General features: G+C 34.7%; 1 protein-coding gene across 1 annotated transcript; it reads left to right on the plus strand.

Annotated features, from left to right (window-relative positions):
* Nucleotides 1-41,512: 41,512 nt before the first annotated feature.
* LOC306651388 (NADH dehydrogenase [ubiquinone] 1 alpha subcomplex subunit 9, mitochondrial-like) lies at nt 41,513-42,736 on the plus strand. The gene has a single exon (XM_079123964.1). It carries the CDS (start codon nt 41,533-41,535, stop codon nt 42,202-42,204), a length of 672 nt encoding a protein of 223 aa, XP_078980090.1. The 5' UTR covers nt 41,513-41,532; the 3' UTR covers nt 42,205-42,736.
* The last annotated feature ends 29,353 nt before the right edge of the window (nt 42,737-72,089 follow it).

Genomic DNA, 72,089 nt, shown 5'->3' on the forward strand with positions numbered 1-72,089 from the left:
GTTTATGGTTTTACTAGAAGATTTGGCCTGAAGTATGAAAGAAAACCTGGGAAAATATAGCAAAATGTACACAAGTCTGAAGGAATTGAATTTTCTTTCACTCAGGTTATAAAGCCTACATTCTAAAAGATGCTATAAAATGTGTTAGAATTTTGTCAAGAGCACTCAGTTTTGGTGGGTTAATTAAAATACTTTTTTGCTTTAAGAATAAACTAATAAAATATTTTCTGACAGATTTTAAAAACAAGATATAAAATTTGGTTTTCTATGTGTGAAAATTATAAAATTGTCTCAGCTTTAATAATGGGAAGTAAAAAAGAATAATAAAATATTATTTTTCTATGTAGCCCCCTTAAGTGCCAGATATTGCAGGGGAAGAGGGAGAGAGGGAAAGAATTTTCCATAGCTCACAAGAGCACAGTTTTATTTGCAATTGCTTTCTTTTATATTATTGTTTGTTCTATTTAGTTATACATGACAGAAGAATGCATTTTGATTCATTGTATACACATGGAGTCCAACTTTTCATTTCTCTCATTCTACACAATGGAGAGTCACACCATTCATGTAATCATACATGAACATAGGGTAATGATGTTTTTCTCATTCCACCATCTTTCCTTCCTCCTACCCCCTTGACTCCCCTCATTTCCCTCTGCACAATCCAAAGTTCCTCCATTCTTCCCTTACCCCTCTCCTCCGTTATCCATCAGCATCCACTTTTCAGAGAAAACATTCATCCTTTGATTTTTTGGAATGGCTTATCTCACTTAGCATGATATTCTCCAACTCTATCCATTTACCTGCAAATGCCATAATTTTATTCTTCTTTTTGACTAAATAATATTCCATTTTGTATATATACCACAGTTTCTTTATCTTTTCATCTCTTGAAGGGCATCTAGGTTGGTTCCATAGCGAAGGTATTGATCTGCTATAAACATTGATGTGGCTGTATCACTCTCTTTGGCTGATTTTAAGTCCTTTGGGTATAGACTGAGGAGTGGGATAGCTGGGTCAAATAGGGGGTCCATTCCAAGTTTTCTGAGGAATCTCCATACTGCTTTCCAGAGTGAATGCACCAATTTGCAATCCCACCAGCAAAGTGTGAGTGTACCTTTTTCCCCACATCCTCACCAACATCTATTTTTTCTTGTATTCTTGAAAAGAGTCATTCTAATTGGAGTGAAATGAAATCTTAGGGTAGTTTTGGTTTGCATTTCTCTAATTACTAGAGATGTTGAAAATATTTTCATATTTTTTTATTGCATATCTTCTGTGAAGTGTCTATTCAGTTCCTTAGACCATTTATTGATTGGATTATTTGTATTTTTGATGGTACGTTTTTTGAGTTCTTTATAAATTCTGAAGATTAGTGTTCCATCTGAAATGCGTGTGGTAAAGATTTTCTCCCACTCTGTAGGCTCTCTCTTCACAGTATTGATTGTATCCTTTGCTAAGTATAAGCTTTTTAGTTTGAATCCATCCCATTTATTGATTCTTGTTTTCATTTCTTGAGCTTTGGGAGTCTTGTTTAGGAAGTCTGGTCCTATGCAGACATGATTGTTTGGGGCATACATATTCATGATTATTATATCTTGTTAATGTATGATTCCCTTAAGCAGTATGAAATGTCCTTTTTTATCCCTTCTAACTTTGACTTCAAATTCACTTTATCTGATATGAGGATGGAAATCCCAGCTTTTTTACTGAGTCCATGTGTGTGCTGTTTTTCCCCATTCTTTCATTTTCAGTCTATGGATGTCTTTTCCTATGAGACATGTCTCTTGAAGGCAGCATATTGTTAAGTCTTTGCAATTGTATTTTCTTTATCAACTCTTACTTCAGAATATCTGTGTTGTCACATTCATTAAATAAGTAAAATAAATAAGTATTGTTTATCAAGCACCCATTGTCTTATCTTTAACATAAGACCAAATACTATCTGATAACTTTTTTAAAAAAATTTCTGTTACAAATGTTTTTAATAAATTCAGTCGAAATAAAATAGATTGAAATGTATATATTTTATATCTAAAACTACTTTTAGATTTCTCATAGATCCTTCAGAAAATCATAGATTTATTAATTGAGGTTATTAATAATATGTGTGGTATATTCCTATTTCTTAATCTGCCCAACATTCATATGAAAATGACATGGGGAAAATGTTTTATTTCCAGACGTTTGTATAGCTAAATATTATTAATGTAAATACTTCAGATATTATTAAATTCATTATTAGGCTTTGGAGATTGGTCAATGACCTCATGGTTTATTTTATTGTTCTTTGTTCATTCCTAATATAAAACATGTTTTAATTAGCCCACCTAAACTGGGTGCTATTACAAAACTAGGATGATCATAATAAGTTCATCCTAGTTTGAGTGGACTGATTGGGTGGTAACTGTAGGCAGGTAGGACATGACTGCAGCAGGTAGGTCACTGGGGATGTGCCCTGGAAGAGGTCATCTTTTCTGCAGCACTTTTCTCTTTCTCATGTTGTTGATCACTATAATGAATTAACTGCAGTTACTAGGGCTCTTTATTAGAACATCAGTTCTTTCTTTCCTAAGTATTCCTAAAGATTCTTTTTTAAAAAATGTAATTTACTCTTTCTGTCTTTCTAAAATGTCAGCCTCATTGTTTCGGGGAAATAACTATACAAACTGTACAAAATTATTGAGAATTAAAAGAATATACTCTTGGGTACAGAACTCCAAGACATTACTTAGGCTACCTCAAAACTCTTTCATTTCAAAATCAGTTATATGTGTCATGAATACGGACATATGGCACTGCATTTTAGATAATCATACAATAAACCTATTATGATGTAGTTTATGAGTTCTAACACAAATAAATGTGTTTAATCATTACAATAATGAGCACACAAAGTAGTTCTCTCACTCTCTACATCAGATCTCATATATTATTCTTTTATAGGCATCAATTTCTCCCAATATTAACTCCTGAAAAACATTGGCTTATTTTCTGTCACTATCATTACATAATTATTAACATATTTATGAAAATAGGAATAACTAAGTAACACCTTAATCTGGTTTCTATCATTAACCATATTGTCTTTGAGGTGTTACATTTATTTTTTGTATTATTATTTTATTTGCTGAATAATATTTTATAATGTGGATGTTCAACAGTTTATAATTTGCTCACATGTGTCATGTAATTAGAGAAAAGGTAATATTAAGGTAGAGCTCCATATGAGAAGGAACTACATAAAATAACAAGCAAAATAATGAAACAGTTCAAAGTTTATAAAATATACATCATATCAAAAGAAGTAAATACCTGAATTAATAGTCTCTTCTGGTTAATAATATCTCTAAAAGTTAACATTAGTATTGATTTTAATTTTTCTGGTGAGATGAACATGATGAGATAAAGGTTTATATCATTGATGATTTGAAGTTTTGATGTGTGGAACCAAATTCAATATCAGGTCATTTGGCAGCTTTACATTAAAGAATGTAATTTATTGAGGAATTATAGCAGGAAGTAAGTGTTGGGTTAAATCTTCTTTTATACTTCTCACCATTTTGGTAATCTTCACATAGTCCTGACAAATGTTTTGTGATTTCTCTTACCATCTAGTAGTTTTTAATCTTCCCTGTCATTCTCCATAATTTCACATTTTTGCATTTTCTATGATGTACTTCATTGTAACTCACTTTTGTACCTGTATTTTGTCTCCTGCATCTTATATTCATACTTTATGTTGGTTTCTCACATTCACTAATGATACTAGAGTCATTAAATTTTCAGGTTTAGAAAAGTCTTCAGGAAATAAAATAATCATTCCTAAATAAGGTACCATTTTCCCATGTTCATTCTATTTCCAAATGTTAAATGCATTTGAATTTTACCATACCCTCTGTCCATTTGATCATAGTATAAACTTTTTTTGAAATGTACACACCTGACATGTGAATTTAGTTTTCAAAATCCCATAGACTTTCACATGGTACATCTCATTCACACAGAAGCAACTTATACTAAAATAATTCCTTTCATTTGGTATTAAGAAATGATCAACATGATATTCTCAAGAAACTACTTTTTTATCCTCTAACTAAAATCTTTTTAGGAGTTTATAACTCTGAACTGTGAAGCACATGCTCTGCTTCAGCATTGTTTTTGCCCATGTAATATTGGAAATATTGGGAATATATTTAATTTTTAATCAACTTAAATAAAAATGAGTATGCATTAATTTCTCCTCTTCCAACTTGGCTTATGCTTATTTAGGCTTGTGATAGTGAAAGATTTACTTTATATATTTTACTACTGTTTCTTAAATAAATAAATGATTATAAGACATTCTTATATTTTTCATAAAATATCCTAATTATCACCATCTTTTCATCTTTGAAAGGCTAGAATATGAAGTTTTCATGTATTATTTGTTCTTTTTAGAGATACATGATAGCAAAGTGCATTTTGACATATTATGCATACATTGAATATAACTTATTCTAATTAGGATCCCATTCTTGTGGTTGTACATGGTACAGAGTTTCACTGGTGATATATTCCTATATGAATATAGGAAAGTTATATTCTATACATTCTACTGTCTTTCCTATTCCTATCCCTCTCCCTTCCCTTCATTCCTCTTTGTCTAATACACTGAACTTTTATTCTTCCCCTCTCCCCACCTTGTTGTGTGTTAGCAACCACATTTCGAAAAGAACGTTTGACCTCTGGTTTTTGAAGTTTGTCTTATTTCACTTAGCATGATAGTCTCCAGATTCACCCATTTATCAGCAAAAGTCATAAAGTCATTCTTTTTTATGGCTGAGTAATATTCCATTGTGTTCTTATTACATGGTCAATATCATCAAAGTACTTGCATGATTTGAAAATATTTTGTTTAGTATAAATCTCAAAAACTAGATGTCTGTGTCTAATTATATATAAAATGTATATAAAGAATATCCGAGGGAATTTGAAGATTATACAGTACAGTAAAACTGCATTACAAGTTACAACATGACTCAAGACCAAAGCAGTAGATGTACAGCATGTCAGCAAGGTGAGTAAAAAGGATTTTACTAAAATTCAATATTGGACATTCAAAATAACTCAGGGACTCAGAAATTTGGGTACAATGATCAAAGTAAAAAGAGTACATTGGAGTCAACCCAGTTGCCCAAATAGTACCAAAATCTGTGGCAATTGTGGTGCCAGTTCACCACAGAGGAAGAGAGAACAAGATTTGGTATGAAAAAACTGAGATCAAATAATCTGACTCAATTTAACTGAGCTAGAGGCTGCACTGCTCCCTGTTGGTTGAAGGGTGTACTCTGTATGTCAATTGACTGAGGAGAGCTGAGGCAGGAGTCATCTTAGGTCAATCATGACACAGCAATGACTCCAGGAAATGAAAGAGCAGAGCAAAAAAAGAAAAGAAAATCATAGACCAATATTTCCCATGGACATAGATGCAAAACTTTTCAAAAAAGCATTAGCAAATCAAGTACAATAATGTGCAAAATTGATCTTGTGCACAAAGCAAGTGGGATTTATTTGAGTATATTTATTTGAGGTTATTTCAAGAAATCAATTAATGTAATCAATTGCATCAAAAAGCAAAAGAAAGAAAAATGATGACAACCTTAATAAATGCAGAAAAAATTGGTTTTACAAAAAATAATTGGTGCTGGAACCAGTGGGTAACCACATGCAAAGAAAATATTATAGAGAAGCTCCTATTCCTTTTACCAAAATTATCTCAAAATGGATTGTAAAACGAAATATAAAATACAAAATATAAAACTCCTAGAAGTTTGTAGATGTTGAATGTTGATGTCTTTTGGTTTGCAATGACATCTTAGATACTACCCCCAAAGAGCAATCCATAAACTATTGGTATATTAGCTTATTAAAATTAAAAAATATCCCTCTTCAAAAGTCAATTTTAAGAGAATTAAGAAAGAAGTCATAAACCAGGAGAAAGTCTTTCCAAAGCACATATAGGATAACTATTTTCCAAAATACACACTGAACTGTTAAAACTCAAGAATATGAAATCAACTAACCTGACTAAAAAATGGCAAAAGATCTCAACAGATACTCAACCACTGCAAAAAGATGGCAATAAGCATATACAATATGCTCAGTATCATTTAATTCAGAAATTTCAACTTATAATAATCACAATATATTAAAATAGACACCCATTAGAATGGTTAAAATAAAAGACCCTTACAGTGCCAAATTCTGGCTAAAACTATGGAACAATGGAAACTGATGTATTGTTGGTGGGAATGCTGAATGATACAGTCACTTTAGAAGTTAGTTTGGCATTATCTTACAAAAGTGTACATATTCTTTCCATATCATATATGAATTCTGCTGTCTTATGTTTACCCAAGCAATTTAAGAACTTATCTTCGTGCAAAAATATATATAAAAAATACAGGAAAACTTTATTGGTAATTCATAAAAAGTAGAAGAATTATTTCTCCACACAATAGAATATTAGTAATCAATTAAAAATAATGAGTTATCAAACCATAGAAAGACTTAAGAACTCTGAAGTTATAATCATTTATAATTCTACATAAAAGATGCTGGTCAGAAAAGGTTACTATGAATGTCTCCAAGTTCATGACATAATGAAAAGGAAAAACACAAATATAGTAAAAATATTGGTGTTTTCCCGTGTTCAGGGGGAGGAGAAAGGGATAAAAAATGGAGCAGAGCAATAGTATAGAAAATTGAAACCTGTCTGTGTAATATTGCAATGGTGGAAGCATGGCATTATACATTTGTCATTAACACATAGAAATATACAACAAAAAGAATTAACAGTACTGGAAATCATAATAATACTGTACCAATATTTGTCTTTCAGTTGCTATGAATATGTCACATTAAGATAAAGTGTGAATAATAGGAGAAATTATTTGGAAGGGATAGTGGTGTATGGAAACTGTGTACTTGCTTCTGAAATATTTCATAAATTGCTCCTAAAATGTGTGTGAATGTGTGTGTGTGTGTGTGTGTAAAGTGAGAATATCTTTTAAGGGAAATATGGGGTCAATTATCCTAGCCTTGGGTTGAATAATGAAGTTTTAATTATTGCAAAAATTAATAAACTTATTAAAACTAAAATTTTGGGTTTCAAATGACATTGTAAAGAAAATTTTTTAAAAAGTAAATAGAATTTTAAAAATTCCATGTCATATATTTGATAGAGTAATTATATATGGATTACATTTAAGATATTTACAGTTAAGTAATAAATTTATACCCAAATAGAAATTGAATAAATTATATTAATAGCTACTTTACTAAGGAAGATATTTAAATGGCAACTAGGAACACACACACACATACACAAAATACTCAATATCATTTAGTCACCAGGGAACTATAAATCAAAACCACAATGAAACACTTCTTTATATCGACTGACATAGCTACAATCACTAGTAAGATAATGGATAGTGTTAGTGAGGCTGTGGAGAAATCAGATTTATATAGTGCTTGTGTAATTTTAAAGTGTGATTCTCTTTAGATACTCTTATTGCCTTTCCTCAAAAGTTAAAATGTGGAGTTGTCCTTGACCCAGCAATCACAGTTCTATGCATATACTCAAAAGAATGAAAATAAAATATTCACATAAAAACTGACCTGAAATTCTGTGAGTTTGAGAGTGAAACCAAATGGTGGTTCAAACACCACTGAATCTCAATGTTATTATGAGACTTACTCAATATTCCTGAATAATTTTTTCTTCAATTTAACTATGATCTCATCAATTTCCAAAGATTAAAAGTTTTTTTTAGTTTAAATATAATTTCACTAGTTTTGCCATAGTCTGTGCAATTCCTTATCTTGTAATTGTCAAAGAGGAAAACATTCCACTAAATTTGATTTTTAATTTATATTTCCTGAGACTTATATGGTGACTTATAATAAGTTCTATTTTGGAAAAAGTTCCATGAGCTACTGAGAAAAAAAGTGAATTCAGCTCTTCTTGAGTGAAATATTCTGTAGATTCTGTTAGGTGCATTTGATTTACACTATTATTAGGTCAGAAATATCTCTATTGATTTTATGTCTGGATAACCTGTATTTTGGTGAAAGTGGTGTGCTGATATTGCTCAGTATTATTATATTGAGATTTATGTGAAATTCAATATTAAATGAGTACTTTTTAAATGAAATTAGATGTACTGATATTTTGGTCAAAAATATTTAATATTTTTATATCTTGTTGGATTATTTCCTTTATTTGTATGTAGTGGCCTTCTTTGCATCTTCTGATTAATTTTAGCTTGAAATCTGCTTTGAAATATATGAGAATAGCTACTCTTGCTTTTCTTTGGACTCCATTTGTGCAGAATCTTTTTATCTCTATCATTTCACTTTCAGCCTATATGCTCTTTGCCTATGAGATGAGACTCTTGCAAATAATATGTAGTTGGATTTTTCTAATCTATGTCTTTTAATTTGTGAGTTGATACCATTTGCATTCAATGTTTTGGATAGATGTTTGTCATATTTAATTTGGTCTAATTAGGAGCTTTGGGTTTTTGTTTTTTTGCTTTCTTTTTTTTTTTTCAGTTCTGCATGTAGCACACTATTAAGCACTTTTTATTGTACTGGCTTACTGGACATAAATTCTTTAATTTACCTTTATCGTGGAAATTTTTAATTTTTCCATTGATTCTGGAGGACAGCTTAGCTGGATATAGCAATATTGGCTGACTACTGTTTCCTTTTTCAGCTTGGAATATCTCATTGATTTGGGGGTCTGATTTGAGAAATCAGAGGTGTCTTATAATTTGCCTCTAACTGTGACCTGACATTTTACAATTGTGGTTTTACAATTGTGGTGTGTCTTTCCTTATTTTCTATATCAGGTATTTTTATTATGATGTGTCTTGAAGAGTTTCCTTTTTGATTTTGTCTCTTTTGGATTCTGTATGCTACCTGTATGTGGATGTCTATCTCATTTCCAAGGTTAGAAAAAATTTTCACTATTATTTTATTGAAAAGTTGTTTACTGACTTTGGCTGGTTTACCTGTGTTATCTATTTCAATAATTCTCAAGTTTGGTCTACTGATGTCCCAGAGTTTTTGTATATTCTGATCATGGTCTTCTACTTTTCCCCTTTATTATATCCAGAGTGTTTAAGTTCATATAACCTGTGTTCAAAACCTGAAGCTCTTTCTTTCAGATCTGAAGATCTATTTACTACTAAATATAATCTGTCAGTGATACTTTTAAGTGAGTTTTAAAAATTTGATTCGTTGTGCCTTTCATTTAGAGGAGTTCTGATTGGTTTTCTTTCAATGTCTCTAATTCTTTTTTGAAATTGTCTTTCCTATATTTGCTTTATAAATTTATTCCTTAAATCTTGTCTTACTTCTTTGAACATTTTACTAATCAGATTTTTACAGTCTTTCTCTGGGATTACTTCTACTTCCATATCTGTGGGTTCCTTTGTTGGAGGTTTGTAAAGGTTTTTTGTGGAGGTTACCTTTTTAGTCATGTTCTCAGAGGTCCTGGCTTGTGTATCAGTTGGGATGGATTCCTCCTCTTCTTTTTTATGTGTGTCCTTTGGTGGATATTTATCTTTTTGTTATACGAACTTCTTTTTTGGATGTATGAGTAGACATCCAGGAATAGGAACACAGGTACCACTCTAGTTGTTCCTTCTTGATTTCTGAGCAGTGGTCTGCTCTATTCTATACGTCAAGGTCTTGTTGAGCCATGAGTGGGGCTAGTTCATGTGTGGAGTGAGGTATGCTGTTACTCGACTAAGTTGTGTGTTTTGCTCATTAGCAGGATCTCTACCCTCTGACCTTGAGGTGTCCCAATCACTGAGCCCCTCCTAGAGAGTGATATATCCATATGTGTAAATAGGATATTTTTTTTCAATTTTATTCCACCATTCCTTCTTTTTTCCCATCCCTCCTCCTCCCCCTCAATCTCCTTCCTCTATTCCACTGATACCTTTTATATTTTCATGAGATTCTTCCCTTTTTTTTCATTTTTGTATAGCTCCCACATATTGGAGAAACATGCAACCTTGAGTTACTGAGTCTGGCCTATTTCACTTAGCATGATGTACTACATTTTTATTCATTTACATTAAATACCATCATTTAATTTTCTTTATGGTTGAGTAAACTTGATTTTTGAACCTATCAGAACAGCAAGAACCCACATGCATACACATACATTGTCATACAGAATAAAAAAAACTAATTTAAAAGAATTTAAAATTTGGAATTAAAAAAAAAAAAGTGAAAGGAGGAATAGGTGAATAAAAAACACCTTAAAGTGAAATAAGGGGCTGGTTTCCCCTGTGGCACTTAAAACTTTTGGCAAGAACAGATGATCATTGTTTGGATTTGTGCTGTTCTTTTTATTTTTTAGCTTTGTAACACTTGTATGAAGGGTTCAGGGATAAGTCCAACTTCTTTGTGTTTCTCACCAAGCTACCGATTTTTTGGTCAGGAGACAAAACCAGATGTAGTACCTCTCAGCTTCCTGTCTCACAGTATAGAATGAAATAGATTGACAAAAGGCAAATGCAGATCAGGCTGGCAACTTTCTTTATGAGTTCCCAATTTTCCACCTCTGCTTGTTGCCATGCAGCAACTTGAAAATGGTTCTTGCTGTTGGGATCTTTTTGTTCCTGCCAGAATCTTCCTTTGTGTGGGACTGAGCAATTTTGAATAAATTACACTTAAAAATTCCTCCACCATCTCCGGGTCAGTTAAGATAAGCCTCCCTCTCTATTCTACTTGTTACTCGAGCTCATTTTATTTGTTGTACTTTCCGCTCTCTCTGCTTATGCTCCCCCTCCTCTCTGCAAAGGGAATATTAGGTTTCCCAGTAAGTACCAGTTTCTGAAGTTTTTCAAAGTGATAATATTGCAGATTATGGGACTTGGAATTAAACAATTGTAAACATCCAGGAAATATATATAAGTGAAAGTAAAAACAAGCAAACCAACAAATAAACAAAAATACTTCTCAGATACATTTTTTATTGGTTTTATTATTTTTTAATTGGTTTAATTATTTTAGACAAGAATGTAAGAAAACTCAATTCAAATTGCCCTAAATGCAAATGACAACTTTTTTGTCTTAGAACTTTACAAAAGTTTGTGACTTTGACAATTTTCAAAACTAAAATGATGTTTTCATAATGTAATTTCTTTTCAAATTTGTATTTTTATTTTGTCTGGTACTTTCATTCCTATAATGTTCTCCTACAAGGTGAAGATTGTTGCCAGTTTCGTCCAAATTTTATCACTATAGATCAAGAAAAGATGAAAAGAGATTGTTTTTCTCATAAAAGTGTTCAGTAAACCCACATAAATATATTCCACTGACAATGATTGATCTACATGAATACCCTTGTCTAATTGAGATATTATAGGTGTCATTGGTCAGGTCTAAGACATATCTCAATCCTTGGGGCTCAAGGTGTAATAAATTTGTGCATCACAACTCACATATTGAAAAAGAATGGAGGGCGATCCAAGATGGCAGACTAGAGGGTGACTGCATCTCATGTCGCTCCAGAACCCAGGATTCAAGAAGGGGATGCATTGACAGACCCGGACTAACATAGAGCCATGGGGTGAGTCTCCCCCACTGGGTGAAGCTTGGCCCGGGTGGCAGGCCAGGACAGGGGCGGCTTCTCAGATCAGGGCAGGGCAGCTAGAGTCTTCCCTGGCAGCCCTGCTCCCTCCAGCGGCGGGCTCAATCCACGGCCAGCTTCTCGGAGCAGATAGCCCAGTCAGAGCCTTTCCACACAGAGCCAGCTCCAAGCCCTGGAAATAGTAGCAGGCAAGGGGCAGCTTTCTTTGAAAGCACTGCATTATCAAGCTCCTCCAAGACTTCAGGCTACTAAAGGCTAGGAGGTGATATACTGGAAATCTACAGGGACACTATAAGCCAATAGAGGAAATCTGCAATATCTCAGAGTTCCACTGACATCTGACCAATATGAGAAAACAAGGGAAGAAAATGTCCCAAACAAACCTAGATACTATATCAATAAAACCCAATGACAGCACAGCAGAAGAAATGTCAGAAAGGGAGTTCAGAATGTACATAACTAAAACAATCAGAGAAGCAAAAGAGGAGATGAAAGAGCAAATGCAGCCATTAAATGATCGCACCAATCCACAGTAAAAGAGCAAATATGGGAAGCAAGATATCATTTCAGAAGAGGTAAAGATACTGACAAAAAAAAAAAAAAAAAAAAAAAAAAAACGGAAATCCATGAAATGAAGGAAACAATAAACCAAGTTAAAAACTCCATAGAAAGCATAACCAATACGATAGAACACCTGGAACACAGAACCTCAGACATTGAAGACAAAATATTTAACCTTGAAAACAAAGTTGAACAAACAGAGAAGATGGTAAGAAATCATGAACAAAATCTACAAGAATTATGGGATATCATGGAAAGGCCAAATTTAAGAATTATTGGGATTGAGGAAGGCTTAGAGAAACAAACCAAAGGAATGAACAATCTATTCAATAAAATAATATCAGAAAATTTCTCAAATCTGAAGAATGAAATGGAAAACCAAGTACAAGAGGCTTATAGGACTCCAAATACACAAAATTACAACAGACCCACACCAAGGCACATTATTATGAAAATACCTGACACACAAAATAAAGACAGAATTATAAAGGACGCGAGAGAAAAGAATCAAATTACATTCAGGGGGAAACCAATAAGAGAATCAGCAGATTTTTCAATCCAGACCCTAAAAGCTAGAAGGCCTGGAACAACATTTACCAAGCCCTGAAAGAAAACAGATGCCAACCAAGAATCTTATATGAAGCAAAACTTACTTTCAGATTTGATGACGAAATAAGATCCTTCCATGATAAACAAAAGCTAAAGGAATTTACAAAAAGAAAGCTGGCATTACAGAAATTCTCAGCAAAATATTCCATGAGGAAGAGATGAAAAACAATGATGCAAATCAGCAACGGGAGGAACTAACCTAAAGGAATAGCCAAATAAAGGAGAAACCAAATCATGTCAAAAAACAAAAATGAGTCAAATGACTGGGAATACAAATCATATGACAAAAATAACCCTAAATATTAATGGCCTGAAATCACCAATCAAAAGACATAGACTGGCAGATTGGATTAAAAAGAAAAATCCAACAATATGCTGCCTGCAAGAGACTCATCTCATAGAAAGAGATATGCACAGACTAAAGGCAAAAGGATGGGGAAAAACATACCATGCACACGGACTCAGCAAAAAAGCTGCAGTATCCATCCTCATTTCAGAAAATGTGGAATTCAAGCCAAAGTTAGTCAGAAGGGATAAAGAAGGACATTTCATACTGCTTAAGGGAAGCATAAATCAGCAAGATATAACAATCATAAACATCTATGCCCCGAACATTGGCTCATCCATGTACATCAAACAAATCCTTCTTAATTCCAGAAATCAAATAGACCACAACACAATAATACTAGGCGATTTTAACACACCTCTCTCACCACTGCATAGATCTCCCAAACACAAATTGAATAAAGAAACCCTAGATCTCAATAACACAATCAACAATTTAGACTTAACAGACATATATAGAATATACCATCCAACAAAGAAAAAATACACTTTCTTCTCAGCAGCACATGGATCCGTCTCTAAAATAGACCATATTTTATGCCACAAAGCTACTGTTAGCAAATACAAGAAGATAAAGATACTACCTTATATTCTATCAGATCATAATGGATTGAAATTAGAAATAAAAGACAGAATAAAAAACAGAAACTTCTCCAATACCTGGAGATTAAATAACACATTATTGTATGATGAATGGATAACAAGACATCAGGAGAAACATAAAAATATTCTTAGAAGTAAACGAGAACAAAGACACATCATATCAAAATCTCTGGGACACTATGAAAGCAGTACTGAGAGGAAGATTTATTTCATGGGAGCATTCCACAAAAGAAGTAGAAATCAACAAATAAACGACTTAACACTACAGCTCAAAGCCCTAGATAAACAAGAACAGACCAACACAAAAAGTAGTAGAAGACAGGAAATAGTTAAAATCAGAGCTGAAATCAACGAAATTGAAACAAAAGAAACAATCAGAAAAATTAACAAAATAAGTAGTTGGTTCATTGAAAAAATAAACAAAATTGATAAACCCTTAGCCACACTAACACAGAGACAGAGGGAGAAAACTCAAATTACTAAAATTTGCAATGAACAAGGAAATATCACAACAGACACGAGTGAAATACAAAACATAATTAGAAGTTATTTTGAAAATCTATACTCCAACAAAACAGAAAACCTCGAAGACATTAACAATTTTCTAGAGACATATGAATTACCTAACCTGAACGAGGAGGACATACACAACTTAAATAAATCAGTTTCAAGCAATGAAATAAAAGAGGTCATCAAAAGCCTACCAACAAAGAAAAGTCTGGGACCAGATGGGTTCTCAGCCGAATTCTATAAAACCTTTAAAGAAGAGCTCATTCCAATACTTCTCAAAGTATTCCATGAAATAGAAGAGGAGGGAACCCTCCCAAACTCATTCTATGAAGCCAATATCACCCTGATACCTAAACCAGACAGAGACACATTGAGGAAAGAAAATTTCAGACCAATATCCTTAATGATATCAACTCAAAAATTCTCAACAAAATTTTAGCAAATCACATACAAAAATATATTAAAAAGATAGTGCACCACAATCAAGTGGGTTTTATCCCAGGGATGCAAGGTTCATTCAACATCTGGAAATCAATAAATGTCATTCACCATATCACCAGACTTAAAGTCAAGAATCACATGATTATTTTGATAGATGCAGAAAAAGCATATGATAAAATACAGCATCCCTTCATGCTCAAAATACTAGAAAAAATTGGGATAGTGGGAACATTCCTTAACATTTTAAAGATCATCTATGCTAAGCCCATGATCAATATCATTCTAAATGGTGAAAAACTGAAAGCATTCCCCCTAAAAACTGGAACAAGGCAGGGATGCCCTCTTTCACCACTTCTATTCAACGTCATCCTTGAAACTCTAGCCAGAGCAATTAGACAGACCAAAGAAATTAAAGGGATATGAATTGGAAAAGAGGAACTCAAACTATCCCTGTTCACTGATGACATGATTATATATTTAGAGGAACCTGGAAATTCCACCAGAAAACTTTTAAAATTCATAAGTGAATTCAGTAAAATAGCAGGTTACAAGATCAATGCTCATAGATCCAATGCATTTTTATACATATGTGATGAATCTTCAAAAAGAGAAGGTAGGAAATCTACCTCATTCACAATAGGATTGAAAAAAATAAAATATTTGGGAATCAATCTCACAAAAGAGGTGAAAGACCTCCACAATGAGAACTGCAGAACACTAAAGAAAGAAATTAAAGAAAACCTTAGAAGATGGAAAGATCTCCGATGTTCTTGGATAGGCAGAATTAATACTGTCAAAATGGCCATACTACCAAAAGTGCTATACAGATTCAATGCAATTCCAATTAAAATCCCAATGATGTACCTTATAGAAATAGAACAAGCAATTATGAAATTCATCTGGAAGAATCAGAAACCCACAATAGCTAAAGCAATCCTCAGTAGAAAGAGCGAAGCAGGGGGTATTGCAATACCAGATCTTCAACTCTACTACAAAGCAATAGTAACAAAAACGGCATGGTATTGGCACCAAAATAGACAGGTAGATCAATGGTACAGATCTTCAACTCTACTACAAAGCAATAGTAACAAAAACGGCATGGTATTTAAAATAGACAGGTAGATCAATGGTACAGAATAGAGGACACAGACACAAACCCAAATAAATACAATTTTCTCATATTAGGCAACGGGGCCAAAAATAGGCAAAGGAGAAAAGATAGCCTCTTCAACAAATGGTGTTGGGAAAACTGGAAATCCATATACAACAGAATGAAATTAAACCCCTATCTCTCACCCTGCACAAAACTCAACTCAAAATGGATCAAGGACCTTGGAATCAGACCAGAGACCCTGCATCTTATAGAAGAAAAAGTAGGTCCAAACCTTCAACTTGTTGGCTTAGGAGCAGACTTCCTTAACAGGACTCCCATAGCACAAGAAATAAAAGCAAGATTCAACAACTGGGATAGATTCAAACTAAAAAGCTTTCTCTCAGCAAAGGAAACTATCAGTAATGTGAAGAGAGAGCCTACAGAGTGGGAGAATATCTTTGCCACTCATACTTCAGATAGACCATTAATTTCCAGAATATATAAAGAACTCAAAGAACTCTACACCAAGAATACAAATAACCCAATCAACAAATGGGCTAAAGAAATGAACAGACACTTCACAGAAGAAGATGTACAAGCAATCAACAGATACATGAAAAAATGTTCAATATCTCTAGTAATAAGAGAAATGCAAATCAAAACTACACTAAGATTCCATCTCCCCCCACTTAGAATGACGATTATCAAGAACATAAGCAACAATAGGTGTTGGCGAGATGTGGGGAAAGAGGTATACTCATACATTGCTGGTGGGGTTGCAAGTCAGGGCAGCCACTCTGGAAAGCAGTATAGAGATTCCTCAGAATGCTTGGAATGGAACCACCATTTGACCCAGCTTTCCCACTCCTTGGCCTATACCCAAAGGACTTAAAATCAAGATACTACAGAGATACAGCCACATCAATGTTCATTGCTGCTCAATTCACCATAGCCAGATTGTTGAACCAACCTTGATGTCCTTCAATTTATGAATGGATAAAGAAACTGTGGCATATATATATATACCATGGAATATTAGTCAGCCATAAAGATTGATAAAATTATGTCATTTGCAGGCAAATGGATGAAATTGGAGAATATCATGCTAAGTGAGATAAGCCAATCTCAAAAAACCAAAGGTGGAATGATCTCGCTGATAAGCGGATGATGACACATAATGGGGGGGTGGTAGGGGTTAGCGTTAGGGTTAGGGTTTGGTTTAGGGTTAGGGTTAAGGAGGGGGGCAAGAATGGAGGAAGGAAGGACTGTATTGAGGGAAAACAGTGATGGGAGGGGTGAGGGAAAGGAAAAAAAATAACAGAATGAATCAAACAACATTACCCTATATAAATTTATGATAAGACAAATGGTATGCCTTGACTCCATGTACAGAGAAACAATATGTATCCCATTTGTTTACAATTAAAAAAAAAAGAAAAAGAATGGAAATGAGGCATCCTAACCCAAAGTGAATGCTAGGTCTTGTTAAGAAGATACTGTATAAACAGTAAAAACAATAAATATGCACTGCAATTAAGAACATGGACTCATCAAAAAATAGTCTTGGAACCTGTACTGTAAAGCCATAATTGTATTTATGTCCTCCTTCCAACAATAATGCTGTTTTTCTTGTTTACTTTAACTGGTGGTATAATTGTGTATTCAATTCTCTCACTGTGTACCAATTTTTGTGGTCCTCACTTTAGCAAATATCTAAATACTTGTCATGTATTTCATGCTTTGATAATCTTAACTAAAATATGGTTTTAATTTATAGCAAATCTTCTCTATCCGAGACTTTTTTTAAGTAAAAATATCTTCAGAGTAGACTCACAGACTTCATATCTTGATCTGAATAAGGTTTTTATTTTGCTTTTCCCAATAGTTATATAAAAATAACATACTTAATAATACTTTCACTGTTCAGTAATTCAGAGGTAACTGTGCAGAATCACTTGCTCCTTTATGATTACTGGTGCTAATTTTCATTGTTCTTTTCCACAAAGAGACCTGTGAACTACATACTGTTTAAGCAACTTAACATATCATTCTTATCTCTTCATCTGTTCAACTTAGCTATTTAAGAATTAGAGATAATACCTTATCAAAATCAATGCTTAACATTTATAGGAAAAAAAGAGTTTTGGTTGTGATTCTGATATTTGTTCCTATTTGCCACTCAAGGAAGACTTAAGGTGTTATAAAAATAAGCATTAATCATGTATGTGACAAGCACAAAGAAAAACAATAAAAAAGTATTTTTATTGAGTAGTATATATTTTATTGTACATTATGTTTTCAGTACAATAGGTATTGGAAATACTTTAATTAACACAGAATACAGAGTGAACAATGAATTTTGAGTTGAATTTACATGTTTTAAACCAAGTTTAAATATCACAGTCATGCTTACATAATGATATTAAGTTTATTAATCTTGAAGAAAGCAATGAAGAATAAAACAGGGAATAAAAGAGTTCTCTTAAGGATGGGGATAAATGAAATATTTCAAATATTGTCTTTCTTAGCCACTACTCCCTTACATAATGGTCTCTTCTTTCTTCTAGAGTACATTCCTGTGTTGGGGATGGAGAGTCACTCATAGCTATCTGCCAGTTTATCTAAAAGGAGCCAATAGAGCACTGTCATGATTGCTATAGAAATTTGTTTATAGTTTTGGATAAACCAGAAATTATGAAGAAGGAGGAATGATCCAAAGAGCATATTTTTGCACTCACACATATTTGAAGATCATTATGGAAATATTTCCAAATATACATATGGCTTATGTATATTTTATGTATATTTAATGGATCATTAAAGGAAATATTTCCAAATATACATATGGCTTATGCTTTCAACTGTTTGGATGATGGTTTGCTTCTGTGGTTTGATTGTTAGTTACATTTATGTCATTGTATCAAATTCTGAGATAAATAAACTTATAAGGAAAAAAGTTTATTTTGTCTTGCAGTTTTCAAGGTTTCGGTCAATGAGTATTTGGTTGCATTGCTTTGTGAACTGTGGTGAAACAACACATCATGTTGAAAATACATAGCAGAGAAGAATCACCTCATGACCAAGGAGCAACAAAAAGAGGAAGAGAGCAGGATCCCATAATTCCCCTCCAGGAATATCCCCAAATAACTGAAGATCTCCTACTAGATCCCACCTTGCAAAATTGCAACCAACACTCATTAGTGCCAAATTGTGGACAAGACCTTCATTTAACACATTTGCCTTTTGTGGACACAGATCGTAAATATGGCAGTTTTATTCCACATTTTTGGGGGGAGTTCATTGGGAGTTTTGATTTTAGTCTTATAGTTGCTAGTTAATTATCAAAATTCTGCAAAATCAATGCAGACATTTACCATGATTAGGTTATGTGAGAAATTCATCGTCACACAGGAGATGTGATAGAAATAGTGTATAATTCAACAAATTGTCACCTAAAGTAATTCAAATAAAGTTCAGTAACATAAAATGACTTAGAATGGTTTTGTTTTAGCCCACAACTAGTCCCAATATAAATTTTTTATACATGCCCTCATAAGCTAGTGTCAAGTTTATTTCTGGAGTTTGGCACCATTAATATCAGATAGTTGATGAAAAACTCTTTGCAATGTTGCATTCTTTCTGAAATGTGAGTCTGGAATGATATTTAATGTAGGTTTAAATAAAGAAAAGATTTTATGGAATCTTATAATTTGAAGACATAGTTTAAGTGATATATTCAGGGAATTGTCAGTCATTGGGGAAATATGAAGAATAGAATGAAAAAAAAAATTAAGGCCAGAAAAAGGAGGGCTTCACATTTCAAAAAAAAAAAAAAAAAAAGTCATAAAAAAGAACCCCCATAGTTTCACAGGAATAAATAAATAGTGAAAAGAAACATTGTGTTTAAAGTTAGGAAATGTACATTTTCACTAATTGAGTGGTAATTGCCAACAGTGTTATTCTTGTTGCATGGCCTGAATAGAAAATGAAATAAAAGACAGTGTTGGGGCTAGATTCACAAGTACAGGGTTTGGAGCTCTTGAGGATGAATGACTGAGTGTCAGAACAAATGCAACCTCTAATGAGCTAATTCAAATTAGGTATAAGTCTGTCTTAGAACATTTTCATATTTGACTTAATATAATTCCTGCTATGGTCAACATTATATACATAAAAATACAGCCAGCATAATTAATAACTGGTACTTGTGAGCAAAAGCAGAAATGTTCAAAATGGTTTGCTTTACGTGAATAATATATAACCATGAAATAATTCTACCAAATAGGTCTGTCCACACAGAACTATCACCTTACAAATCGAAGCAGCAGAAACATACAATCAACACTAATTTTTTTAAACCTGACCCCACTGTTCAGGGTTATCCCACTTTCACAAAATTTACAACTGTATTTCCTTTGAGAATCTTAATGAAAATTGCATCTTACTTTGTCTATTGCTTGACAGATTTGCTGGTGTTAACTCTTCTTCTGTGTCTTTATTCATGTGGGATCTTTCCTTCTGTTATTTTCAAAACATAGAAATCTAAGTTTTGAAAAATTTACAAAATAATCTACTTTTTTAGGGTTTGACAGATGCTAAAAGAAAGTCTATATTTTGAATGATTTTCTTATCATTTTTATGTGGAAAATCTTGACATTTACTGTTAGTGATCAATAGCAAGAGGACTTTGTCTAACTATAGTTTTAAAATGTCCAGAGCTGAAATTACACTGCTTTATAATTAGCATAAATTTCAGAGCCTTGATTCACTAACAGTACAGAAATTTCAAATACATGAATTTAAGATGGCTCCATAGTTCTCACCCACTTTTAAGATAATAAAACACATATATCTATTGAAAAAAATGCAGTAGTGTGAATGGAACCCAGGGGAACTTTACCACTAAAGTATATTTCTAGCTCCTTTTTGAAATTTTTCAGATAGTGTCTTGCTAACTTGGAGGCTGACCTCAAAATTATGATCTTCCTTCCTGAGCCTCCTAACTAGCTGGGATTACAGGCATGCAACTCCTCATTAGGCATATATACTGTAAAATTTAAGATATACCACAATTTAGGGAAAAAGATCCTGACAAAATTAAAAGTCTAGCAATAAAAAAAGATATGATATTTGTAAATAGCCAATGTAGTTCAGAGAAAAAATATTTTCTTTCTCATTGCAGGATGATTTTTCCAAATAATTTATTTTATTCATTTTACATATAATACAAGATTGCTAGCAAAAATTCTATTTTTTCATTATTAGCACTTTAATTCATTTCAAAACATAATTCAACACAAGTAATATGGGTAAAATATATCATAGTTTATACTATCTTTACATAATCTTTGAATTGAAATGTATTTATTATTTGTTTCTCTCCATTCTTTGTTTATATGCTGTTTATTCTTCTAATTTTGAAATTTTCTTTCTTTCATGAGACTTTGTTTAAATAAAATTTGAGACTAATATCTGGAAAGAATTTTGAAATATTATTAGCAATAAATAAACCCAATTGACACTTTCTAATTAAGGATTTAAGTTTGATAACAACAAAAAATTTATTATCTGTGAGATGGTAGCCAAAACTTTATGTTATAGTTTAACTTACCTAGTTTTATACAGAGACACATCATTGATAGTAGTACCTGGCATTATTTTTATGAACCTTTAAAACAGGAATTTTTACTTCAGAATAGGGCTGATAAAAGTTATAATCGAAATCACTTCATATATAACCTTTACTCCGTATAGATAGAGATCAGAGATTGCATTATAGATGATTAAACTCTTGAGAACATACTGTAGCACAGGAGCATTTTGTCAGGTGGGTTCTTTGTCTTGAGAATCTAAAGAATAAAATTCATGTCAATGGAGGGTAGAATATCAAGATATATTTGAAGCAGAAACAGTACCCCACAGAATGGGAGGGATTCCAAGATCCCAAGATGGTGTTCCTGACTGTTGGTTAATGCTATTGTGGACAGTAACAGGATATTCTTAAGGCCAGGTGTCTCCTTTGAGGATGGCCTGGTCTCCTTTCCTCCTTTGAGGTCCTTATTCCAATCCATCTACAGGTGTTCCATCTTCCTGTCTCATTCCCCACTCTACCATTAGGTAAAAGTGTCATTAGGCAAAAGTCGCCAAAGCCTGCGCTAGCTGCTTTAAGCTAATAGTGGGCATTGACTGTGAAAGTCAAGGAGGCCTCCCAGAGGGTCTGTTTTGAGGGCCTTTGTAGAAATCAGGAGTCAGTTCCATAGGAGGTTGCATTTCTGTCACGATATTGAGTTGAGCTTAATGGCCTCTAAACAAGTAGAAATTAATTTAGTTATTAATTTTAGTATACAAGGACAAAAATCAGAAGCAAGCAAAAAGCCATGAGAGGTCCAAGGAATGAAGCAAGTCATATTGTAGGCGGTAGCCAAGAGTTAACTCATTCCCCTATTCTATCAGTCAGTTTATGCTAGAGGACTTGGTCCCTTACCCACTTGGCTTCTTAAAAATAAGATCGTCTGAGTTGATATCGCCACTTCACCCCTAGCATTTATATACACAGAAGGAATTGTTAGTAACAGTACTGACTCCACCTTCCTTGGCAAGGAGGAAATTTAGGACAAGTTGGTGGTCCATTACCATGTGGGCTAATGGATTTAATCCTTTGGCTAGATCATTAAGAGTACTTATTTCCCCAACTGTAATGGTCAAATTGGTTGTGGCCTGACAATTACTGATTATCTCATAGATAAAGTCTCCTAGGGCTGCTACTTGAGTGGTTATACTCAACTTGATCAAAGTGAATAATTCTCATTTTACTCTGTAGTTATTAGTTATATGTCTGAGTTGATAATAGTCTTCAATCAGTGTTCAGTTTAGGGTGAAGATATATTGGGGGTTAGGAGTCATTTGGATTATGGTCCAATCCCCTCAGCAGGTTTGGGAGTATAAGTATCTCAGCCCCCAATCCTATTAAGGTTGGTTCCAGCAAACAAATATTGTTTAGGTAGGCAAATGGTTTGGGATGTTTGTAAAGTGTCATGTTAGAATATTGGCTGGGCGGGTGTGCAAAAAGAAGCCTTTTGTTTTATACCTAGAGGAGAGTGTCCTTTGGTTGGGTGTAGGGGGTGTGTTGAACCCAGGGACACTTAACCATTGAGACATATCCCATGCCCATTTTTTGTATTTTATTTTGAGACAGGGTCTCCCTAAGTTGCTGAGGGCCACCTTTGAATTTGCAATCCTCCTGCCTAAGCTTCCCAAGCCACTAGGATTACAGATGAGTGTCACTGTGACAAGCTGAGAGTAGCCTTTTTGATGAACCATTTAGTAAAGTAATTAAATCATTTTTGACACTCATCATTTTCTGAGTAATTTCAGGTGGTGTTTTGACCATATTAGAGGGATCTGCATTGTCATTCCAGAGGACTGCACTTACTGAAACGTATTGTGGTTCTTGTATTTTCCACAATAAGTTTTCAAGAGGCATGAGGGGCCTGGGGTGTGAAAGGGGCTTTCCCTTGAGAGGGAGGCTCATGGCCTTTCAGTCATTAAGGATTCTAATACCCCACCATGGAACTGTTGTGTTTGCCTCAGTTTGTTGATAACAAATTCCACAATCGTAAAGCTCAGGGCTATAACCTAGTGAGTATGTTAAATTTGAAAAAGTATTGTCTCTCCAAGTCAGGTGAGTCAAAGGGGAAGTCAAAAGCATAAACAACATGGAAAGGTCCAAAAGCATGTGTAGGTTGAGTCTGAAAAATTCCTGTTGATGGGAGCAAGCAGTCACAAACACAAAAGAAAAAGACAATGAAAACTACCCACAGCAGAATCATTATCCAGAACAGAGAATATATAAGGGCCTGAAGGTTGGTTGTCATGTGTGAGTCTCACTAGATGAATTTTTTTTTTTTTTATAAAAGGAGCTTTAGATCCTCTAGATGTTCAGAAAAGTACAGGTCAGTTCCTTCTCCCTGGTTCAGGCAGTCATTTTGACTCAGTTTCTGATCTCCAAGGCTTAATTCAGGGATGATGAATCCAGGTGTCAGCTTCAGCAATCTTGACTATAGTCAGGGTTTCCATAATTACCATGAATGATCCATTCCAGACTGGTTCTTGGAATGGGAAAAGAGAAGGGAGTTACTTGACTAATACAGAGTCTCCAGGATTAAACAGCTGAGGACCCTGACACTTATTACAGGATCCTGACAATTTTTGTGATGTTTGTGGGAATTTGGCTAAAACCATAATGTTTTGTATCTGTGCTGAGGTCTCCCTTTCTAGTAAGAATCATTGGTAAGGATGGTCCTGTATAACATTTTATATGGGTTTAATCCTAGAGCTCAAGGAGCGTTTCTACCCTGTAATAAAGTCACAGGCAGTAAGGTAGGCCATGGGAGGTATGTTTTCTGGGCCATTCTTAAGTGTTTCTTCAGAGTTTCATTCGTCTTTTCTACTTTCCCTGAGGATTAGGGTCTCCAGGAACAATGTAGGTGGTATTGGATCCCTATGCCTTGGAGACTTCCTGAGTGACAGTGATTCTTAAAGGAAGGCTCATTGTTGCTTCCTAAGCTTTTAGGAAATTCAAATCTGGGAATAATTTCACAAACCAAAGTTTAAATCATCTCTGTGTTTTTTCAGTTCTGCAGGGTAATATCTCCACCCAACTGGTGAAGATATCCACCCAAACTAGTAGATATTGTATGCTTCTTGACCTTGGCATATGGGATAAATCTTGTTGCCAGTCTTCTGGGATGTGAACCCTTGTGTTATGGACTGAGAAGAGTAATCCTCTTATTGAGGGGGTTGCTTCTTTGACAAATTTCACATGCTTGGATAACTTGCTGAGCTGTCCTTAAGAGGCTTTTTCCTGTGAACAGTCTCTGTACTATGTGATAAGCTTTTTCTGTTCCTAGATGGAAGGCCTGGTGAAAGGCCTTCCCTTGATTAGCTTTTGATGTAAGAAATCTCATGTCAGGAGTTTGAATTCACTCTGAAGTCTGTAGAGTATGCCCTTGGGATAGAACTTTATATTTTTTTAGATTGAGAGTATTGAGGCTGTATTCTTTAAGAAAATCTTTCCAAACTAGAGGTCCTTCTAAGACTACTGAGGGAAAGGGATGCCTGATTATACCTACCCTAGCAGCTGAATCTGCCAGTCTGTTGCTTTTGGCTAATTTATCTGTTCCCTTTTGATGCCCATTGCAATGTATTACATAAACTTTAGAGGGGATATAAACAGCAGATAAAAGTCTATAAATCTCCTTATGATATTTTGTTGGGGATCCATTAGCTGTCAGGAAATGTCTATCTTTCCATATAGCAGTATGGGCATATGTAACCAGGAAGGCATATTTGGACTATGTATATATGTTGACTTTCTTACCTTTGCTTATTTCTAAGGCTCTGGTGAGAGCTGTAAGCTTTGCCAGCTGGGGACTGGTGTGTGGTGGGAGAGAAAATCAATGACTTTTTATTTTGTACCAAGGAATGAACCTAGGGGCACTTAACCCCTGAGCCACCTCCTCAGCCTTCCCATGTGTGTGTGTGTGTGTGTGTGTGTGTGTGTGTGTATTTATTTAATTATTTTTGTTTGGCTTATTTCACTTAGCATGATATTCTCCATTTTCATCCATTTACTGGCAAATGCCATAATTTCATTCTTAAATTTTCATTTCATATGATGCTAGCTGTAGATTTTCATAGATATTCTTTATCAGGTTGAGAAAATTCCCTTCTATTCCCAATTTGTTGAGTGCTTTTTCTCATAAAGGGGGATGAATTCTGTCAAATCTCTTTTCTTCATCTGTTGTCCTGATCATATATTTCCTGTGCTTTAATTCTCTGGGTACAGTGCATTGCACTACTTAATTTTCTGATGTTGAACTAATCTTGTGTTACTTGGTCATTGTGTATAACTCTTTTTTATCTAGATGGATTCATGTGCTAATATTTTTTAATTTATTCTAATTAGTTATACATAATAGCATAATGCATTTCAACTCATTGTGCACAAAAGGAGCACAACTTCTCATTTCTCCGACTATACACAATGCAGAGCCACACTAGTTTTGCAATTATACATGTACATAGGGCAATAATGTCCATCTCATTCCACCATCCTTCCCACTCCCACACCCCCTCCCCTCACTCCTCTTTGCCCAATCCAAAGTTCATTCATTCTTCCCTACCCACCCCCCATGGATCAGCATTCACTTATCAGAGAAAACATTTACTTTGGTTTTTTGGGATTGTCATATTTGCTTAGCATGATATTCTCCAGCTCCATCCATTTACCTGCAGATGCCATAATTTTATTCTTCTTCATGGATGAATAATATTCCATTGTGTATATATATCACATTTTCTTTATCCCTTCATCTGTTGAAGGGCATCTAGGGTGGTTCCCTAGTTTAGCTACTGTAGATTGAACTTCTATAAACATTGATGTGGCTGTATCTCTGTAGTATGCTGATTTTAAGTCCTTTGGGTATAGGCCAAGGAGCGGGATAGCTAGGTCAAATGGTGGTTCCATTCCAAGTTTTCTAAGGAGTCTCTGAACTGCTTTCCATAGTGGTTGCCCCAATTTTCAGTCTCACCATCAGTGTATGAGTGTACCTTTTCCCGCACATCCATGCCAACACATAAATAAATATATATATATGGAGAGAGGGAGAGAGAGAGAGAGAGAGAGTGTGTCAGGGTCTCACTGAGTTACTTGCTACATTGCTAAAGCTGGCTTTGAACTTGTGATCCTTCTGTCTCAGACTCCTGAGCTGCTGGGCTTACAGACATGAGCCACCACACCTGACTCAATGGTTGTTTTTGTCTGTTCATTTGTTTCCACAAAACAGCACCTGTCTTTATTATATGAATGGTACTGTACTTTCTATACTATTCTAATATCTGTTTTAGATGGAAAAGGTATATTACATGCTAAGTTTTATAAATATTTTATAATACACTATTGAAGCAACCTGGTCAGATATCATATAAAACCCACAATGAAGAATGGTTTTGCTCTTTAGATTTGTTCATAAAACTATTTCTTAAGTGGGGTGCAGTGGCACATACCTGTAATCCCAACAGTTTGGGAGGCTGAGACAGGAGGATCCCAATTTTGGGGCTAACTTCAGCAACTTCGTAAAACCCTATCTCAAAATAATCATATCCTGCTTTATAGACCCTGTGTTTCATAAAGGAATTTTCATCCGTAAGAGAGTTAAGTCGGGGATTTCTAGGGGTCTATCACGTAGATCTTCCCAAGCAGTATTGGTGTGTATGATATCCTGGGAGGATGGTGGTAGGATTTAGGGATGTGCAAGTCTTTAATTGCATAATTGGCCCCTCAAGTAATAGTGCCTTGTATCTGAGGAGTCTGTTATCTGAAAACCAGAAGTTTCCTTTAGCCTCTAGAAGTTTTACCACATCATGGGAGGTGAATACAATTAGGGCTCTTCCAGGCATCAGTTTGGTGGCCTCTGGAACTAGGAGAGCTACTACTGCTACTCCTGTAGGCAGTATGACTAGCCCCTTGCCACCAGGTCTAACTGTTTACTTTAGTACCCTATGGACTGCTGAGAGGGTCCTTGAGCTTGAGTTAGGACTCCTAGGGCTACAAACATATGCATTCAAAGTTCAACCAGAAGGGAAACTTAGAGTTTGGCTTAAAGAAGGGCCCACTTTAACTGAATAAAGGCCTGTTTTGACTCTAATTCCCATTCTAATAGGTTAGTACTTGGTTGTTGAGAATTCCTTATTTGCTAACGTTGGGGATGGTTTCTTTCTCCATATCCAGGGATTCATAACCTGCAAAATTCTCTTATGCCTAGAAATCCCCTTACTTGCCTGAGAGTTTGAGGGAAAGGAAAGGAAGAAATGGGCTTGATTCTTTTTCCCCTAGCATTCAAGTCCCCTTACTTAATATGAGCCCTAGGTACTTTACAGAGGGCTAGCATAGTTGGACTTTGTAGACAGAAGACTTTGTATCCCTTTTTGGCCAGAAACTTAAGCAGGGACTGAGTGCCCTCTTGTGATATTCTCTCTTATGGGGCACAGAGGAGAAGGTCATTCACATACTGGATGACTCCTGTCAATGGATGATTGATTCGGGACAAGTATTGAGCCAGGGCTTTTCTGAAAAGGTGTGGACTGTCCCTGAATCCCTGTGGTACAGGTCAATTGGGTGGACTTGTCTGAGGGGTCTTCAAGTGCAAATAGAAACTGGTAATCAAGATGTAAGGACACACACACACACACACACACAAAACATCCTTTAAGTTAAGTACTGTGAATCATTCAGAATCTTCAAGATTCTGAGAGAAGTGTAAGGTTAGGGACTATCAGATGCAAATGAATTATTGTCTCATTTATTAGTTGCAAGTCATGAACAAACCTTCAGTCTCCATTTGGCTTTGGTACTCCCAGGATAGGTGTATTGCAAGGGCTATTTCAAAGTATTAGGAGACTCTGAGATCTCATGTTTATTATGGTTTGCAGTCCTTTCTTAGTCTCCAGTTTTAAAGGTCATTGTTTTGGGTGCAGAAAAGATGTGGAATCATTGAGATGAATTTTGTCTGGGCTAGCTTCAATGGTCCTATCTTGCCTTGTGTAACTCAGACTTCAGGGTCTATATCTGCCTCCATAATGACAGGCAGAAAATTTGTCCTGTTACAATCAGAATATTTGTCTGCAAGCTAACAATTTCAATGTAAAATGGTATTTTAATTAATACTTTCCTCAAGGAGCCATTTTTCTCTTTCCTCCAGTTGGTATGATGGTCAAGCTTGAGTACAGAAAAGTCTTAGGTGTCTCTTTCTTAAAGTCTGGGGTCATATTTATTCCAATTCCTTTCAATGCATTCCAGAGGAGTGGAAACCCACTTTTCCAACTGTGAGACAAAAGGAGTCAGGGCATCCCCCAATATCCGTTATCTCCTGTAAGCCAGGGAGTCTCCTTGTTTTCATTCTGCACAGTAGCAGATCCTGCAAAGTAGCAGATTCTCTCTCCATGAACAAAAACATGGGCCTACTGGCCTCATGCTTACCAGTGAGGCTCCTTGTGAGGTTTTCTCTGTGTAATTTTCTAATTAGATCAGTTGGGAGATGTTTTTCTGTGGGATGTCTTAAGTCTACCACTAGTTAGAGTATCATTGGAGATAGTATTAGAACTCTTTCAAGAGGTAGCTTAAAAGTTTCCTTAAGCAAATAAAGTGCAAAGGAGGGCAATTGGGTCCTATCCAGTTCTCAGTTTCTATAAATTCTTGTAATTTGACCTTTTGGGCATAGGATCCTTTATATTTATGCTGCAGTCCTTGAGAGTCTCTGTAACACATTTTCAGGAGAAAAATTCTATTATATGATCAAGGACAAAATCTTCCAGCAGACATGGTGCAAAGGCCATGATCTCAATATGATATTCTAGAATTATAAAGGGAGAAACATTGGAAATTAAAAATATAAGTTGTTGGACCCAGAGAAAAGTCTGTTATTGGTGTAGGTTTATAGGGGATTTCTTGGATTTGAAAACTCAGGGGATAATATTTTGGCATGAATTTTAAGGAATAGCAAACTGTGGATGTTGAAAGGCACACCAGAGACAGGTCTGGCATATGAGAAGGCCTTCCAGGGTCCCCTTTGGAAGAGATCTCAGAGGAGTAAGAGAAATAAATAGAGTTATTTTAGGTGAAGGCATAATTCTAGGTAAAAGGAAGAAATTTGAGACTTTTGCTCTGGGGATATATGGGTCACCATTTTAGCCGAAGTCACAGATCAAATCAGGACTTCTGGAATCTGGGATCCATGGATGAAGGCAACCTCCACTATCTGGTCTCTGTCTCCCAAGAAAATGTAAAAGCAAAAGGAGAAAGGGTACAGTCAGGCTCACCACCCTGACAGTCAGTTGGGGTCGTTTTTAGCCTTGAGCTCTTAGGTCATATTGGACAGTAGCTCCAATCTGAGATCTTCAGATCCCCTCAGACCTATTTCTGGTCCCTCACAATGTTCTAGCAATCATGAAAGGAAATTGCTTCCCTTCAGAAACATTATTATTGATAAATGTTGGGTGATTGACTCCAAGGCAAGCAGAAAATCCTGTCACCTGATTCTTAAGAATTGCAGCCATGCTAGTCACTTTTAACTGACTGACAGGTGCCCAGTGTTTAATGCCAGTTCATCCACTAAGAAATAGAGCACAGAAGAGGGGAATGAGAGCACCCTCATCTGTATTATTCACCAATCCATGGATCCCAGACAACCCTGCTGAAATGTAGTACAAGGGCATGGTGTCAGGTGGGATTTTTGTCTCAAGAATCTGAAGAATGAGTTCCATGGACGATGGAGGGGAGAGTAGCAATATTTATTTGAAGCAGAAAAGGGCTTTTGCAGTGTGGGAGAGGTTCTAAGGGAGGGTACCACTGCTGTTGGTTAAAGCTGTCTTGGGCAGCAATAGGATATTCTCAAAGTCAGTTATTTTCTTTTAGGATGACGTGGTCTCCTTTCCTTCTTTGAGGCCCTTAATTCTATCTACCTAGAGACGGTCTACCTTCCTGTCTCAATATTACATACAAATGATGTTATATTCTCTCTAAATTTAAAATATTACAGTATATTCTATTTGTTGGTAAAAGTACTGGAGTAATAATATGTTTTTGCTTCTCGTGGATGATATTACTTTAGAAGACATTAGATACTGCTTGTATAAAAATCAATAGAGATTATACCTAATGTAAAATAAATGCTATCCACTTTACCTGTATTTTCATTAAACGAGTGCTAGAAGCTTAGTGACTGGGTATTTAGTTTATTATATATGAGTCATTTAACACTTTAAGCCATCATAAGAAATATATAAATATATCCAACTGGTTTGAAGAATGCAGTATCTAATAATAAAGAAACATCCATCAATTAACATAAAATTTAATTTCTGTAAGATCAGAATTAATATTAGAATTATATAATATCGCACACTGAGATATTTGAGCTGTAAAGATTTCTTTTTCAGTCTGCCTTGTTGGTATATCAGCAGAATTTGTGGCCTTTAGAAGATGTCTACTACTCCTCAGGTTTACCTCTGTTTCTCTGGATGTGGAGGTAGTTAGTGATAACACCAGCTGACCTCTGACACAATTTTTGTAGGCCTACTCCAATCTTTTGCATGTTCAGGCACCTACAAGCTTCCAGATTGATCAGAGAAGACAGTTCCTAGTTATCTGAAACTTAGCAGCCAGATTACTCCATGTTGAGGGATTCAGTCTTATATGCCCTCCTGAGGGCATGTACCCCAATCTGTCAAATCCAGTGGAGGATTTCCTGTATATATTTTGGAGTGTGAGAGGTGTACTAGTCAAAGATAATGAACTGACTGAAGTGGCGCTGGGTGCTCTGTGGTAGGTACAGGTCTGCTCTCCCCTCTGTAGTACACAGGCCTTCAGTCAGTGGACTTGTATCTAGGCACACTGGTGATGTGGGTTGCTCCTCTGAAAGGCCCTTTGTGGAGTGTGCGATGTTACATATGTGCAAAGTTCTCAGTTGGATACTGGGTTACCTTCAGGAAATGCCTTCTATGTGTCTGGACATGTGAATGAGATTTGTGTCTACTAGCAAGTCAGGGACACAGGGCTATGGACCCTCCAGAGGTGTGCTGCATCATTAAGGGATAGGAACCTCTTTTGTGATTGCTATGGTTCCCATGTCAGCCACTGGCGATTGTTAGGCAAAACAGAGGCCCATGTCTGCATTCACATTGGGCACTACATCTGTTGGCCATTTCTGTTGGATTTAATGGAACACTGCAGGGTTCAATCTAATCTATGAACTGGAAAATGTAAATAGGCTTTTACTGAAAAATTTCAGTTTTAAGAATTTATCCCACAGATGTATATGCCCATATAATTGTTGGTACCATTGTGCTAAGTCATATATTCCAGCATGATTTATAATTTTTAAAAATAGTCTGGAAAATTAGAAACAAAATGTTGTTGGAGTTTAGCAACCAAGTTAGTGTCCAAGAACAACACAGCAACAAAATGAAAAAATACCCAAAGTGGTGGAAAATTCCATGACATTTTGGTTCACCAGTCTACCTACCATCTTCCCCTGAACCAAAGGTTGAGGGGAAACTGCTTATTCCCCAATTTTTCCCTCAGGACAGAATGAAACTTGTAAAACTTGTTTGCTCATTAGTTCATTCTGCTCACAAGTGTGAGAAACTTAGAAAAAATTGCATCAGTTATTTGAAAACTGAAACCACATATTACTATAATACACACAATATCGAAAAAAATGATTTGAATAGCCTAAAACTCTTAAGGAAATTCAGGTCATATTTACAAACTTCCAAAAAAGAATATCAAGATGTAGATGACTTCACTGAAACAATTTTAATAAATATTTAAGGAACAATGAACAACAACCCTACAGAATCTCCTTTTGAGAATAAAAGAGACAGGAGAAGTTCATGAATCACTTTTGTTAAACCAGTGCACATATACCAAAACCAAACAATGGCATTCCAAAAAGAAAAAAAATTCCTGAACAATATTTCTGGGTTGTATTAAAATGTTGTTTAGCATTATGTTTTTTTCAGAGTGGCTGTGACATTTTACATTCACTTCAACAGTTCATGAGGATTATATTTTCTCTGTATATTCACCAGTGTTTCTTATAGTCAGTATTTTTTAAAAAATTTAACCATTCTTATAAATAACTAAATATATCTTACTGTTGTTTAAATCTTCATTTTTCTAATTGCTAATGAAGTTGAATATCTTTTTATGAGCTTATTTTCCACATGAATGTCCTCTTCATAGAAATCTTATATGAAATATAGAGTTTTTATAAAGATTGACTCAACTTTTGGCTCAGGGAAAGGTGGTAGGTAGACTGGTGAACCAAAATGCCACGGAATTTTCCACCACTTTGGGTATTTTTCCATTTTGTTGCTGTGTTGTTCTTGGACACTAACTTGGTTGCTAAACTCCAACAACATTTTGTTTCTAATTTTCCAGACTATTTTTAAAAATTTTAAATCATGCTGGAATATATGACTTAGCACAATGGTACCATCAATTATATGGGCATATACATCTGTGGGATAAATTCTTAAAACTGAAAGTTTTCAGTGAAAGCTGATTTACATTTTCAAGTTTATAGATTTGACTTTCACACAGATTTTTGCCAATTAATACTTTAATAAGCAATATAGGAGAATGTTTGTTTCACTGATCCTCACTAAAACAATATTTTGACTGCCATATTGAAAGATGGAAAATAGTCTTTCAGTAAAGTTAATCATTTTATTATCTTGGTTTTAACAATATTGTTCTTGATTTGATGTCATTTTAATTTTTATATTTAGAATTTCATGCAATTTTCTCAGTGATTATGAAAACTTCTTCATAAATTATTTGTGAACTATTTTAATATTAAAGAAAGTAGACCTTTGCAGTATTAATTCCAAATACTTTTTCCAACTTTTTCAGCATCTTGTATTTTGGGCATTAGTGTGTTGATATATTTAAATGTAATTAAGTACCTTTTTTCCCAAAGATTTTTAGTTTTGTGGTATGTTTATAAAAGCCTAATTTTCTATAAAATTATAAATGTGTCTTCCTATGTTTTCTTCTGTTACTTATGTGTTTTTTTTTTTTTTTTCCCATCCAAATCTATATTGGACTATCTTTTATTCCAATGGTTTTTCTTCTCCTCTTCTTTCTGTGTTCTCCCTCCTAAGGAAGAAAACTAGCAACTGCATGTCCCACATATTTTGACAAATAGTTTCAAGTTAACTTTTCTCAAAATGGAATATACCTAGATGATTTGAAAGGAGGCAGAGAAAATTACAGGAGCAATATCATGTTACTCAGGGTTAAGCCTGTTAGTCATTATATCATTTATCTTTATAATGAAATTTAATAAATTAGTCTTTCTTTATGTATCATAATTGATTAAAAATGACAGAAAAAACCCTTTGATACATTTGTAATTTATACTGATAAAGGGTGAAGCAATGAAATTTAATTTATAAATCAGCATGTGTTTCTAACTATAATAGCAATCATATTGTGCTTGCTGTAATAATAATATATTTTACCTGATTAACATATATCAACACCACATTGACACTTTTATCATATACATTATCCATTATTGATACAATATGGAAACTCAAATCAATAATATATATTTACTATGTTAACAATCAAAATGCTTAAATGACACATCCATAAAGAAAGCATTAATTACTCTAAATAATTTTAAAATAAATTAGCAGCACAAACACTGAATCAATAGTGTTAGAATAATAAGAGAAATATGATTCTTAAGAGGATAATGTTCTAAGAGTGTTTTTATACCACTATTTTATTTTTGTATTGTTATTTTTTGACAGTGCTAGTGATGTAACCCAGGGCTTCACACATGCCAGGGAAGCACTCTACCACTGAACTGCAAACCCAGCCATTTTGAATTTAAAAAATTCAAAAAAACCTATTACCTTAAATGTCTAAAGATTTTCTAATGAAAAAACTAATTTTTCCTCATGTAGAATTATTTAATTACATTGTTAATTACACAAAAGAGTTTCAAGCATCACTAAACATGTCATGATTATACTTTTAAAAAGCTATATTTATGTAAGCAACGTGGAGTAGTGAAAACCACTTTTTTTAATTTGGAGAAATAGCTTTTATAAATGTATATTAAAGGAATATCTCTTTTAGATCTGATTCAGTTTTTCTGTTTCTGGTCAAAATCATGAAGACTTCTTTTGACCTCCCTTGACTTATATATCATGTGAGAATAATATTCATGCTTTAATCATTTGTTGGAATAAGTGTTATGTTTTCATGACTACACAAAACTTTCAATTGCCTTTTAACAAGTGTTTCTAGAATCAAAATGACTTTTTTTCCTTTAAATGTGGTAAACATTATTTTCATAATCTCACTCATTCAAATAATCTGCATTATTTTTGAAACAGAAACATTAATTCTGAACTGATTTTTTTCATAAAATCATATATACCATATAAATGAATATCTAATAGATTAGCTTTGTTCTGCAGGTGTTAATAATAAATATTCTAAACTTGACTGTGTAACATTACCTAAGTTTAAATTAGAGTTCTGGAAATTGTCAATTGCAAATCTTTGTACAACCCAGTCTTTCTTTGCTTCAGAATAAAATTTATTTATCAATAAATGAGAATAAAACCATATTCATCTAACAGGGTTAAATGAAACAACATGTACAAAATTTCCTTAAACCAAAGCTGAAAAATTGTGACTACTCATACACATTTTATTATTGCTCTGCAGTTTATTTTGGCTAAAATTTCTATGAGTATAGCATTTATTTTCCACAATCTGAATAATCCTTTGAAAATAATTGAGTCCTGACTGCATTTCTAAATCTTTAGCTAGGGAAAATAACATTAAAATAACAAATCTGTTGAGTACCAAATTCGGATTAGATAGTCATAAAAATAATATACCAATTATGGAAATATTAGGTCTTTTATTCTATATGAAACAAATGTACCTGAAAATCTGATGATTTAATAGATAAGAAATTTATTTTTGATTTACATAAAATCTAATTATTGATATTGACAGGACCATTTTTTCCCCTATAATTCTGGAACTCAAAGTTAGGATTTTCTGCCATCATCTCCAAGGCTGTTCTGGAAGTCAAGAACCTACTTGCAGAAGGGTGAGTAATAAGTGAAGGAAACTGTGACTGATTTTCATGAGGTCTTTTATTTATCTGGAAGTTGTACCCATTACTTCTTGTTATGTTCCATTGGTCTAAATTTAATTTCATGATATTATTACCTAACTTCAAAGAAACAGAGAAATCTAAACTATCTGCATACACAAGAGGGAAAGAAAACAATTTTGGTGAACTGCAATTTTAATCTGCCGTATTTAATAAATCAAGGAATTTGACAAGTACCAGATATATACTATCTTTATAGAGGGATTTTTAGAAAATTGGAGACCTTTTGAAGAGCTTTAAATTTGTGTATACTTGGACTTGACAAAAAAAATCCAAATATATTCCATCACAAATGGATAGCTTCATTCCTTTATCTTTGTTATTCCCCATTTGTGTGCTTATCTAGGACTTGGTGATATTTACTGCAGAGGTCAAATATATGCCCTTATTTACTCTGAAGAAATTATATAATATGCATTCCTTTATGCTAAATCCATTTTTATACATGCCTTCTCAAAGGAATGAGGGATATATTTTCTTTCTATAATAATTTCCTGTGCAAACACCAGATAATAATCCTCAATTTTTCTGCATATGCTCACACTATTAATGAAATCTTCTTGCTAAATATTTTCTGTCATTGAAAGAAGAAGCTAGTTAAAAAATTCCTCCTTTTGCTGTAGCTCTTTCATAAACAATACATTCATAATATTGCCTAAACAGACAAACACAATTATGACAGTCACATGGATTAATTACTAAGTCTATAATCATTGCCTGGCCTGTTTTAGGAAAAAAATCAAGATATGTAACTATGCTATTGTAGCATAAAATCAGGAAATATCTTTGAAAATCTAATATTGTTCAATATATATTTCATAGAAAAGTGAATAGGCATGTCTCCAAGATGAATAAACCTCTTCACAGGAGCATGGGCACATCCCCACCCACCTCCACACACACTTGAATTAATGCTTTTATTTTTGTTTTATTTTCTGTAATACTATTTACTTAATATGATATTTAATCAAATAAATCCAGTGTAAGAAAATATCCTAAGAACTAGATGAGCATATTTTGAATTTATTTTAAATATCTACAGAAGTGTTTATAAAATATTTTATATGTTTATAAACATCTAATCAGTAATAATTGGTGTTACAATAATTAACTGACCTCCTGTATAGATAGTTTGCATGAATGCATATATTTTACTAGATAATTTAAAAAGAGATGCAATAATTGATCTCTTTTCACATATGGTTCTTCTCAAACATAGGGACATGTTTCTCACTATTGTGCTTATTATTTGTGGAATGTTGTATAGAATGGCTAGGCTTAGAGTAAACATTCAAATTATATTCTGCATTACTCTTCTGTGAATCCATTTTTATTTGTTATAGCCTTCACTGATATCCCTTTTCTTAGAATTTGTGCAAGCATTTTAACCTGTATTATATAGTGATTTTTTTTTTTTTTTTTTTACTTTCTAATATTGTTAACTATCATTGGCTCTGTGAATATTTGTTCTATAACTGACTTGGTTAATTTTTTGTGAGCAGTTATAATTTCTCCTATTTAATTTCCAAAGAGCTGAATCACAGTGCCATGACCAAAACCTTTATTGATCAGCATTGCATATGTAGTAGTTGTAAAGAACTAATGACAATTTCATTTTAGCTTGAAATTCAGAAATTTATTTAAGATGCAAGATGAACTGATATGCTATATAAAAACTTATAGTTTAGTCTATCGAGATGCTTCATGAGTAAAAACAATGAAAAGAAGGGAGTGATTTTAGTGTATAATACCAGAATACTCCACTCTGTTTTTGATACGGAAATTCAGTCATCATGTAAAGTGTTTAGATAGAAGAGTTTTAATTATTAGTCAATCCAATTAAACTTATATTAATCTTTTTTCATGTTGCCATTTAATTCTTTTATGTGTTCAAGAATAATCATTGATTTTAGTTTGCCCAGATTTTTCTTGCTGTAAAAGAGAGATTAAAACTTTCAAAGTTCTGTGAGTGTGGAACCTGAATCAAAATGTATAAATATGTCTAGTCTCACCTATACTATTCAATATAGTATTCAGAATTTTTGTAAGAGCTATTAGACAAGAGAATGATCTAAAAGGGATACAAATAGAAATGGAAGGAGTCAAATTATCATTATTTGCATATGATATAATGCTGAGTTTAGAAGACCAAAAATGCTCCTTAAGAAGACTTTTAGAACTGATAAACAAATTTGGGAGTATAGCAGGATACAATCTGAACACTCAAAAAAGAGTAGGTTTTCTATGCACTAATAATAAATCCACTGGAAAAAAATTTAGGAAGGCAATTCCATTCACAATAGCCTCAAAAACAAAACTACCTAGGAATAAATCTAGCCAAGAAGGTAAAAGATTTTTACACTGAAAATTATAAAATACTGACGAAGAATTCGAAGAAGACATTAGAAAATGAAAAGACCTCCCATGTGCATGGATAGGCAAATATTTTAATATGGCCATATTGCCAAAATTAATCTACAGATCTGATGTAATCTATAACAGAATATTAATAACATTCTTCACAGAATTAAAAAAATACAGAAGAATGAAAGACCAAGAATAGCCAAAGCAATTCTGAGCAAAAAGAGCAATCCTGGAGACATCATCATTCCCAATTTCAAACCATACTGTAAAGCTACAGTAACAAAAACAGCATGGTACTGGCATGAAATACCATATACTCTCAATAAACTTGCATGTTCCATAATGTTTAATGTGTCTTATTATCTCCAGTAATATTTTTTGACTAATACCCTATTTTTTATTGTTAACTAATATGGATATATCAGGTTCATTGACTGATTTTATGTTTCTTTACACTTTTTGCTTTTACATTTTAAAAATTTCCTTAATTTTGTTTAGATTCTTGTAAAGAATATAGAGATAGATTTTAAAAATACTGTCATTTAGTATTTGACCTGTATTTTTCCATACACATTTTATAGTTACTTTGAAATATGAGTTTCACTTACAAAAATTTGTGTATTTATATATATGTGTATATATATATGCATAGTTATATATATAATTGGTATTTTTATATATAATTCAGATTTCACATATATAGAATTTTGGAAGTTTTGATCTCACTTTTCAGCAAGAAGAAACCAAACAAACTAAAAAAAAAAATGATTGTTCTTGAACCCATCAAAGAAATAATATAGTAGCCAAATAAACTCTTTAAAATCTGAAGAGGCAGACTCATTCAAAGACAAAACAACTAAGATATGCTTACCAGGAGCAGAAATCTTTGGACTCTGTAAGCTGTAAGAACCTTAAATAATAATTTTGATGAATTCTTGAGGGGGAGTGGAAAAATGAGACTGAAAAACTTCTTGGAAACAGTAGCAGACATCCCTTTTAGTGAATATTTATTCCAGGAAATCCATCAGGTTGTAACATAAAGAATCTGTAGAAGATTCCCCTCCTAGACCTGGTAGGGGAAGGGGGAGAATATCTGTTGTAAAATATTTCAATTTTCTTTTCAATAGCAAGTTTCTACAATTTTTGGAAAAGAACATCACCAGAGAGTGGTGCTGAAGCCTCATGTTACAGCAGGTGATTTGTATCTCACTCCAGCTCTCTCCTGTTTCATCTGAGGTATACTGTACAATGATCAGTGGCAAGATGTCATGAATAGAAATTAAGAATTATAAAACCGAGGAGGAGGAGGAGGAGGAGCGGGGCGGGTCCTTTGGACTCGCAGTGACTGCATTAGCGCTCCAGGCGGCTGCTCAGAGGAGAAGGCGAGTGGTGAGTTGTTTGGACTTAAAGTGACAGCTCCTGAACACAGGGGGGCTGCCTGGAGGAGAAGCGTGGTGGGACGCTTGGTCTTGAGTGGCCGCACCAGAGCTCCGGGCGGTTGCCCAAAGGACCCGTGCTGCGGGTCACGTGGACTCAGAGCCACTCAGAGCGACCACTCCTGAACACCCCGGGGGTTATCTGGAGAAGGAGGAGGAACGGGGAGGGTCACTTCGACTCGGAGTGATTGATTGCCCAGGGCTACGGGTGGTTGGTGGAGGTGGAGGCACGCAGTGAGTTTCTTGGACTCCTAGTGACCCCACCGGAATACTGGGCGGCTGTCTGGAGGAAGAGGCGTGTGGCGGGTCTCTGGGATTCAGAGCGATTGTACAGGGCCCCAGGTGGCTGCTCAGAGGAGGGGCCGCATAGCCAGGCGATTAGGTGCAGAGCAGGGTCCCAGGATCTAGGAGGCTTCTTGGTGGAAGAGCCGCACAGAGACAGGCTTAGGGCGGAGCGAAGGTTCCAGGCCTGTGGGCAGATTCTCTGAGGAAGGGCAGCCTAAGGAGAGTCATCTGCAAAGGGTGAGGCTCCCAGGCCCAGGAGGTAGGGCCGGGCCCCTGGGAACTTTGCAGAGGAAGGCAGCCCAGCCCAGGCGGTAGCGGTAAATTGAGGGGAACCCCTAGGAGGGAACTGACCAGCGAGACCTCCCCACCGGGTGAGTCTTCCCTGCGGGGTGAGGTTTCCCCACAAGGACGGTAAAACTAGAGACTCAGGCCCAAACAGGCCTTGCCTCAGCCCGCAGCCTAGGTCCCCTTTGGATGACCATTGGTCAACAAGTGGAGGCACCTCTGCCCACTAGCAGGGATTATACCCCACCTGAAGGCCACCACTCCTAGAGAGGAAGCTTCCTTGTGGAGCACCGCATTATCAACTTCCTCCAAGACTTCAGCCTACTGAAGGCTAAGGGGGAATATATATAGAAATCTTCAGGGACATTGTAAGTCAATAGAGGAAATCTGCAATATCTCAGCGGTCTTCTGATACCTGAACAATATGAGAAAACAAGGAAAGAAAATGCTGCAAACAAATCTAGATGTTACATCAATAAAACCCAGTGACAGCATGGCAGAAGAAATGAGAGAAAAGGAGTTCAGAATGTACATAATTAAAATGATCAGAGAAGCAAACGATGAGATGAAAGAGCAAATGCACGCACTGAATGATGAGATGAAAGAGCAAATGCAAGCATTGATTGATCGCACCAATCGACAGTTAAAAGAGCAAATACAGGAAGCAAAAGATCATTTCAATAAAGAGAGATATTGAAAAAAAACCAAACAGAAATCCTTGACATGAAGGAAACAATAAACCAAATTAAGAACTCCATAGAAAGCATATCCAATAGGATAGAACACCTGGAAGACAGAACCTCAGACATTGAAGACAAAATATTTAACCTTGAAAACAAAGTTGAACAAACAGAGAAGATGGTAAGAAATCGTGAACAGAATCTACAAGAACTATGGGATATCATGAAAAGGCCAAATTTAAGAATTATTGGGATTGAGGAAGGCCTAGAGAAACAAGCCAAAGGAATGAACAACCTATTCAATGAAATAATATCAGAAAATTTCCCAAATCTCAAGAATGAAATGGAAAATCAAGTTCAAGAGGCTTATAGGACTCCAAATACATAAAATTACAACAGACCCACACCAAGGCACATTATAATGAAAATACCGAACATACAAAATAAAGACAGAATTTTAAAGGCTGTGAGAGAAAAGAACCAAATTACATTCAGGGGGAAACCAATACGGATATCAGCAGATTTTTCAATCCAGACCCTAAAAGCTAGAAGGGCCTGGAACAACATTTTTCAAGCCCTGAAAGAAAATGGATGCCAACCAAGAATCTTATACCCAGCAAAACTTACCTTCAAATTTGACGATGAAATAAAATCCTTCCATGATAAGCAAAAGCTAAAAGAATTTGCAAAAAGAAAGCCGGCATTACAGAACATTCTCAGCAAAATATTCCATGAGGAAGAGATGAAAAACAAAGAAGCAAATCAGCAAAGGGAGGAATTATCCTAAAGGAATTGTCAAATAAAGGAGGAACCAAGTTGTGTCAAACAAATAAATATATAAAATTTAAAAAATGAACCAAATGAACCCCGGTTCGTCCGGGCCCTGCCAATGTCACGTTCTGCCATTTCTGCAGTAGCCACATCTGGGGTTCATGGCCCATCCTGTCGCCAGCTTCATCATGCTCTCATTCCTCATGGAAAAGGTGGACGTTCCTCTGTCAGTGGGGTTGTGGCCACTGTGTTTGGAGCAACAGGATTCCTTGGCCGATATGTTGTCAACCATCTTGGACGGATGGGGTCACAGGTGATCATACCCTATCGATGTGATCCTTATGACATTATGCATCTTCGGCCCATGGGTGACCTGGGCCAGATTATCTTTCTGGAATGGAATGGGAGAGACAAAGATTCTATCCGAAGAGCAGTGGAGCACAGTAATGTGGTCATCAATCTTGTTGGACGAGATTGGGAAACCAGAAACTTTGATTTTGAGGATGTTTTTGTGAAGATTCCCCATACAATAGCTCAAATTTCTAAGGAAGCTGGAGTTGAAAAATTCATCCATGTTTCCCATCTGAATGCAGACATTAGAAGCTTTTCTAGATATCTGAGAAATAAGGCTGTTGGAGAGAAGGAAGTGAGAAATGCATTTCCAGAAGCTACCATCATAAAACCATCAGACATCTTTGGAAGAGAGGATAGATTCCTCAACCATTTTGCAAATATTCGTTGGTTTGGTGGTGTACCTCTTATTTCCTTGGGCAGGAAGACTGAGAAATAACCAGTGTATGTTTCAGATGTATCCAAAGGAATTATTAATACAATTAAAGACCCAGATGCCAGAGGAAAAACCTTTGCCTTTGTTGGACCCAATCGTTACCTCCTCTTTGACCTGGTACAGTATATTTTTGCTATGGCTCACAGACCCTTTCTCCCCTATCCCGCACCACGTTTTGCTTATCGATTGATAGCAAGACTCTTTGAAATAAACCCATTTGAGCCTTGGACAACAAGGGATAAAGTGGAACGGATGCATATCACAGACTTGACATTGTCTCATCTGCCTGGCTTAGAAGACCTTGGTATTGAAGCAGCTCCACTGGAACTCAAGGCCGTTGAGGTGCTGCGGCGTCATCGCACTTATCGCTGGCTGTCTTCTGAAATTGAGGATGTGAAGCCCGCCAAAACTGTCAACTATTAGTGCCCCCTGAGCAGCCTTGATTTCTGGTGTCATTTGGTTTACCCAGCAACCTACATTCTTTAGAGAATCCTGTACATAGTGATTAAGATCCTTCTATTAAATGTCCAAGAGTAAAAAAAAAAAAAAAAAAAAAAAAAAAAAATGAACCAAATGACCGGGAAACCAAATCATATCTCTATAATAACCCTGAATTTTAATGGCCTGAATTCATCAATCAAAAGACATAGACTGGCAGATTGGATCAAAAAGAAAGATCCAACAATATGTTGCCTGCAAGAGACTCACCTCATAGAAAAAGATACCCATAGACTAAAGGTGAAAGGATGGGGAAAAACATACCATGCACATGGACTCAGCAAAAAAGCTGGAGTATCCATCCTCATTTCCGATAATGTGGACTTCAAGCCAAAGTTAGTCAGAAGGGATAAAGAAGGTCATTTCATACTGCTGAAGGGAAGCATAAATCAGCAAGATATAACAATCATAAACATCTATGCCCCAAACAGTGGCTCATCCATGTATGTCAAACAAATCCTTCTCAATTTCAGAAACCAAATAGACCATAACACAATAATACTAGGTGATTTTAACACACCTCTCTCAACACTGGACAGATCTTCCAGACAAAAATTGAACAAAGAAACCATAGATCTCAATAACGCAATTAATAATTTGGACTTAACGGACATTTATAGAATATACCATCCAACCAAGAGCGAATACACTTTCTTCTCAGCAGCACATGGATCCTTCTCTAAAATAGACCATATATTATGCCACAAAGCTAATGTTAGCAAATACAAGAAGATAGAGACACTAGCATGTATTCTATCAGATCATAATGGATTGAAGTTAGAAATAAATGAAAGAGTAAAACACAGAAACTATTCCAACATCTGGAGATTAAACAATATGCTATTATATGATGAATGGATAACAGAAGATATTAGGAAGGAAATTAAAAAATTCTTAGAGGTAAATGAGAACAAAGAAACATCATATCAAAATCTCTGGGACACTATGAAAGCAGTACTTAGAGGGAAATTTATTTCATGGAGCCCATTTAATAAAAGAAGTAAAACTCAACAAATAAACGACCTAACACTACAGCTGAAAGCCCTAGAAAAAGAAGAACAGAACAGCACCAAAAGTAGTAGAAGACAGGAAATATTTAAACTCAGAGCTGAAATCAATGAAATTGAAACAAAAGAAACAATACAAAAAATTGACAAAATAAATAGTTGGTTCTTCGAAAAAATAAACAAAATTGATAAACCTTTAGCCACACTAACAAAGAGAAGACGAGAGAAAACCCAAATCACTAAAATTCGGAATGAACAAGGAAATATCACAACAGACAGGATTGAAATACAAAACATAATTAGAAGCTATTTTGAAAATCTATACTCCAACAATATAGAAAATTTTGAAGGCATGAACAGGTTTCTAGAGACATATGAATTGCCTAAACTGAACGAGGAGGACATAAACAATTTAAATAGACCAATTTCAAGTACTGAAATAGAAGAAGTCATCAAAAGCCTACCAACAAAGAAAAGTCCAGGACCAGATGGGTTCTCAGCCGAGTTCTACAAAACCTTTAAAGAAGAGCTCATTCCAATACTTCTCAAAGTATTCCATAAAATAGAAGAGAAGGGAACCCTTCAAACTCATTCTATGAAGCCAATATCACCCTGATACCTATACCAGACAGAGACTCATCAAGGAAAGAAAATTTCAGACCAATATCCTTAATGAACATCGATGCAAAAATTCTCAACAAAATTTTAGCAAATCGCATACAAAAACATATTAAAAAGATAGTGCACCATGATCAAATTGGTTTCATCCCAGGGATGCAAGGTTGGTTCAACATCAGGAAATCAATAAACGTAATTCACCACATTAATAGACTTAAAGTCAAGAATCACATGATTATTTCAATAGATGCAGAAAAAGCATTTGATAAAATACAGCACCCCTTCATGCTCAAAACACTAGAAAAAATAGGGATAGTGGGAACATTCCTTAACATTGTAAAGGCCATTTATGCTAAGCCCATGGCTAATATCATTCTAAATGGTGAAAAACTGAAAGCATTCCCCCTAAAAACTGGAACAAGGCAGGGATGCCCTCTTTCACCACTTCTATTCAACATCGTTCTTGAGACTCTGGCCAGAGCAATTAGATAAACCAAAGAGATTAAAGGGATACGAATTGGGAAAGAAGAACTCAAACTATCCCTGTTCGCTGATGACATGATTATATATTTAGAGGAACCTGGAAATTCCGCCAGAAAACTCTTAGAACTCATAAGTGAATTCAGTAAAGTCGCAGGTTACAAGATCAATGCCCATAAATCCAACGCATTTTTATACATAAGTGATGAATCTTCAGAAAGAGAAATTAGGAAAACTACCCCATTCACAATAGCCTCGAAAAAAATAAAATACTTGGGAATCAATCTCACAAAAGAGGTGAAAGACCTCTACAATGAGAACTATACAACACTAAAGAAAGAAATTAAAGAACACCTTAGAAGATGGAAAGATCTTCCATGTTCTTGGATAGGAAGAATTAATATTGTCAAAATGGCCATACTACCTAAAGTGCTATACAAATTCAATGCAATTCCAATTAAAATCCCAATTGTGTACCTTACAGAAATAGAGCAAGTAATTATGAAATTCATCTGGAAGAATAAGAAACCCAGAATAGCTAAAGCAATCCTTAGCAGGAAGAGTGAAACAGGGGGTATTGCAATACCAGATCTTCAACTCTACTACAAAGCAATAGTAACAAAAACGGCATGGTATTGGTACCAAAATAGAAAGGTAGATCAATGGTACAGAATAGAGGACACGGACACAAACCCAAATAAATACAATTTTCTCATACTAGACAAAGGTGCCAAAAATATGCAATGGAGAAAAGATAGCCTCTTCAACAAATGGTGCTGGGAGAATTGGAAATCCATATGCAACAGAATGAAACTAAACCCATGTCTCTCACCATGCACGAAACTAAACTCAAAATGGATTAAGGACCTCGGAATCAGACCAGAGACCCTGCAGATTATAGAAGAAAAAGTAGATCCAAATCTTCACCTTGTTGGTCTAGGATCAGACTTCCTTAACAGGACTCCCATAGCACAATAAAAGCTAGAATCAACCACTGGGATAGATTCAAACTAAAAAGCTTTCTCTCAGCAAAGGAAACTATCAGCAATGCGAAGAAAGAGCCTACAGAATCGGAGAATATCTTTGCCAATCATACTTCAGATAGAGCACTAATCTCCAGAATCTATAAAGAACTCAAAAAACTTTACTCCAAGAATTCAAATAATCCAGTCGACAAATGGGCTAAGGAAATGAATAGACACTTCACAGAAGAAGATCTACAAGTAATCAACAAACATATGGAAAAATGTTCAACATGTCTAGTAATAAGAGAAATGCAAATCAAAACCACCCTGAGATTCCATCTCACCCCAATTAGAATGGCGATTATCAAGAATACGAGCAACAACAGGTGTTGGCGAGGATGTGGGGAGAAAGGTACACTCATACACTGCTGGTGGGGCTGCAAATTAGTGCAGCCACTCTGGAAAGCAGTGTGGAGATTCCTTAGAAAACTTGGAATGGACCCGCCATTTGACCCAGCTATCCCACTCCTTGGCCTATACCCAAAGGACTTAAAATCAGCATACTACAGAGATACAGCCACATCAATGTTCATAGCTGCTCAATTCACAATAGCCAGACTGTGGAACCAACCTAGATGCCCTTCAATTGATGAGTGGATAAAGAACCTGTGGTATATATATATAATGGAATATTACTCAGCCATAAAGAATGATAAAATTATGGCATTTGCAGGCAAATGGATGAAATTGGAGAATATCATGCTAAGTGAGATAAGCCAATCTCAAAAAGCCAAAGGACGAATGATATCGCTAATAAGTGGAGGATGACACATAATGGGGGGGAGGGAAGGGTTAGTGTTAGGGTTAGATTTAGGGTTAGGGAGGGGGGCAAGTATGGAGGAAGGAAGTACTGTATAGAGGGTAAGGTGGGGTGGGAGGGGTGGGGGGAAGGGAAAAAATAACAGAATGAATCAAACAACATTACTCTATGTAAATTTATGATTACACAAATGGTATGCCTTTACGCCATGTACAAACAGAGAAACAACATGTATCCCATTTGTTTACAATAAAAAAAAAAAAAGAATTATAAAACCATAGTAAACAGTAAGGGGCATTGGAAAATACTATAATCCTGGAGTAGGGAAAGAAACCCTTAAGTCTACAACCTGGAAACACAGGCTGATTAATAGATTTAGAATTAGTCAGATTATATACTTATTTTCCTTTCTTACATGCTATCACCACATCTGCAATACTCTAGTATGGCAGTAGTGGATTACAACTGAAATAGCAACAAGACACAGACTTTCTCTGAGAAACAGTAGAAAAAGATATCCCAAAGCCAAGAGAGACACAAACAAGGACATTAGATGTATTTGAAGGAATTGATGCATATTGTACAACAAGCATTAAGCATAGACCAACTCCTATAAAAATGATAAAAGAAATTCTTCACTCAAAAGAAATTAAAGATACAAATCAAATGAAAAAAATAGAGATCATGAAGCTAGACTTGACATAAAGAAAAAAGTATATGGTAGAGGAAAATAAAGATAAATTTAAATCTCTTTATCTTAAATGGTATAAAAGACAACTATTAAAAGCAATAATAGTAAAATATTTTGCAATGATAACATATGGATAAATAAAATAAATTTGCATAGATGTGCAAAGACACAAGGAAGCAGTTGGGACATACCTTAATATGATAATACACTATAGAATTATTTGGAGGTGGGCATAAATTATATTAAAATGTGTCAGTATTATAAACTATGACAAAAATTAAAATATTTTAAAACTAAATAATCAATATGCAAAATATGAATGATATGATGTATGCCAGAAGGATGACATGATAGAATAAAATAGAGGTTTCAGTTTAAACCAGAGTACACATAAAAGGTGGGAAACAAGTAGAAACAAATGCACTAAATAGGGAACAGTTACAAATATGGTAGGTTGTAATAAAATTGCATAAATGAAACTAAATGGGAATTGTCTAACACTAGGTAAATGATTGTCAGAGTGGATAAAAATACTTACATATTGTTTAAAAGCCACATTTTAAATTAAAAAATGGGTTTAAAATTATGGTATAGGGAAAGATATTCTGTTAATACTAACTGAAAAAATAAACTTGGACAAGGTATATTCATTTCAAACAAAGCAAAGTTCAGAAACAAGAAAATTGGGGGAAAATACATTACATGCTGTTAAAGTAATCAATTATTCAAGAAGGCATACAAACCCTTAGGTTTGTAAAAGCTTTTGCTAAAATACACCATGGATTTTTATAGACTTTTTTCCCCCAGCAGTTTCCTTTCCTCCTGCCTCTTCTTTAGCTGTGTTTTTAAGAGGCAATAGGAATTTTTTATCTCCATTATAATCTTATGGGACCTCCAATGTTTAGGGTAGTCTGTTGTCTGGAATGTTTTTATACAGTTCATGACTGTATTATAAAATTGTGGCATATCTTACTGAAGAGGGTAGGGGAAATGTGCTGGCAGATGTAACGTTAAAATGAATGTAGATTTAAAAACAAAAAAAAAAATAGGAATTGTACATAAACACTGCACTCTAATTGGTGAGTATGTGAGTTAACCATTCAGAGACCACAGTAAAAGTGTTCTGTGACCAAACAAATAATTAAATCAGAGAAGGATATTAGTAATCAGTCTTACTGTTGAAGTCAGAGAACATGGATAAGGTGCCAAGGCCAGAATAAACAACATGGTACTAGATTAGAGTTGGAAACATCAGTATGATATCATATATCCATAACCTAGATTTTCCTAGTGATAATATCTTAACATAGCCATAGTATATACTATATCATTAGGCACATTAAGAGTGCATAATTGTACATACAGTCTATTTTGTTTTCTTCCTTTGTTTCATGAAATTTTATCATATGCATAGATTTGAATAACTACCATGGCAATTCAAGATACAGAGCTGTTATGTGACCTTAAGAAAATTTCCTGAAGATACTTCTTCATAGACATAGACTGGGGCTGGCTTTGAGCTCAGTATCCTCTTGCCTCAGTCTCCCTAGTCAATGGGGTTACAAACATATGCCACTGTACCCGGTTCTATTTCTTACGTTTTAATATAAATATTTAATATTATAAATACTGGTTTGAATGCATCAACAAATTTTGATGTGCTTTATTTTATTTTACATTCAGTTCAAAATATTTTTAGAAAAATTTTCTTTGAGACTATCTCTTTACATCAAAGATTTAGAGATGAGTTATTAAATTTCCAAGTGTTTGAATATTTTCCTGTTATATTTATTTTTGTTTTCTTCTTTAATTATATTATGTTCTGTATGTTTTGATCACTTTGTATTTGTTGACACTTATTTTATGATATAGAATGTATTCTACCTTGGTAAATGCTCCCATGCATGACTTTAAAGAATATGGATTCTGATAGCGTTGGGTGGCATGGGATATGAATATCAATGACATTCTATTGGTTAACAGTAAGTTCCATTGTTCAATTTTCCTATCTTCCTGTTGTTATTTTACCTATTGGTTCTACCAATTACTGTGTGTGGAAGTTGAAATCCTCCAACTATATTTGTAGATTGACATATTTTTCCTTTATATTCTGTCAGTTTTTGTTTATGCACTTTGCAGCTCTATACTTTGTGAATACCATTTAAGATTGTTATATTTTTTTGGTGAGTCCATCATTTTATCATTACATAATATCCCTGTTTGTCCCAGGTAATTTCCTTTCTATTGAATTAAATTTTATTTCCTTACAATATAGCAACACTGATTTTATTTAATGGGCATTACAATCCTATATCATTTGCTTTGACTTTATCCTTAAATATGGAGTAAGTTGTTTATTCAGTGTAGAGCATCATACTTCAAATTTTCTCAATTCTTTTTTAATTCAGGAGTTGAGATTTATTTACTGTCAAAATTAAACACCTGTGTTCTTTATCCTGTATGCTATAAATGTCTTCAATATTTTTTCTCTCTCTCTATATATATATCAAATTCATCAGTGTTATATCTTGTTTTCTCAGATATCAATTTAAAAATATCAAAACATGTATAACTTACAATAAATCCTCATATTATACTTGCCAAGTTCATCTTAATTTTTACTTTTCAAATATTCTTTCCTTATAACTTCATTCCTATTTGAAGAAATTCCTTTAGCCATTTTTTTTTTTTTTGTTTTTGTTTTTGGCAGTAGGCCTCATAGTTAGAAATTCTCTTAGATTTTCTCAATATGGAAATGTCTTTATTCTACCTTCATTGTTCAAAGATATTTTGGTTTGATAATTACTAACTTCCAGTATTAAAATTATTTTCCTATTAATACATTGCTTTCTTCTGTGTGTTTTTAATACTGTTTCCTTACTTCCAGTTTTCAATAATTTAGCTACTATGTTGTGTAGAGGAATGGTTTTCTTTTGGTTTATTTTGTTTGGAGTTTGTTTAGTCTCTTTTTACCTATTTATTTGTTTATTTTTCATTAATGTTTTTTCTATTTAGTTGTGGTACACACCTGGATACACCCTGACATAATCACAAAAGCATGGAACCCACCCCCCTCAATTCAGTCCCCAGCACTTATCCACCCCCACACTTCTCTCTCTTCACTCTTCTGATCCCTCTTCAATCCATTTACAGTTTGCTCTTTTTTTGTTTTCCAATTAGTTTCCAGTGGATACACCTGATGCTGGGGCCCCTTATGCCACATCCACACAAGGTCATATGAAAGTTTGGTCAGATTCAATCCATTGTTCTTCCGTTTTCTTTCCTGTCAATTTTTCCTCCTCCTTGATTCCCTTCATATACCCTTGAGATTTCCTCTATTTTAATGACATTCCCCCTCACATTTTTTTCTGTCTTTCTTATTATATTTATCTGTGTCCCTTATTTTTGACTACTTTTTGCATATCAGGGGAAACTTTCAACCTTTGACTTTGGAATGCTGAGTTGTTTCACTTAGCACGATAGTCTTCAGTTCCATTCATTTATCAGCAAATGCCACAATGTCATTTTTGTCATAGCTGTGTAATACTCCATTCTATATGTATATCACATTTATTTTTATCTATTTATTTGTTGAGTGGCACTTAGGTTGGTTCCATAGCTTGGCTATTGTGAATTGTGCTGCTATGAACATTTTTATGCCTGCATCCCTATAGTATGTAGATTTAAAAACTTTTGGATATACACTGAGGAGTTGAATACCTAGGTCATATTGTGGTTCTATTCCTAGTTTTTGAGGAAACTCCATACTGCTTTCAGAGTGACTAATTTGCAGTTATACCAACAGTGTACGAGTATACCTTTTTCCCCACATTCTCACCAAAATTTATTCTTTATGGGGGGAGGAAGGGGGTAACCAGGTATTGAACTCAGGGGTGTTCGATCGCTTAGCCACATCCCAGCCCTATTTGTATTTTATATAGAGACAGGATCTCACTGAGTTACTTAGCACCTCACTTTTGCTGAGGCTGGCTTTGAACTCAAGATTCTTCTGTTTCAGCCTTCCGAGCAGATGAGGTTATGGGTGTACAGGTGTGTACCACTGTGTCTAGTCAAAATTTATTCTTATTCATTTTTTATAATTGCCATTCTAACTGGAGTGAGATGAAATGTCAATGTAATTTTGATTTGCATTGTTCACTTTTAAATGTGTCTTTTAATTGAGTTATGTACTTTGACCAGATGTATTGTTTTTATTAATATAGGGATAAAATAGAATGTTATTTTTCCATCTTTTCCAGAACTAGATGTCCATTTTTTTGTTTATAAATGATGATACAATTGTATCAATTTTGTATTTTATGCTTTGCTCTTTTTTTTGTGACATATTTTCCTTTCTTGCTTTTTCTTGGTGGAGGGGTCAATTTCCTTTTCTCTTAATCTCTTTGCTGCTCCATTACACTTATATTTCTATATTTTAGTGACTATTCTTGAAATTAGAGCATATATTTTAACTTAATTCTTCAGTTAATAAATATTTTAAACTCTTAATGTATGACATTCTTAAATTTTTCCCTTTCTAAAATATGTAAATACCTAGACTTAATATGTATCCTGTCTTCACATCTCTCAGTATTAGAAAAATATTGGCCTATGCTATGATTATCAAGAGGTTATCCTTCTCCCTCATTATTTTAATAGCCCTTAGGTAATTTATCTACCTCTGAACACCAAACTTCCTGGTTGCCATCTCTCAGGTGTCTTATTTTGTCCATGAATATGTTGGATGACTTTTTAACTGTTCAAGTATTATAGTTTGAATTTTTTACCTCTAAAACTGGTGTTTCCAATAGTATTAAGAGATGGGGCTTTTAAATGGTAACAAGGCCATGGAGGATCCTTCTCTATAAATAGGTCATTGTAAAAGATTTCACACAGTATTGGGCTCTCTTACTCTTCTACTTTCTACCATGTGAGAACACATTATTCCTCCCCTCTAGTGAATGCAGTCCTCACCATACAACCAAACTGCATTAATTTGTTGATCTTGGACTTCCCAGTCTCCATAACTGTGAGAAAAAGTTTCTGTTCTTTATGAGTGATGAAGTTTTCAGCAATAGTAGCACATAACAGACTATATCTCATTTTTATGACCTGTATATAGTTCACTCAGTGTAGTTTTAGGAAAGATACTGGTGGGTCAATTTAGTGAAAGACCTCCACCCTTGATATCTGAATACATTCATCACCCCTGCACACAATATGTTATCCCCTTGACTTGCCCTCAGCAAAACTTTGGTCAAGTTTGTTTAAACAGAATTACCCCTCACTCTTGTAATTTCCATTTAATGAATTGTTATCCACTGAATCCCAACCTTCTCCTTGACTCTAAATACCTACTTACTCATATTTTGTTCAGAATGAACTGAATTCCTGCCCTCTATTTCAATGTGTACAACAAATCTCTTCATTTGTTTCTTTTCTCTGAATAGTTTTCAGAACATCATTTGCTCAGTAAACTATTGTTTTCCCATCAATTCTGCCATTTTATGCATATTTGTATTTTTCTTACCATGATTTTCTATTTTATTAGTATAAGTATTGAAGGGACCAACAACCCACCAGAATTATATAAAATTATATAAAAATTTCATCAAAGTGAAACCACCTATGCTATAACAGTTGCAAAAAGAAATTCCATCTGAACTTCTATTATCTGACTAAAGCAGTACTTAGAAGAGTTATCTGCCATAAACACACCCTTTCAAATTTGGGCATCAGGTCATTCCAAAAAAATATATAAACAAGCTCATAAGAATGTTTAATCCCTTGAATCCCTTAAACACTTTATCCTTTAATTAAGCAACAATAGATAATGGTACTCAATATTCAGAGAGCCACTTTTTTTCAATGCTACTGCATACGCAACTAGAAAACAACTTTTAATCTATTGTCAACTGATTTGCAGGTCCACAACACCAGAACAAATAATGGTAGAGGAAAAGGTCGCTCAACTCTATTCTTAAGAAAATGCTATATTCTTCCATTACCTCTCCATCATATTTTATTTTCTTATGTTTATTTTTCCAAGTACAAATATTCATATAATTATAGAGCAGTATAGAAAAGTCTTAAATTTTAAAAGAATCCTTTCAGCTCTGTTTTTACATTATCTTTGAAAGGAACTACAAACTAGTGACATATAATTAAATGTTGCACCGAATACACACATGAGGTTTATATATATATATATATATATATATATTTTTTTTTTTTTTTTTTTACAGTAGAGTAATCAGCTAGAACAACAATGTACTGTCAAAACTTAATGCACATCATTCTGGTCAAGTGAGTGCACTAAAAGACAAATGGAAAAATATTCCTATTTCCAGTTTTGAGTTCACTCCATAACTGAGAGCACAGACATAACACACACACACACACACACACACACACACATATACATACACTGCTGTTTCTAAATAGAAGAGACCAAATTTGCTTTTCTTCTCAGAGAGCATCTCTTTGGTGACATAGTAGGAAGCATTCTTAGTTTTGTCTCTGGTATGCTAATAAACCTCTTCAGGGGTCAAATAAACCCATTTTTTTCTGTCTTTGAAAAAACTAGTGCTGTCTTCAAATACTGGCATAATCTCCCTTTGCAATATATACAGATCCTTCAGGAGGTAGGTAAATCTCTTTGCAGTTCTCTCTAGACAGTCTAAAATTACCTTCTGGAGCTTTCTATTAATCCAATAATCAAATTGCATTATAATTTGTCCAGATATATGTACATATATTATATCTTTCTGAATATATATATATATATACATATATATATGTATATTCTCTATAATCCTTCAATCTAAACAGTATCTTTAGGTTTTTATTTTAATATAAACTGTAGGTAGCCTTTCTTAGTGTCCTGGTAATATATACGATCATTTATAACACTTACCTACATTTTTATCTTTTCTCCTCACTATGCAAACAAAATTTCATTAAGAGTGCCTTTTCACTTTTAATGTTACAAATTGAAAATATTAGTGTCAACACCTTTCTCTCCAACCGACTTCTACTTCTATTTTCCAAACCAAATATTTTCTTATTGTTCATGTCAAGATCATTTCTTTCCCTATTTTTGCCTTCCATATTTGCTCTTTTTTGGTTTTCATTTAAATATTTTTTTGATGCATTATAATTAAACATAAATTGGGAATCATTGTTACATGTTTGTATATGTATGCAATAAAACAATACCACTTGATCAATTTTGTTCCCCAGTACCTCCCCTTTCTTTCCCCTTCTCCTTCCCCTTGATTGTTGTGGTCTTCTTCTCCTTCTCCTTCTTTTTCTTTTTCTTCTTCTCCTTTTCTCTTCCTCCTCCTCCTTTTCTTCTTCTTCTTCCTCCTCTTCTTCTTCTTTCTTCTTTTTCCTTCTTTCTTCTTCCCTCTTCTCCTTCTCCTTTATTCTTTCTTCTCTTCTTTTAATTGGTTTGTTTTAGTTATACATAACATTAAAATTTATGTTGAAAAAACTTAAAATAGTGTAATATAATTTGTTCTAATTTGGTCTCCAGTGCTTTTCTTTCCCCTCCTCTCTTCCCTTCCCCTGTTCCCTTGCCTCTGCTCTACTGATCTTTCTGCTATTTACTTCTGGTTTTTTGAATTATGGAAACAGAAAGCTAATGACCAAGAAAATATATTCTTTTCATTTTGTATAACTATCCCTTACTACAGAACTGAGTAGAATGCAAGTATCATATATTCTTTGCTGAGTGTAGTGATATCAAAAATGCTCCACTCAAAGGAGAAAATTTGTAGAGTCAAGCATGAATTAGTTTTCATACTTTAAAAATTGCTTTATACCATATACTCCAGTTTTTGCAAGTTTTCAACATTATCTCCCATTGGTTTTCACTAATATGTGCACTCTCTTGGAATTATTTGTATAAGCAGAAGGGTTGCTTACAGGGAGCAGTGGACATAATAGTGTGTAATTTTTCACTTGAGTTGGATTTACTGTGTCCTGAATGCTCAAATACTTCTTTTTCTTTTTTTTTTTGATTACAAAATTCTATCAAGTGCTTCAGATATTTATATTCTTATGTTACAATGAATCAATATTTAAGATGTTTTTAGAATATTAACTTGAATTCTAGAATTCTATAATATTGCTGAATGCTCAAGATTGCATAGTTTCATTTCTTTCAAATATAATCAACTTTTGATATTTAGCTTCATTTTTTCTCTCTTACTGATAATAAAAGAGTACTATAAGAAATTGAGATTTACTTATTGTTGTTAAACATTATAATATAGTTATATACCCAGGACTACACACATCTCATCCTCTGGATTGATGGATTGATATGGACACTTTTCTAGTTTGTGTATTGATTCTAATCAAGAAACTTAGAGCCAGAGAAGTAAAATAGATGTGAGAATGCAAAGATTCATTGCTTTTCCATATAAAAATGGCAAACAGTAGGTCTGAGTAAGAAAATCTCACAGATCTTTAGGCTAATGTTTTGGTAATGGTTAGGACAAGTATTAAAACAACCGGAAATTAAGTAAGGGCAATCACAAAGGAAGCATGGAAGGCCGAGTAAAGTTCTCCACATATCTCTCTGTTTATGGGCAAATTAGTACCAAGAACTGGGGCCAATGCTGTCACTATTAATGATGATGTAGTTCAGAAAACTTTACAAGTGGTTTGTGGAAAGAGTTTAGAAAATTTGGAAAATCAGCCTAAAGAAAGCCCAGTACTGTGTAAGTGTAGCTTAGTAGGCACTTCTTGTGAGGGCAAAGTCCGTGTTTATATGGTTTAATATGGAAATAAGGTTTTCTAATAGGAAATAGACTAGAAGTCACCCTTTATACATAAATGCAAAGAACTTATCTACATTTTGTCCATGGCATGAGACTTTATGCCAGACTGAATTTAAAGGTGATGACCTAATTTTTTATGGAAGCACAGTATTCAGGCTCTTACATGGGTATTGTTCTCTGATTTTTGCCAGATTAATAGTGAAAATAAGGCACAAAAAGAATAGTAAAAGCATCTTTAAAACTTTCAATTTTTCCAGAAAAGAAGCTCCTTTAAAGCTTCAGTCAAAAAAGGTGTGGAGAAAGTACCATTTAAAATGAAGCCAAGTGCTTTGCTCCAGAACAACAAGGAAAAATGTCTTAAGGACTTAAATTGGTAAGATCCAATCTGTTGCATACTCAAAGGAAGAAAAGTGTAAATTCATATCAAAGGCTTTATATTTTTGCCAATTTTCATATTTTTAAAATAATTATTAAATATTAATAGTATAAATCAATGAGATTCAGTGTTTTAATTCCTTATTCACACATATTATGAACTAATTTTGTCCACTTACCTTTCTTCTACCTCACCTTCCTCCTAATGGCACTCTTCTCAGTCTCTAGTAATACCTGTTCTACTTTCAGGTGGATAGTTTTAGTACCCACATATGAGAGAGAATGTGCAATATTTATCTGTCTCTACCTGGATTATTTTGCTTACCAAAATATCATACATTTCTATCTATTTTCCTGTACATGACAGAATTTTATTCTTTATGGCAAGATAATACTATCTACATATCACATCTTTATCTGTTCATCTGCTTCTGGGCACTTAGGTTAATTCTATATCTTAGCTATTTTGAATAGTGTTGCAGTACACATAGGTATGCAGGTATTTCTTTTCTTTGCTGATCTTATTTTCTCCTGATGTATACCAGGACTGGGCATGCTGGATCATATGTGAATTCTATTTTTGATTTATTGAGGAACCTCCATGTTGTTTTCTATAGTGACTGTTTTGCACATCTGAGCCAGTATTTGTTGTTGTAGTTGTTGTTTTTTATAATAGTCATTCTAGTTGGGGAGACATAGTATATCACTGTAGTTTTTAATTTTCATTTCTCTGATGGATGCTGGTATTGAGAATTTTTTTCATGCTTATTGACCATCCATATTTTTTTTTTTCTTTCAAGAAGTATCTATTCAGAATTTTGGTTGAGAAAAGAACCCTGGGGAATGTTGTCCACACAGGGCCAGGAAGGGAATTGATTCCCCAGGATTTGTTTCTCTGTGCTCAACCACAAGGCACTTAGAAGCTGCTGATGCTGTAGCTCGAGAAAACTCAAATATATCTCAAGTTGATTACATACCCTGGCATCTTGCACATAATGTTGATTTTTCAGGCATGCAAAATGCAAGAGGTACGCTGTTATGGAGGATTCTCCATGATTTCTGAGGAAAGCACTGGAGGCCAGGCAATATTTGAGAGATCCAGAATCTCTGAAAACAGCCCTCAATAGGGAAATGTGTGAATTTGTGAGAGTAAAGTAAAAAATGCAACAAAGATTCCAGAAATTTAGAGATGCCACCAATGTTAAATGTGTACTAAAGAAAGCTTCCAGCAGCAAGTAGAATCAATCCAAAAGAAAGGCCATGCGTGCCACCAGGAAGTCCATAAGGAAGTAGCTGCCCCAGACCTTTGGATCTCGCATAACACCACATGTGCCATCAATGTCAGAGGTGGAGCAAAAAGATTTGATGTTTTCCCTATTGGGTTTGTTGAATGTGTTTTCCTCCTGGGTTTTGATCTGATATTGTTTATTGCCCTATTGTTTTCCTTTGGAATAAGACTGTTTACCCTGTGTCATTGTACCTTGGAAGTAAGCAATATTCTTTCTGATTTTTACAGGAGTTCATAAGTCTCAAGTTTGCCTTGAGTCTCAGGAGACTGAATTTGGACTTTTGAGGAATACAGAAATTGGGGAATGTATTTTGCACTGTGAGATGAACATGAAACTTTTGGGGCAAGTAGTAGAATGTTGTAGTTTAGATCTTGAATGTTCTCCAAAATGTTCGATGTGTTGAAGGCTTAGTTCCTAGCTGGCATAATTAATTGGAGGTAGTCTAACCTTTTAGACCCTAACCCCTTCCTTTTTTCTTTGCTTCACAGCCATAATATCATGAACAATCTTCTAACACACACTCCTGCCACCATGATGTACTATGCTGTCATAGGCCCAAAGCAACTAGGACAGCATATCATGAAACCTCTGAAACCATGAATCAATCAACATAAATAATTCCGTCTTTAAATTGATTATCTTGGGCATTTTGCCACAGTGAAGGAAAGCTTGCTAAAAAAATGCGTCACGTGATAGCAATTGGATTTAATGAGGTTTTGTGTGGGAAATCTACTTATTAACCACTTTGTTACTTTCTCCCCACCTTGGTAGAGCTTGACCTGGTGAGTTGCTAAACTAATATAGTACTAAAAAAATTTAACATGGAATTGTTAGTTTCATCTAGAAAGTAATCTAATATCTACTTTCCCCTGGTGTCAATGATGATAAAGAGAAACTGAATATATATACTTAACTTGGCAACAATAAGAAATAAGATGATATGTGAAAATATTAGATGATATACTGGTTTCTTCAAACCCTAGAATTATTAAAGGACAGAATAGAACTCAGTTCTCCATCAACATGTCATCACTAAGAATGCATAAGATAGTATAAAATGTGGATAGTCCATATTCTGCATCCTTTTTCCATGGTATCAATGGGACCTTATGAATAGCTGAACTTCTACTCACTCAGGAGATCATTGGCACAGCTGAGATGGTAGGAGGTTTCAATATTTAAATAGTTAGAAGTTTTTAGTACTCTGTTTGCTCTCTCCTACTCTCTGATGTCACAGATACCCAAGTAGGAGTGAAGATTTCATCTAAAGCCTGAAGCAACAGAGTATTTAGGTAATATTTTTCTCCCCTCTCTGGTGTCTGCAGTGCTTATTGAGGAACTAGTTATGCAACTACAGTTGTATAAAATAAGAAATGTGAATGAGTACTGCAGTGCTGTCAGAAATTGTTTGCCAAGACTAAGGAGGGGGATGAACAAGCTCTCCACCAGTCATCAAAGAATGGTATGAGTCTTTGATCCTTATTGGCCAGGTAAGTGTTAGTCTGACATTGCAGAAAGCTGAACACACCCATAAATGTGCCCTTTATGATTCAGCTCAACAGGAAGAACATCTTATGTAAAGAAAGAAGACAAGAATAACATTATATAGGCATTTCATGATATTATATATAGAAATTTTAAGAAACATGGATCATATTCCATATTAAGAGGAAAATACAATTTGAACAATAAAGCAGAAATGAAACCAAAATAAGGATTAATCAGCTGTTGGAATTATTTGATGATAAGGTTAAAGCAACCCTCAATTTTCATCAAAATTTCAATCACATTCTTCATAGGAAAAAAAAATGTTATGAAATTGATCTGGAAAAATAAGAGGCCCAAAATAGCTAAAGCAATCCTTAGTAAGACATGCAAAGCAGGAAGAATCACCATACCAGAACTTAAATTATACTACAGAGTTACAGTAACAGAAACAGCATGGTATTGGTACCAAAATAGCAAGAAAATCAATGGAACAGAATAAAAGACAGAGACAAACTCATGTAAATGCAGTCATCTCATACTGGACAAAAGAACCCAAAACACACATTGAAGAAAAGAGCCTCTTAAACAAATGATGCTGGGAAAAATGGAAATCCATATGTAATAGAATGAAAGGTAATCCCTGTTTCTCACCCTGCACAAAATTCAACTCTAAGTGGACCAGTGACCTAGGAATTAGACCAAAAACCCTACACCAACTAGAAGAAAAGGTAGCCCAACACTTCAACATATTGACACAGGAACAGACTTCCTGAACAAGACTCCTAAAGCACAAGAAATAAAATTTAACAACCAATAAATGGGATGGCATTGAATTTAAAAGCTTCTTCAAAGCAAAACAACCTAACCGGAGTATGAAGAGATAATGAACAGAATGGGAGAAAATCGTTGCTGCTCAGATAGGGCATTAATTTCCAAGATACAAGGAATATTTTAGATCATGTTTGTGATTGATCTATAAAGTTGCAGGTAGTTTGAATGCAAACAGCAATACAGAATATTTCCCTAATATTTTCTGCACAGCAAAAAGTCCTTTTGTTTAAAAATAGCTACTTTTTTTTAATTGTAAACAAATGGGATACAAGTTGTTTCTCTATTTGTACATGGAGTCAAGGCATACCATTTGTGTAATCATAAATGTACATAGGGTAATGTTGTTTGATTCATTGCTATTTTTTCCCATCCCCCCATACCTCTCACCCCTCTTTTCCCTCTATACAGTCCTTCCTTCCTCCATTCTTACAACCCTCCTTAACCCTAAACCTAAACCTAACCCTAACCCTAATGCTAACCCCTCCCAACCCCCCATTATATGTGCTCATTCACTTATCAGCGAGATCATTCGTCCTTTAGTTTTCTGAGATTGGGTTATCTCACTTAGCATGATATTCTCCAATTTCATCCATTTGCCTGCAAATGCCATAATTTTATCATTCTTTATGGCTGAGTAATATTCCATTGTATATATATACCACAGTTTCTTTATCTACTCATCAATTGAAGGACACCTACGTTGGTTCCACAATCTGGCTATTGTGAATTGAACAGCTATGAACATTGATGTGGCTGTATCTCTGTAGTATGCTGATTTTAAGTCCTTTGGGTATAGGCCAAGGAGTGGGATACCTGGGTCAAATGGTACTTCCATTCCAAGCTTTCTGAGGAATCTCCACACTGCATTCCAGAGTGGCTGCAATAATTTGCAACCCCACCAGCAATGTATGAGTGTACCTTTCTCCCCACATCCTCGCCAACACCTATTGTTGCTTGTGTTCTTGATAATCGCCATTCTAATTGCGGTGAGATGGAATCTTAGGGTAGTTTTGACTTGCATTTCTCTTATTACTAGAGATGTTGAACATTTTTTCATATATCTGCTGATTGCTTGTACAGCTTCTTGCGTGAAGTGTCTGTTCATTTCCTTAGCCCATTTGTTGATTGGATTATTTGTATTCTTGGTGTAGAGTTTTTTGAGTTCTTTATAGATTCTGGAAATTAGTGCTCTATCTGAAGTATGAGTGGCAAAGATATTTTCCCACTCTGTAGGCACTCTCTTCACATTACTGATAGTTTCCTTTGCTGAGAGAAAGCTTTTTAGTTTGAATCTATCCCAGTTGTTGATTCTTGCTTTTATTACTTGGGCTATGGGAGGCCTGTTAAGGAAGTCTGCTCCTAAGCCAACAAGTTGAAGGTTTGGACCTACTTTTTCTTCTATAAGATGCAGGGTCTCTGGTCTGATTCCGAGGTCCTTGATCCATTTTCAGTTGAGTTTTGTGCAGGGTGAGAGATAGGGGTTTAATTTCATTCTGTTGCATATGGATTTCCAGTTTTCCCAGCACCATTTGTTGCATATTTTTGGCCCCTTTGTCTAGTATGAGAAAATTGTATTTATTTGGGTTTGTGTCCATGTCCTCTATTCTGTACCATTGATCTACCTGTCTATTTTGGTACCAATACCATGCCGTTTTTGTTACTACTGCTTTGTAATAGAGTTGAAGATCTGGTATTGTGATGCCCCTGTTTCGTTCTTTCTGCTGAGGATTGCTTTAGCTATTCTGGGTTTCTTATTCTTCCAGATGAATTTCATAATTGCTTGCTCTATTTCTGTAAGGTACATCATTGGGATTTTAATTGGAATTGCATTGAATCTATATAGCACTTTTGGTAGTATGGCCATTTTGACAATATTAATTCTTCCTATCCATGAACATGGGGGATCTTTGCATCTTCTAAGGTTTTCTTTAATTTCTTTCTTTAGTGTTCTGTAGTTCTCATTGTAGAGGTCTTTCACCTCTTTTGTGAGATTGACTCCCAAGTATTTTATTTTTTTTGATGCTATTGTGAATGGGGTAGTTTTCCTAATTTCTCTTTCTGAAGATTCATCACTTATGTATAAAAATGCGTTGGATTTATGAGCAGTGATCTTGTAACTTGCTACTTTACTGAATTTGCTTATGAGTTCTAAAAGTTTTCTGGTGGAATTTCCAGGTTCCTCTAAATATATAATCATGTCATCAGTGAACAGGGATAGTTTGAGTTCTTCTTTTCCAATTCGTATCCCTTTAATTTCTTTGGTTTGTCTAATTGCTCTGGCTAGAGTTTCAAGGATAATGTTGAATAGAAGTGGTGAAAGAGGGCATCCCTGCCTTGTTCCAGTTTTTAGGGGGAATGCTTTCAGTTTTTCACCATTTAGGATGATATTGGCCATGGGCTTAGCGTAGATGGCCTTTACAATGTTAAGGAATGTTCCCACTATCCCAAATTTTTGTAGTGTTTCGAGCATGAAGGGATGCTGTATTTCATCAAATGCTTTTTCTGTATCTATTGAAATAATCATGTGATTCTTAACTTTAAGTCTGTTGATAGTGAATGACATTTATGGATTTCCAGATGTTGAACCTACCTTGCATCCCTGGGATAAAACCCACTTGATCATGGTGCACTATCTTTTTAATATATTTTTGTATGCGATTTGCTAAAATTTTGTTGAGAATTTTTGCATCGATGTCATTAAGGATATTGGTCTGAAATTTTCTTTCCTCGATGTGTCTCTGTCTGGTTTAGGTATCAGGGTGATATTGGCTTCATAGAATGAGTTTGGGAGGGTTCCCTCCTCTTCTATTTCATGGAATACTTTGAGGAGTATTGGAATGAGCTTTTCTTTAAAGGTTTTGTAGAACTCGGCTGAGAACCAATCTGGTCCCAGACTTTTCTTTGTTGGTAGGCTTTTGATGACCTCTTCTATTTCATTGCTTGAAATTGATTTATTTAAATTGTGTATATCCTCTGCATTCAGTTTAGGTAATTCATATGTCTCTAGAACCTTGTTGATGTCCTCGAGGTTTTTTGTTTTGTTGGAGTATAGATTTTCAAAACAGCTTCTAATTATGTTTTGTATTTCACTTGTGTCTGTTGTGGTATTTCCTTGTTCATTCCAAATTATAGTAATTTGAGTTTTCACCCTCTTTCTCTTTGTTAGTGTGGCTAAGGGTTTATCGATTTTGTTTATTTTTTCAAAGAACCGACTATTTATTTTGTTAATTTTTCCAATTGTTTCTTTCGTTTCAATTTTGTTGATTTTGGCTCTGATTTTAACTATTTCCTGTCTTCTACTACTTTTGGTGTTGGTGTGCTCTTCTTTATCTAGGGCTTTGAGCTGTAGTGTTAAGTCGTTTATTTGTTGATTTGTACTTCTTTTGTTGAATGCGCCCCATGAAATAAATTATCTAAGTACTGCTTTCATAGTGTCCCAGAGATTTTGATGTGATGTATCTTTGTTCTCATTTAATTCTAAGAATATTTTTATTTCCCTCCTGATGTCTTCTGTTATCCATTCATCATATAATAATGTATTATTTAATCTCCAGATATTGGAGAAAGTTATGTTTTTTATTCTGTCTTTTATTTCTAATTTCAATCCATTATGGTCTGATGGAGTACAAGATAATATATCTTCTTGTATTTTCTAACAGTAGCTTTGTGGCATAAAACATGGTCTATTTTAGAGAAGGATCCATGTGCTGCTGAGAAGAAAGTGTATTTGTTTTTTGTTGGATGGTATATTCTATATATGTTCATTAATTCTAAATTATTGATTGTGTTATTGAGATCTATGGTTTCTTTATTCAATTTTTGTTTGGAAGATCTATCCGGTGGTGAGAGAGGTGTGTTAAAATCACCTAGTATTATTGTGTTGTGGTCTATTTGGTTTCTGAAATTGAGAAGGATTTGTTTGACATACATGGATGAGCCACTGTTTGGGGCATAGATATTTATGATTGTTATGTCTTGCTGATTTATGCTTCCCTTAAGCAGTGTGTAATGTCCTTCTTTATCCCTTCTGACTAGTTTTGGCTTGAAGTCCACATTATCTGAAATGAGAGTGGATACTCCAACTTTTTTGCTATATCCGTGTGCATGGTATGTTTTTTCCCATCCTTTCACCTTTAGTCTATGGTTATCTCTTTCTATGAGATGAGTCTCTTGCAGGCAGCAGGCAGCATATTGTTGGATTTTTCTTTTTAATCCAATCTGCCAGTATTTGTCTTTTGATTGCTGAATTCAGGCCATTAACATTCAGGGTTATTATTGTGATATGATTTGTATTCCCAGTCATTTGACTCATTTTTGTTTTTTGACATGATTTGGTTTCTCCTTTATTTGGCTATTCCTTTAGGCTAGTTCCCCCCGTTGCTGATTTGCATCATTGTTTTTCATCTCTTCCTCATGGAATATTTTGCTGAAAATGTTCTGTAATGCCGGCTTTCTTTTTGTAAATTCCTTTAGCTTATTTTTTATCATGGAAGGATCTTATTTCATCATCAAATCTGAAAGTAAGTTTTGCTTCATATAAGATTCTTGGTTGGCATCTGTTTTCTTTTAGGGCTTGGTAAATGTTGTTTCAGGCCCTTCTAGCTTTTAGGGTCTGGATTGAAAAATCTGCTGATATTCTTATTGTTTTCCTACTGAATGTAATTTGATTCTTGTCTCTCGTGGCCTTTAAAATTCTGTCTTTATTTTGTATGTTAGGTATTTTCATAATAATGTGCCTTGGTTTGGGTCTGTTGTAATTTTGTATATTTGGAGTCCTGTAAACCTCTTGTACTTGGTTTTCCATTTCATTCTTCAGATTGGGAAATTTTCTGATATTATTTCATTGAATAGATTGTTTATTTCTTTGGTTTGTTTCTCTAAGCCTTCCTCAATCCCAATAATTCTTAAATTTGGCCTTTCCATGATATCCCATAATTCTTGTAGATTTTGTTCATGATTTCTTACCGTCTTCTCTGTTTGTTCAAGTTTGTTTTCAAGGTTAAATATTTTGTCTTCAATGTCTGAGGTTCTGTCTTCCAGGTGTTCTATCGTATTGGTTATGCTTTCTATGGAGTTTTTAACTTGGTTTATTGTTTCCTTCATTTCAAGGATTTTTTTTTTTTTTCAATATCTCTAACTCTTTATTGAAATGATCTCTTGCTTCCCATATTTGCTCTTTTAACTGTGGATTGGTGCGATCATTTAATGGGTGCATTTGCTCTTTCATCTCCTCTTTTGCTTCCCTGATTGTTTTAGTTATGTACATTCTGAACTCCCTTTCTGACATTTCTTCTGCTGTGCTGTCATTGGGTTTTATTGATATAGTATCTAGGTTTGTTTGGGACATTTTCTTCCCTTGTTTTCTCATATTGGTCAGATGTCAGTGGAACTCTGAGATATTGCAGATTTCCTCTATTGGCTTATAGTGTCCCTGTAGATTTCCAGTATATCACCTCCCAGCCTTCAGTAGCCTGAAGTCTTGGAGGAACTTGATAATGCAGTGCTTCTGAAGAAAGCTGCCCCCACTCGGCTACTGGTTCTAGGAATTGGAGCTGGCTCTGTGCAGAAAGGCTCTCACTGGTCTGTCTGCTCCAAGAAGCTGGCTGTGAAAGGAGCCTGCCACTGGATGGAACAGTGCTGCTTGGGTGGTCCCTGGCTGCCCTGTCCTGGTCCCTGAAGCTGCCTGCGGGCCACAACGTGCCACTGGCTCTGGGACTTGTGGCTGGCTCTATGTAGAAAGGCTCTCTCTGGGTGGTCTGCTCCGAGAAGCTAACCTTGAAAGGTGCCTGCTGTCGGAGGGAGCAGGACTGCTTGGGAAGTTCCTGGCTGCCCTGTCCTGGTCCCTGAAGCTGCCTGCAGGCTGGAGCTCACAGCTGACTCTGGCACTTGGAGCTAGTTCTGTGCAGAAAGTCTCTCACTGGGGGGCCTGCTCAGGTAAGCTGGCTGTGTGGGAGGAGTCTACCGCCGGAGGGAGCAGGGCTACCTGGGGTAGACTCTAGCTGCTCTGCCCTGCTCTGAGAAGCCGCCCAGGCCGAGCTTCACCCAGTGGGGGAGACTCACCCCGTGGCTTTATTTTAGTCTGAGTCTCTCAATGCTTCCCCTTCTTGAATCCTGGGTTCTGGAGTGGCAGGAGATGCAGTCACCCTCTAGTCCGCCATCTTGGATCACCTAAAAATAACTTCTATTACAGCCACAGTCAAGGGAATTCTCCAGTAGATATTAGAACTATTTAGAAGAGCAAGTGAAAATTTTTTTCCTATGAGTTCATAATCATTGTTTTACCAGGAAAATTTATATATGTTGAATAATTTCATTCCCCAATCTAATAAGCAAGTAAGACCAATAAAACAAATTAAAGAAGAATAAGAAATGTTTCAAATATTATTTTTTATGGTTCGAAAGATCTTTTTTGTGATATTATATGGTTCTGAAAAATCTACACACATTTCAAGTTTTATACACAATGAAAATATTACCCTAAAAGAAGAGGCAGTATTTATTTCCAGGATATACAAAGAACTCAAAAAGGGTAACACCGAAAAACAAATAATGCAATCAACAGATGGGCAAAGGAACTGAACACACCCTTTTAAAAAGAAGAAAAATGAAAGATCAACAATATATTAAAAAGTGTTCAACATCTCTAGCAATTAGAGAAATGCAAATTAAATCCATTTCACTCCACTCAGAATGGCCATTATCAAGAATACAGGTAACAAATGTTGCAAGGATGTGAGGGAAAAGGGAACACTCATACATTGTTGGTGGTACTACAAACTGGTGTAACCAATTGGGAAAGCAGTATGGAGATTCCTAAAAATCTATGAATGGAACCACCATTTGGCACAGTGATCCCAACCTTTGGCATATATCAAAGTGATTTAAAATCAGCATACAGTGATACAAGTCAAATCCATGTTTACAGCAGCACAATTCACAATAGCTAAGCTATAGAACCAAAGATGCCCATCAACAGTTGAATGGGTAAAGAAATTGTGGTGTATGTACATATATACAATGCAATATTACCCAGCTATAAAGAAGAATGTGTAACATTTGCCTGCATATTGATGGATCTGGAGAATAGGATGCTAAGTGAATTAAGTCATTTCCCAAAACCAAAGGTTGAATCTTTTTGCTGATATATGAAAGCTAAACCACAATGAAGTGGGGGAAGGGGAAGAAAAGAAGCTTAGTAGATTAGACAAAGGGGAACAAAAAGAAGGGTGGGGGTAATGGAATAGGAAAGGCAGTAGAATGAATAAGACATAATTTTCCTATGAACACATATGAAAATACCTAAGTGAACACCACTATCATCCCCATGCACAATAGGGTCCTAATTAGAATAAAATATATTTTATTGATATCAGTGTTGTGAATCAGGTTTGAGTCCCATTCCCACAGTGTTGAAGACTGAACACCCAAGAAATGCTGAGGCAAGAGCAAAAAGTTTTTTTTTTTTTAATTTTTTTTTTTTTTTTATTGTAAACAAATGGGATACATGTTGTTTCTCTGTACATGGCGTAAAGGCATACCATTTGTGTAATCATAAATTTACATAGAGCAATGTTGTTTGATTCATTCTGTTATTTTTTCCCTTCCCCCCACCCCTCCCACCCCTCTTTACCCTCTATACAGTAGTTCCTTCCTCCATACTTGCCCCCCTCCCTAACCCTAACTCTAACCCTTCCCTCCCCCCCATTGAGATGCAAGAAAGAGAGAGGCTCCTCTGTAGAGGAGGGGGTCCAAGTTGGTGCCTGAGTGAGTGGGGATGTCCTCCCCCTTTGCATATTTTAGGTGTCCTTTCTTATCATGCTCTCTCCTCCTCTTATCTTGTGAATGTGACAAAAGGTGGGTCAAAAGGTTGGAAAGGAGCCTCCTGGGGTACAGTCAAGAAAGGAGCAGCTAAGGGGGCATTCAATAACAACTCCTTGCAGGGAGGAACAACTCCCCAGAGGCAGGTAACCTTGGCAACAGGTTGGAGGATGGGTAAGTACTCTGGAGGTATTAGCATTTTATTTTCTTTGAATCAGCCCCCATCTTCTGGCTCAATCATTCATTACCTGCACTGACTATCCTTTGCCCCACCTGCCTCACTATGCTTATAAAATTTTATGAAAATAAATTCTACTGCCATTCATAATTAAGATGACCAATAAAATGAAAATTTTAAAAACGTATTAAAAGGCAATTAAAATTTATCTGAAAGAAATGTAAAATGGAAAATCTCAGCATATGAATAGAAGTTATAAAAACACAAAATAATAGACTTTATGAAAATGTACTGTATATACAAACACACATACAAACACAATCTGTAAAAATTCAAAAGAAAAGTGGGAATGACAAACAATTGAGTGAGTGAATTGAATAAAATAGATTGTAAAACTGGACAGAATCTCATTGATCTATGGGATAATAACACCAGAGCTAATGAAGAAATCATTGAAATCCAAGACAAAGAAGAAAGTTGTGTTAGGAATATAGTCAATGAAATAATGGCTGACAAATCCACAATTTTGGGAATAGAACTAATTCTACATATTTAAGAAATTGACCAAACTCCAAACTACAAAGAAATTTACACAAAATTTTTAGAAATAAAGGACAAAGAAAAAAAATCTTGAAAGCAACTGGAGAACAAAACTACTAGGAGAACACCAATTTTATGATAGTCGATTTCTCACCTGAAATTATGAAGTCTAAAAGAAAGAAGGGTAGTATTTTTCACAGTTAATGAAAAAAAATTAAATTTTATTTCTGGTAAAAAATATACTTTGGCTTGGCTCAATGACACAAACCTGTAATCCCAGCTACTTGGGAGGCTGAGATAGGAGGACTATGAGTTCAAAGCCAACCTCAGCAACTTAGTGAGGTCCTAAACAATGTAGTAAGACCCATCTCTCAGAAATAAAAATAATAAATAAAAAAGGGTTGGGGATTTGACTAAGTGGTTGAGTGCCTCTGGATTCAATCCCTGGTAAAATATATATATATGGAAAGAGAGAGAGAGAGAGAGCCTGGGTAAGGTGGTGCATGCCTCTAATTCCAGCAACTCAGGAGGCTAAGGCAGGAGAATAACAAGTTTGAGTTGTCTCAAAATAAAATAAAATAAAGGCCAGGGATATGACTCAGTGTTAAAGTACCCCTGAGTTTAATAGTTTAATCCCCAGCATTCTCTTTATATACATATAATGAGTAAATAGTGATTTTAGATGAAATAATATAAAGAGAATTTGTTGATAGCAAATTTACCCTTAAAATGGCTAAAAGAAATTCTGTAGACAGAAACAAAATAATGTGAGAGAAAAGCTTAGAACATGAAAATGTTAAGAAGAATTGGAAATGGGAAAAACAGAAATGACAATAATAAACCACCCTCCTCCTCATGAATTTTCAAATCATATTTCTTCATTAAAGCACCTATTATAACATAATATTTAAGAAAATGAGACCATGTAGGTAAAGTGACCTAAATGAATAATATTTTCATAATAGTAGACTGTGATGTCATGTATGTAAATTTGAAAACATGAGGGAACCACTTAGAATAAAATGAAATGACATACTCAAAACCCACAGATTAATCTCAAATAAAAATATACATAATATAAATAACCCTGTAACAGGAAAATTTTATCAAACAAGTTTTAAACAGATAGAATCTTACACAAAATATAAAAGAGAAGAAAAAAATCACAACTAATTTAAGCCAGTATTACTCTAATGCAAAATTAAACTTCTCAAAACAAATCAAATAAACAAAAATTCAACACCAATATCCACATAAATGTATATGTAACATACCTCAACAAATTGAGTATAGCAAAGTATAAATTGAATATAGCAATGTATAAAGTGAATTATGCACCATGATTTCCAGATTTATAAGGCTGAGTCTATATTGAAATTCATAAGTGTGATTCACCATAGCTATAAGCCAAAGAAATAAAAAAAAATCATATCAGGTTAATCAGAAATAGCATTTTACATGATCTCATTTATTACAGAAATATAAAGAAGCATACTTAATTATATTAAAATTATATACAATAAAACTACAGTTAGCTTACTAAAAAGTAAAAGAATAAATATTTTCTGAAGATCAGGAACATGGTAAGAATATCAGCTGTCATGTATTGTCTTATGATAATGTATACTCTAAACATTATAATATAGTAAGGAAACAAACAACTATAAAAACTAGGTCATGATAGAAAAAAAAAGTATCTCCATTTGCATATGCATGGTTATCAATAGAATATTTTAACCAATGCTAATACCATCTGATTATTGACAAAGGTGTCAAAAATACGCATTGGAAGAATGACAGCCTTTTTATAAATGGTGATGAGAAATCTAGTTTTTCATATTTAGAAGAATAAAACTACATACCTATTTCTTAGCCTGTACAAAAGTAAACTCAAAGTAAATTGAAGACCTAATTATACATATAAAAAAAAAGAAAAATAACTTTGCAACTACTAGAAGAAAACATAAAGGAAACACTCCAATATATATGTACTGGCTATGGTTTTATGAATAGGACTCCTGTTCTTCAGAAAATAAAACCAGGAATTGATGATTGGAATGGCATCAAATCTAAAGTCTTCTGCACAGGAAAGGAAACAATAGAGTAAAAGGAGCCTACATAATGGGAAAAAATCTTTTCCAGCTCCTCTTCTAACAGGGGACTAATATCCAGAATATATGAAAAGCTCAAAAAGCTGTACACAACAAATGCATGAACTAAACACTTTTTCAAAAAAACAAAAATAGTAATGGCCAACAATTACATAAAGAAGTTCAACATCTTTATCCATCAGAGAAATGCAGGTCAAAACTACATTAAGCAAAAATCTCCAGTCAGAATTGTAATCATCAAGAAAACAAATATCAGTAAATGCTGGTGAGTATGCATAGAAAAAGGAACTCTTATACACTGCTGGTGAGAATGTAAATTAGTACAACCACTAAGGACATTTGTACGAAGGCCCCCCCCCAAAAAAATAAAATAAACTCAAAAACTAAAAATTAAAAATTGTACTACCACATGACCCAAACTTATCCAAAATAATTAAAAGTCACAATACTTTAGAGATACATGCGTATTCATGTTCTTTTGCTGCACAATTCAAAATAGTCAAATTGTTGTGGGAATCACACAAGAAGCAGAAAATGGAACTCAAAGAGTGGGAGAAATCAAACTTTATTTCACACCGGCGGGCTCAGAGGAGATCAGCACTCCAAATTCTTAGCACCCCTTACCAGTTTTTCAAAACATTTATAGGCTATCTAGTGCTATAAATTTTCTATTCTAAAAATGATACATAGTTGTGCGCAAGGTTTCAAAACAGATATACGTTTGTAAGGGTTTTCAAATGGGAACTGTGTTTACAAAAGCAGACTGATAAGGAAGACCTTCATAAATCTCTAATCTTGGGCCCAGAGCCTTCACTACTGCATTTGCACTTCAAAGGAGAGTAGTTAGATCCTAGGGAAAGTCCTTTACAATCTAAAAGGAAGGAGTGAATGATGCTAATTAGGTTCCCTGGAAAAAAAAAAAAAAAAACAAAAACAAAAACGGGGAGAGGAAGGGGAGAGGAACTGTCTCCCTTTCCCAGACACTAATTTTTACAGACAGCATCCTTAGTTTACTTTATATTCAGACCTGGATTCCTTAGTTACCCACTACAAAATTATGAAATTAGGTTAAATATTCATAAACAGACAAATGAGTAAAGAAAATGTGGTATATATACAAAATAGAGTTGTGTGCAGCCACAAAGAACAAATGATGCCGTTTGCAGGAAAATGGCTGGATCCCAAGAGCATCTTGTTAATCAAAATGAGCCAAACTCTGAAAAGTAAGTATTATGTTTTCTTTAATGTATAGAAACTAGGCAAAAAATAGGGGGAGGGGAGGATATTATTACAGTAGAAGGGAGATCATGGAGATGGAGTAACAGGATAGCAGCAGGATACAAAAGCAGAGAAAATAAGAGGAGGTATTAGAGAGTTAAACTGATCAAAT

Source organism: Sciurus vulgaris, assembly GCF_902686455.1.
Source record: "Sciurus vulgaris genome assembly, chromosome: X".
Classification (NCBI taxonomy): domain Eukaryota; kingdom Metazoa; phylum Chordata; class Mammalia; order Rodentia; family Sciuridae; genus Sciurus; species Sciurus vulgaris.

Coding starts and splice junctions, on each gene's coding strand:
- LOC306651388 (XM_079123964.1), top strand. CDS start 41,533: ATGTCACGTTCTGCCATTTCTGCAGTAGCCACATCTGGGGTTCATGGC.